Raw genomic sequence first — 72,089 nt, 5'->3', positions numbered from 1 at the left:
AGTATGTTCATATATATTAACATCATTCAATCACAATTCCATCATCATCATATACAAAACATACACGTATTTGCATCAATCATCATACTCAATAAGAATAGCATACATGTATTTTCATCATTCTAAAAACCAATCAATCATCACCATATAGATTATTCTATAAGGTTCGTTTAGCTCGAAATGGCGCATCAAACGGACCAATAGTTAAAAAGTTATGCATCTTTAAACTTTTAAAAATATCTCAAAACACCAACAGCACGCGGCGCCATCATCAGTTCGTGGCGCGAACTGAGCCTTCCAAGAATTCCTTGGCTCTCTGCCAAGTTGTTCGCGGCGCAAACATCTGCACGCGGCGCGAAACGAGAAAAAGTTATGCCTTCGCGGCGCGAACACAGGTATGCGGCGCGACCTGAGCTTATCACAACTTCCTGGCATTCTGCCCACGTGTTCGCGGCGCCAACCCTATGCACGCGGCGCGAACCGGCGATTTCAGGAACCCCAACCTGCAGAAAACAGCATTCCATACATTCCAAACTCATCCAATTCATACCAGTACGAACCTAGGGAAATAGAATGCACAAACAACACGAAAAACACCTCATAATACATCAATTACACATCAATTGAGATCATAACAACATAGATATCATGGATTCGATTATAGGGTCAAACATCACACAATTGGACTCAATCCCTAAACCTATCATATGACTCAATTGACCCGAATTCTACATCTATTCAGTATTATCGGCCCCTAACCCGATAATAGATGATAATTAAACAAGTCCCCCCTTACCTTAGCCAAATCCTTGGATGGGTCTTCTTCCTCTTTGGTCCTCTTTCACGTTCTTCAGCTCCTTTTCTCACAACTTCCTGTTTTTCACGTTCTAACCCTTTCTCCTCTGGTATTTCCTTATTTTATGAAATCATAAAATTAGAAATGGGCTCCCTCACACTTACACCCCCATATTACTTATTCCGCCATAAGGCCCAACAACTTAACATTTTATATTTCTTACCACATAACTCCAATAAAATGCTAATTCAAATTAATTAATTTAGAATTAGATTAAACTAATTAAATTAGAAATTTTGGGATGTTACAACTCTCCCCACTAAACGAGTTTTCGTCCTCGAAAACATACCTCAAGCAAAGAGTTCCAGATATGAGTCTTTCATCTGGCTCTCTAACTCCTAGGTGACGTTTCCACCAGCTGGTCCTCCCCAAGCTACTCTGACTAAAGCTATTTCCTTGCCCCGCAATTGCTTCAGTCTTCTATCTTCAATCTTCCCAGGCAACGTTTCAACCGTTAAGTTGTCTTTAACCTGCACATCATCCAATTGGATCATGTGGGACGGATCTGAAATGTATTTCCTCAGTTGCGACACATGGAATACATCATGCATGTTGGCAAGCATCGGCGATAACGCAATACGATATGCCAGTTCTCCCACTCTTTCTGAAATTTGGAATGGTCCAATAAATCGCGGAGTCAACTTCTTTGACTTCAAAGCTCGACCAATACCCGTCATAGGAGTAACCTTCATAAACACATGATCTCCCTCTTGAAACTCAAGTGTCTTCCTCCTTTTATCATAATAACTCTTTTGACGACTCTGAGAAGCTTTCATCTTCTCTTGAATCATCTTAATCTTTTCCGTAGTCTGTTGTACAATTTCTGGTCCAATTACAGCACTCTCACCAGCTTCGTACCAACACAATGGAGTCCTACATCTCCTACCATACAATGCCTCAAACGGAGCCATACCTATACTCGAATGAAAACTGTTGTTGTAGGTAAATTCAATCAAAGGCAGATAACTATCCCAAGCACCTCCTTTTTCTTGCACACAAGCACGTAACAAATCTTCTAACGACTGAATCGTCCTCTCGGTCTGTCCATCTGTCTGCGGATGATAAGCAGAACTCAATCTCAGCTTAGTACCCAAAGCTTTCTACAAACCTTCCCAGATCTTAGACGTAAATCTCGGATCTCTGTCTGACACGATACTCGAAGGAATACCATGTAGACTAACTATCTTATCAATATATAATTGAGCCAGCTTTTCCATCAGATAATCCATTCTTACCGGTATGAAATGTGCAGACTTCGTCAACCTGTCCACCACAACCCAGATAGCTTCACAATTCTTAACAGTTCTCGGCAAACCCGAAACAAAATCCATCGATATGCTATCCCATTTCCACTCAGGAATAAACATCGGTTGCATAAATCCAGATGGCTTCTGATGTTCAACCTTTGACTTCTGACAAGTCAAACAAGAATACACAAACTCAGCAATTTCTTTCTTCATTCCAGGCCACCAAAATAGCTTTCTCAAATCATGATACATCTTGGTAGCACCAGGATGAATACTTAATCCACTACGGTGTCCTTCTTCTAAAATATTTCTTCGAAGTTCAGCAACATCAGGAACACAAACTCTATCTCCAAACCTCAGTATACCATTCTCGTCAACTCTGAATTCACCACTCTTGCCTTGGTTAATCGAAGTCAACTTGTCGACTAATTCGACATCAGCCTTCTGGCCCTCTCTGATCTCTTCAAGAATACCACTAGTCAGCTTCAGCATTCCCAACTTAACACTAGTAGGAGTACCTTCACATACCAAACTCAAGTCTCTGAATTGTTCAATCAAATCCAATTCCTTCACCATTAGCATAGACATATGCAAAGTCTTCCTACTTAAAGCATCAGCAACTACGTTTGCTCTACCCGGATGGTAATTAAAACCAAAATCGTAATCTTTCAAAAATTCTAACCACCTTCTCTGCCTCATATTCAACTCTTTCTGATCAAAGAGATATTTCAGACTCTTGTGGTCACTGAACACCTCGAACCTCGAACCGTACAAATAATGTCGCCACAATTTCAAAACAAACACTACTGCTGCCAACTCTAAATCGTGAGTCGGATAATTCCTTTCATGCACTTTGAGTTGTCTCGACGCATACGCGACCACTTGTTGATTCTGCATCAGTACGCCACCTAAACCCATCAACGAAGCATCACAATAAATCACAAATGATTCTGTCGGATTCGGCAAAATCAAAATAGGAGCACTAGTCAACCTCTTCTTCAGCTCTTGGAATCCTTCCTCGCATTTTACATCCCAAATAAAAGCCTGACCTTTTCTGGTTAATTTAGTTAACGGCAATGCTAACTTTGAAAATCCTTCAATGAACTTCCTGTAGTAACCTGCCAGACCAAGAAAACTACGAATCTCTGACACTGACTTTGGCGCTTCCCACTGAGATATATCCTCTATCTTAGTAGGATCGATAGCAATACCATTCTTAGAAATTACATGTCCAAGAAAACTGACCTCTTCTAACCAAAATTCACACTTCGACAGTTTGGCAAAAAGTTGCTTCTCTTTTAACAACGCCAACACAATTCTGAGATGTTCCGCATGTTCTTCCTCACTCTTAGAATATATTAGGATATCATCTATAAACACCACTACGAACTTATCGAGATAAGGATGAAATATCCTATTCATGTACTCCATAAATACACCAGGTGCGTTAGTAACTCCAAACGGCATTACCGAATACTCATAATGTCCATACCTTGTTCTGAAAGCGGTCTTCTGAATATCATCGTCTTTCACACGAATCTGGTGATACCCAGACCTCAGATCAATCTTACTAAACACACATGCTCCAACCAGTTGATCCATCAAATCATCAATCCTCGGCAAGGGATACCGATTCTTGATAGTAACCTTGTTCAGTTGTCTGTAATCCACACACAACCTCATTGAACCCTCCTTCTTCTTCACTAGAAACACAGGTGCACCCCACGGAGAAACACTAGGACGAATGAACTTCTTCTCAAGTAATTCTTCCAACTGCTTCTTCAGTTCGGTCAGCTCAGACAGTGACATACGATACGGTGCCATTGACACTAGACTAGTTCCTGGAATCAATTCAATGGAAAACTCTACCTCTCTCTCTGGTGGTAATTCATTCACTTCTTCCGAAAAAACTTCTGGAAACTCACATACCACTGGTAGTTCGCTACTTACTACTCTTTCCTTCGAATTTGTTAATGCAAATAACATAAACACTGTTGCACCATCCTTAATAGCTTCATCCCCTTGTCTAGCCGTCATCTCCAGATCATCAGAATGAACTTCTCCAGGAAATATTACTGTCTTCGAAAAACAGTTGATGTGAACACGGTTAAATTCTAACCAGTTCATCCCCAGGATTACATCGAGTTGTTTCAACGGAAGGCACACTAAGTCCATTCCGAATTCCTTACCAAAAATGTCAACCGGACAATTCAAGCATGCAGACGAAGTAGTTACTAAACCCGACGCCGGAGTATCAATAACAATGCTTCCATTTATTTCAGATATTTCTAAATTCAACCTCTTAGCACAATCCAAAGAAATAAAAGAATGAGTTGCTCCAGTATCAATGATCGCAACTAAAGGTGTGCCATGAATAAATCACGTACCTTTAATTAATCTATCCTCCGGAGTGGTTTCTGATCCAGACAAAGCAAAGACCTTTCCTCCAGCTTGGTTCTTCTTCGGTTTAGGACACTGTGGGCTAATGCGACCCTCTTCACCACAATTGTAACAAGTCACAATCTTCTTCTTACAATCAGCGGCAACATGACCCACTTCTTCACACTTGAAGCACTTCTTCTGATTCAGCTTGCACTCATTCCTACGGTGCCCGACCTCACCACAGTTATAGCACCTGACAAAAGCACTGGAGTCTCCCCCACTAGGCTTCTTCCAACCACCAGTCTTTGGATTACCTCTACCATATGGCTTACCCTTATCCATAGGCTTCTTCCCTTTTCTGTCAACTAACTCGCGAGAGTGAGATGACTTCAGCTTGAGATTATCTTCCTCGAAGATCCTACTACAGTCCACCAAGTCTACAAATCTCCGGATTCTCTGATATCTGATACCCTGCTTAATCTCATCACGGAGACCGTTCTCGAACTTGATGCATTTCGAGAATTCACTAGCTTCATCGTTGTTGTAGTGAACGTAGTACTTTGCCAACTCAACGAACTTCGAAGCATACTCTGGTACTGTCATGCTTCCTTGAACCAGTTCCAGAAATTCAATTTCCTTTCGACCTCTTACGTCTTCAGGAAAGTACCTTCTCAAAAATTCCCTCTTGAACACAGCCCAAGAAATAGCCACACCATCAGCTTCCAATTCAGTCCTGGTAGTCATCCACCAGTCGTTAGCTTCTTCAGACAGCATGTGAGTACCATATCTCACCTTCAGATCCTCAGCACAATCAATGACTCTGAAGATTCTCTCGACTTCCTCAAGCCACTTCTGAGCACCTTCAGGATCATGCGTGCCCTTGAACAATGGAGGATTGTTCCTCTGAAAACTGTTCAACTGCCTGTCAGATCCAATCGCAGCTCCATTGGCATTTCCTCCCAGCACACCAGCAATCATGCCCAGGGCCTCAACGATAGCATCATCGTTTCTTCCTCCTCTTCCAGCCATTGTTCTGCTTAAATCACAACCAATTTAATTAGAACAGAAGTATCGACAGTTAACTCTTACTAGTCGCATACACAGGAAAGCAAAACTGACACTAAGATTCTGGTCATAACGACCGACTATGCTCTGATACCACTATTGTAACACCCCTTACTAACCCCGCGGCAATTTAAAACAATTATTCAGAGTACATGAAATAAGGGTGCCACAATTCATAATAAATAAACATCATTCAGTCAGGTCATGCATTCACTGAGGTAATCATCATAAATTAAAACGTTTCATGTTAACACAGCGGAAATTTATCAAAAACGGACTAAGTTTAACATCTTTAAAACTTATCCTTCAAAACATCAAAACATAACTAGAGTCATAATCATAAACTCTAAACAATCGCGTCCCCAGTGTTACAACTATCAGAGCATGACACCTGACGCTACTAAAACACTGACTCATGAGCTAATCCTCACCGAGTCGAACAGCCGCTATCCTCAATCTGAAAATGACAACATGTAAGGGTGAGTCTCATCATAATTAACAAATGTTATAAGGTTATACAGCAATAACACATCACAGTTGCATCATTCACCCAATTGTTTCATAAACAGACAATCAAACAAGTCAAACAACAATCAACACATCATCAACATTTACAACACTGGAATACATCCAATCATGTTATCGATTATGCATATGTATGAACTGACACTATGCATGTGGTGCCAACATCACCATATGGGAATAACCCATGACCGATCTAACATCATCCAAGATACGGCCCTGCCAGCACAGATTCCACACAATGGGAATCATGCCCTTTACTGATCCAACACACCCTTATGGATACAGTATCATCAATGAACATGAATTAATGCAACATATACAACATACTTATACCATCATCATCATCATCAACATCATCATCATCAACATCATCATCATTATCCGAGTATGTTCATATATATTAACATCATTCAATCACAATTCCATCATCATCATATACAAAACATACACGTAGTTGCATCAATCATCATACTCAATAAGAATAGCATACATGTATTTTCATCATTCTAAAAACCAATCAATCATCACCATATAGATTATTCTATAAGGTTCGTTTAGCTCGAAACGGCGCATCAAACGGACCAACAGTTTAAAAGTTATGCATCTTTGAACTTTTAAAAATATCTCAAAACACCAACAGCACGCGGCGCCATAATCAGTTCGCGGCGCGAACTGAGCGTTCCAAGAATTCCTTGGCTCTCTGCCAAGCTGTTCGCAGCGCAAACATCTGAACGCGGCGCGAAACGAGAAAAAGTTACGCCTTCGTGGCGCGAACACAGGTACGCGGCGCGACTTGAGCGTATCACAACTTCCTGGCATTCTGCCCACCTGTTCACGGCGCCAACCCTATGCACGCGGCGCGAACCGGAGATTTCAGGAACCCCAACCTGCAGAAAACAGCATTCCTTACATTCCAAACTCATCCAATTCATACCAGTACGAACCTAGGGAAATAGAATGCACAAACAACACGAAAAACACCTCATAATACATCAATTACACATCAATTGAGATCATAACAACATAGATATCATGGATTCGATTATAGGGTCAAACATCACACAATTGGACTCAATCCCTAAACCTATCATATGACTCAATCGACCCGAATTCTACATCTATTCAGTATTATCGGCCCCTAACCTGATAATAGATGATAATTAGACAAGTCCCCCCTTACCTTAGCCAAATCCTTGGATGGGTCTTCTTCCTCTTTGGTCCTCTTTCACGTTCTTCAGCTCCTCTTCTCACAACTTCCTGTTTTTCACGTTCTAACCCTTTCTCCTCTGGTTTTCCTTATTTTATGAAATCATAAAATTAGAAATGGGCTCCCTCACACTTACACCCCCATATTACTTATTCCGCCATAAGGCCCAACAACTTAACATTTTATTTTTCTTTCCACATAACTCCAATAAAATGCTAATTCAAATTAATTAATTTAAAATTAGATTAAACTAATTAAATTAGAAATTTTGGGATGTTACAGAGGTCGCCTGCCACCACCTCTCCATTGATTCAGCCGCGAAGGCAGTAGTTCAACGTAGGCGTCGGCAGTCTCCCGAAAAAGCGGAGGCTGTCGAGAAAGCTGTAAAAGACCTCTTAGAGACAAATTTTATTTTCGAGGCCAAGTATTCAACTTGGCTCTCAAACGTTGTACTAGTCAAAAAATCTAATGGAAAATGGAGAATGTGTGTTGATTATACTGATGTTAACCGGGCATGTCCCAAAGATGCTTACCCGTTACCTAACATTGATAGGCTGGTCGACAACTCGGCCGGCTACAAATTATTATCTTTTATGGATGCTTATTCAAGTTACAACCAAATCCCCATGGCGAGGTGCGACAAGCAGTGCACGGCGTTCATGACCGAGTCGGGCAACTATTACTACAACGTAATGCCCTTCGGGCTCAAAAACGTCGGAGCCACGTACCAACGGATGATGAACAAGGTGTTCCGAGGAGAAATCGGCGACACCCTTGAGGTATACATGGACGACATGATCGTCAAGTCTCGAGAAGACTCCGATCACACCACGCATCTCGAGCGGGTATTCGAGCAGGCCAGATCCTGCAAGATGCGCTTCAACCCAGAGAAATGCACCTTCGGAGTCCGGGCAGGCAAATTCCTCGGTTTCTACTTAACCGAACGAGGAATAGAGGCCAACCCGGATAAATGCCGAGCATTCTCGGAACTCCCCACTCCCAACAATAAAAAATCCATCCAAGTCTTAAACGGGATGCTCACGGCATTATCCCGTTTCGTCGCAAAATCCGCCCAGCACACCCTTCCATTCTTTAAGCTACTACGAAATGAAGCGACCATCGAATGGTCCGAGGAATGCGAGCAAGCGCTATCCCACCTTAAGCAAGTGCTCTCAAAACCGCCCGTCCTCTCCCGACCTGGCGACAACGAGATCTTATATCTCTACCTGGCCGTTTCAAACGAGGCGGTCAGCGCAGCCTTGATCCGAGAGACTGAAGACGGGCAGAAGCCCGTATACTTCACTAGCAAGGCCCTACAAGGGCTCGAGGTATGATACCAACAAATCGAAAAAGTCGCGCTGGCCCTAATAACGGCAGCCAGGAGGCTGAGGTACTACTTCCTCGCCCACACCATCATCGTCCGAACAGATCAGCCCATGAAGCAACTTCTCACCCGACCAGACATGGCCGGGAGAATGTTAAAGTGGTCCCTCGAGCTATCCGAATTCGACATACAATACGAAAGCAGGAAGGCGCTGAAAGCTCAGGCACTGGCCGATTTCGTAGCCGAAATGACTTCAATCACTAACTCCCTGGCACCCGCTGAGAATAAGTGGACCATCTACGTAGATGACGCCTCGAGCAGCTCGGGGAGCGGAGCCGGCATTATCCTAGAAAACGATGAAGGGCTTATCATAGAAGTATTCCTGGTTTTGTCTTTCACCACGTCGAACAACCAGGCCGAAGACGAAGCTTTCCTAGCGGGCTTACGACTCGCCGAAGATGTAGGTGCTCGGGAGGTCAAGATCTACACCGACTCCCAACTCGTCGCATCCCAAATCAACGGCGATTACCAAGCGAAAAATGACGTGCTCGTCGAGTACCTCACGCTCGTCAAAGACAAGATGAAAAGATTCGCCAAGGCAGAAGTCGAACATATCCCCCGAGAAAACAACTCACGGGCCGACGTCTTGTCCAAACTCGCGAGCACGAGAAAGAAAGGCGGAAACAACTCGGTGATCCAGGAAATCCTATCCAAACCGAGCATAGACAAAAGCGCACAACCCCTACCAGTTCTCGCCATAGGCGACGACCACTGCTGAATGACCCCGGTATACAATTTCCTCACGAAGCACGAACTTCCGATTGACCCAAAGGAAGTTTCCGCGATCAAAAGACGAGCCTGCTCGTACACTATCATCGAAAACAAACTATACCGACGAGGTTTCTCCATTCCTCTCCTCAAATGCGTCGACGCCTCGCAAGCGCTCGAAATACTTCAAGAGCTCCACGAGGGGATCAGCGGCCAATACCTCGGCGGCCGATCACAGGCGCGAAAGGCCCTCAGGGCCGGGTACTATTGGCCAACCATGCAGCAAGACGCCAAGGAGCACGTCAAGAAATGCGATAAGTGTCAGCGTCATGCCGACATGCACTTAGCTCCCCCAAACGAACTTAAGTCTCTGTCATCACCCTGGCCCTTCTCGACCTGGGGAATGGACCTCCTCGGACCATTCTCAGACGGGTCATACCAAAACAAGTATCTGGTGGTCGCCGTAGACTACTTCACTAAATGGATAGAAGTCGAAGCGCTCGCAAATATCACCTCCCAAAACATGCTCCATTTTTACAAACGAAACATACTCGCTCGGTTCGGGGTACCACAAGCGATTATAACCGACAATGGCACCCAATTCACTGATAGGAAATTCCAAGATTTCGTGGCCAAGCTCGGCACGAAACAGCATTTCACTTCGGTCGAGCACCCCCGGACAAACGGGGAAGCCGAAGCAGCCAACCGAGTCATCCTCCGAGGATTGAAAAGGAGACTCGGCGAAGCTAAGAAAGCTTGGGTCGAAGAACTACACGGTGTGCTTTGGGCATATAGGACGACGCCCCATTCAAGCACGGGTGAAACCCCATTTAGGCTAACCTACGGCACCGAAGCCGTGATCCCGTGGAAATCCGAGAACCTTCTCGGCGAACCGAATCACCTCTCGAGGAAGAACTCAACGACGAGGCTATGAGGGAAGAGCTTGATATGGTTGAGGAGATCCGAGCAGGGTCTTCCCTCCGAGAAGCTTAATTGAAACAACAGATAGCTCTACGCCATTACGCCAAAGTTATCAAACGGGAATTCGAAGTCAGCGCCCTAGTGCTCCGCAGAAACATGAAAGACTCGCGCGAGGGCAAACTAGCCCCGAACTGGGAAGGCCCATACCGAGTTTACGATAAAACCGAGAGTGGCGCCTATTACCTCGAGAACCTTCTCGGTGAAAAACTTGCTCGACCTTGGAACGCTGAAAAACTCAGATGCTATTACAGTTAGACACAACCTAACACTCCCCGGCTACTCATACCGAACACAAACGGAAGCCGGGCATGGACCCGCGTCATGGTACGAACACAAACGGAAGCCGGGCATGGACCCGCGTCATGGTACGAACACAAACGGAAGCCGGGCATGGACCCGCGTCATTGTACGAACACAAACGGAAGCCGGGCATGGACCCGCTTCATGGTACGAACGCGAGTGCTCCACGACAGCAACGGTCGGAATTCCCTATCAAAGGGCAAGACCGACTACATGGCGGATTCTACACCTAGACCCTCCGTGGCAGTACCCGCACGGCAGAACCCCAGCTCGCGATGAGACCGTTCACGCTGCGAGCACTTGGCCCCAGCCGCGGTCTCGTGCCCGCTAATTGCGCACATCTGCTCTGCGCATCCGGATCGTACACCACACGCCCGGACAATCAACCTCGGCCGAGCACAATCCAAAAGCAAAATATTCCTAAGTATTGGAATACCTCACCAGAACAAATATAATCCAGGCCCAAAACATGCAACAATAAAAATTCTAAAACAGATTATGGGATAATCAAAGCATAAACGCGAAATAGTAAAGCATTAACTGCCGACCATACTGGCCGGCGATATCCAAATATTACAACAAAATGACGGGCACGCAGAACCCAAATATCCCGGGCAAAAGCCCCAAAAATCCAAAAATTAAAACAACGGCACGCAGGCCAAGGAAACATAGGCACGCAGGCCCAAAATAAAATCACTCGTCATCGGGCGTACCGGGCACCAGCTGGCCATCCACAATCCTAGACGAAACCCCGATATCATCTGTCTTCAGGCACGGGTTCAGAAACGTCAATTGCTGGACAGCACACTTGAAACCCTCCTCGGCCATGTCTGCGAGCTCGAGCTTCAAGTCGTCGATCTTCTCGACAAGCTCAGCTTTCGACTTCAGCACCGCCACATCCGAAGACTCTTCCGCCGTCGGTTCCCAAGCCTGCTCAAGTTCGGCGACCTTTTTCTTCTCTGCCTCCACTTCCTCATCCTTCTGCTTCAGAATTTCCTCCATCCTTTTCTTCGCCTTCTCTCGGAGAGTTTTTTGCCTTGCGGCCTCGTCCTCGGCGGTCTTCTAGTCATCCTCCGCCTTTTTCAGAGCTTCGGCAGACAAGGTGCCCCCTTGCGCGAGCACCTGGGCCATCCCAACGACCCTCATTACGGCAGCACTGTCACTAGACAGCTGCTTTAATCGGGCAAAAGAGGACATCTCCTCAACTCGACGAGTTTCATCCAGGGAGACAGATAGAGGATACTTCTCGAAAAACTGATCTTCTTTGAAGCAAGGAGGGAGTAAGAATCCACGCTCGGATCCCACGACCGGCGGATCCTCTCGAAGTGCTTCTTCCCGGTGCGCCTTCTTCGGCGTCCTTACCTCCGGGATCACCAAAGGAGATCCAGCAGACCCAAAGTTTTCACCCGAGGCCGCCACCCGATGCTTGTTCTTCAGCGCCCGGAGCCTCTTCGCATCTTGGGTCACCTTTAGGACCTTCTCGTCCTTCAGCGACATAGCATCTGAAAATCATAACAAATAGTTAGGAATGAACATTAGCTGAAAAATCAAGATAAACAACGAAAAATTCCACCTAGCAACGCCTTGGTTTCCGCGGGCATCCTACACATCAGAAGAGCCTTGGTGTTTATGGCCCGAGTTTCGACCTTCGGCACTCCCTCCTCATCATAGACGGGCTCTCCAGTCCTCGTCACCCACGGGCTGAGAGAGAAGCTGTCCACATACTGACAGAGCCGAGCATACGACGCCGAATCCTGCTCGTCCAAATTCCCATCTTCACGAGCATAGTACTTAGGAGGGAAGTTGAAATGACTTTTCCACCAGACGAAGGGGAACATGCTACAGAGCTTGGTCCTAACTTTTCCTTCCTCGTCCTGTTCCGGGATGCCATCCGCACCACACACCGTCACCATCTTCGACAACAAAGTATAAGTTGCGCGACTATGCATACGAACAATATAATAACGTTCCTTAAAATCTTGGCCGAGTCCACATACATCTTGAAAAGTTTCCGATCAGCATTCTTGAAGGAAACCCAGCTGAACCGCCCGTCGGCCGTCTTCTGTTGGACTCTGAAACAACGGCCGAACAAGTCAGTAGTAGCGTCAATGCCCAGGTAGTCGCAGACAATCTCGAAAGCCCGCATAAAGGCAAAGGCATTCGGGTGCAATTGAGACGGAGCCAACGCAAGTCCAGCCAACAGGGAGACTTGGAAGCTGGAGAAAGGCAGGCGAAACCCGAGCTCCCTGAGAACATACTCATACATGGCGAAACTGTCCCCATGGAAGTGAGAACAGATCCGCTCCTCGGCCCTTGGGCAAACCACCTGGAAATTTAGCTCATCGCTCGGCCCTCGATCCTCAACGTCCCGGAAAGCCCCGACCAATGATTCGGTATATCGGGACACCTCGAGTTTGGGCTCCTCGGCCACCCAATCAAGATCGACCTCAAGGTCATACTCGAAAAGTGGGGTCAAGGGGGCCTCCTCATCAATCTCCGAGGGACCTCCCTCTTCATCACCATCCTCTATCGTGGTGAGGCGCGAGCTCTCGACCTCCACCTCCTCGACTTCAGAGCTGCTCGCGCTCGTATCCTGCAAAGTGTCCCACGAGCTAGAATTGGAGCTCGACCCCGAGCTAGACCCTGAGCTAGACCCCGAGCCGGATTCACCTGCATGCAGAAGGAAAAACTGAATTCGATCGATCATCAAATCCACCCTTCCACTGCAGTACAAGTGAAAGGGTGGAACGGCGAGCAGCGGAGCCACCGACCAAACCCCTTCGAGGATTTGATTGATCTCTGGCCGAGGCCTCCCCCAAACAACTTAACATAAAACATAAACACCCGGGTCCAGCCCAACAGGGTCGGCAGAAACTTTGAATCCGCCGAGCCCAACCATAAGTAACCCTACGGAGAACATGGTGACGCCGACCATTCCACGAATTTGACGAGCTAAATCGTGAGGGAGCCGGGCTGTGACGGGAAAAATAAACTCCTATACTAACCTCCCCCGGGCATCGCTTGAATAACCCGGGCAGATGGCACGGCGTTCGAATCTGCCTGCCGATTTAGACGGCGAAAACAGCATAAACACGCCTCAAAACCCCCAATGAAACAAAATAAAGGCATCTGGAATCAAAAGAAACCTCAAACGCACCTGAACCTGCCATAACTTTGATGAATTTGATTGCTGTTCTTAAGGAAAAACGTTGGCGAGTAGCGAGATCTGGAAATTTGACCTAAACGCCGAGCACACGAATGGCGAGCGAAAAATTCCCAAATGAAGAGCTTTGACCCTTTTTATAAGGAATTTGCCCAGAATGCGAAACGTCGCGTCGGCTGACACTGATTCCCTAGGCGCCGCCATCTACCCCTAGGCAATCATTACCCCATGCCACGTCAGCGAGTGTTGTTCACGCGCGGTCTCTCACATTCCTATGCGAGCGACACTGCTCGTGCACCAGCAGCAGACGGGGATCACCATCACACCGGCCGGGCAATAGCAAAACTCGAAGCTCCTTCCTCGGAACTCTGACTTGGGGGGCTCCTGTTCTGGACTGGGCCAAGACTAGGCCCAATCTAGTTTCGGCCCACTAACCTTAGAGGCCCAAATCCCTCTGTGCCCCATAATTGGGCCTGGAATGCTCGTCTCCACTATGCTCGACATAATGCTCCTCGTGAGCTGTCCGACGCCCAGCAAGGATGCTCCCCGCGAGCATCCTCTCTGCCGAGGACCCCGCTCTCCGCGAGCATTCTCTCCGCCGAGGACCATGCTCCTCGTAGGGCTCTTTCACATCCAACCCTCCGAATAATGCAGAGTCCACGTAGTCCCTAAAAGACCGCGTCTCCCTTAAACTTCGGAGTGGTTAACCAGGACAGAGGGCACTCACGCACCTCCGATATTTCCGTCCAAGAAACCTGGAAGTCTCCTAGTTAGGCCTGGGCATCCAACCCAAATAGCGAGATCATGGCCCAGCGCTGGGGGCTATAAATACCCTCTTTCACTAGAGGGTCAGGTATTCATTTCTTACTCACTTTAGCTTGTACTTGCGCTCCTTTGCTCCTCTTCTTACTTTGGCATCGGAGTACCTTGCAAGTACACCCCCCTCCTCATTTCTCGAAGATCCAATTCCGAGCAGCCAGCGACGATTCTCCTGATCAGGTACGATCACATGTAGTTAACAAATAATTAATTAAAATAAACAGATAATAAAATATTTTCATCAAATATTAAACTTATAATCATGGCAAACATTAAATGAGTCTGACAATTAAGGGAGAGAACGTGATTTTGAAGTGATTGAAATAGTTACCTAGGGATTTCGTCACCATACCTCGCATGCATGACCTTTCATATATTGAACACGCGTTCGAATCCTATGGTAGTTGTGATACAACCTTTTTATGTTGTGAACTTCTGAACTGCGGCGGAATGAACTTCTGAAGCATATCAATCAGAAGTTTCTGACTAACTTTTCTTCTAATGATGTTGGATTCGTCAGGTCTTTGAAACATTACTTCTTTGCAAATTGATTTGATTCTTTTTACATAGCAATAACTCAATCAGAAGTTGGTTCTACCAGAGACTGATCCGACTAGTGATTCTTCGTTGTTTTATTATTCATAGATGTCAGAGTTTGATGATTATATTTTGCTTCTGAACATTTAATGTTTACATCTTTTGATCCTTCAGAGTGTCCAAGCAGAAGATACTTTTGAGCTTTAGAATCAAACTTGTTCCAGCAATAATGTTATCGTTTAATTGACTCGTAGACACCAAGTTTTGTGCTAAAACTTCTAAGACATTTGTTATGGAGGAGAAGTTACCATTACCAATGATTACCTCCTAATTTAACATCTTTTCAGATTCTGATTTGGTGTCAGAGTAATCTGTGGTGATAGACATGAAGACTACATTTGTGTATTCATCTTTTCAGCTTGATTCATCCTCAGAGGATCTTTTCCTTATCTTTTGATGTTTCTTTTCTGTCTAGTTTGATCTCATGACTTTTTAATACACTTATGAGTTCTTCTAAGGATATACTGTTTAAATCCTTTGTAACTTTGAATGCAGGGACCATTTGTGCCTATCTTCTGAGTAGACTTCAGATGATTTCTGAAATCTGCCTTCTGGACATGATCTTTTTTCCAATCTTACTTTCTTCTTTATCTCCTTGATGTGTGTAGCCATTTGAGACCACATCTCATGGGTCATCATCTTGACTAAGAGGAACACTTTCTAGCTTATCTTTTTAGTATTAGAAAAATCTTCTTCATTGGAGACCGGAGGTTTTGTATAGTTGTTGTTGCTATACTGTTTTCCTTCTGGATCTTTTTCTGACACGGTTAAGTGTTTGACTACGGAAATCAATAACAGAGCCATGCTCTGATACCAATTGAAGGTTATGAAAACACTTAGAAAAATGGAGGGGGGGGGGTTTGAATAAGTGGTTTCTTTTTCTGTTCAATAATATAAGAGTTGACACAGTATTTTTATCCTGGTTCGTTATAACTCAACTACTCTAGTCCACCCTCCTTAGGTGATTTTGCCTCTCATCATTGAGGATTTAATCCACTATAACCAAACTTGATTACAAATGCACGAGCCAACTGCTGGTGACTAACGATCTTGCACAAACCAACTGCTTATGACTAACATCCTTGCACAAACCAACTTCTTGTGACTAACAACCTTGCCCAAACCAACTGCTTGGGACTAACAACCTTGCACAAACCAACTTCTTGTGACTAACAACATTGCACAAACCAACTGCTTGTGACTAACAACCTTGCACAAACCAACTGCTTGTGACTAACACTAGATAATAAACCGTTCAGGGATCTCCACGATGTCGCACGCTCACGAAAAATTACCAGAGTCGCCACTAATATATTTATCCTATAAGGGAAAGGAATATCAGGAAACCTAACAAAGAATAAGACCATGGTCTTTCAACTAGAGAATCTGGATACGGGATTCGGTTACGCAAGGGGAAGATATTAGCACCCCTCGCGCCCATCGTACTTAATGGTATCCACCTATGTTTATTTCTATCTAAAGGGTGTAATCTATGTCTAAGGCCTATATGCGAATGAATACAAAAGAAACACGGGGAGAAGAAGGATTATTTACAATTGTGCTCGCTTAGGCCCCGTGACCCAATGCCTACGTATCCTTTTCAAGAATCAGAGCGCCAAAGTTCGGCTCAAATGTTTTTGTTTGTTTTTGTGTTTTTTAGTTGAACAGAGGTTAAGGTCACAATCCACGATGCTCGACCTTGGGAGACTTACACGCCTAAGTATGGAATGGACTTAACTTGTTCTTAGAAGAAAAGAAACCTTGGTTTGTGTTTTTTAATTGTAGAGGGATGATGAACAATTCCCACTACGGGGTCACTCATCATCTTTCTACTTTGTTTTAATTTTGAACATTTATTTGGTATTTTGAGTGTTTTTGATTAGGTATTTTTTAAAGGAAATTTATTTGCGAGTTAAATCACATAAAAGTGTATAAGCGGCATCGAAGTAGATTAGGGAATATATCACACTCACTTCTATTCCACTTAAGTAAATATAATGTGATTCATCTCTTTATTGATTAAGTGTTTTAAAGTTGAAAAAGAAAAAGAAAAAGAATTCTAACCTAATGATTGTTGTTTTATGTACAAAGGGAAATCTAAGTCCTAATTGAAAGATCTAATATCCAATGGCTATGTTTGGAAGTTTGGAGGGGAAGGGAGGGGAGGGATTTGGAAAATAGAAGGAATTGGGTGAAAAGGATAAAAAGATTTTGGGTAGGAGGGTTTTGGAGGGTTTGAGTTTATTCATAACACCAAAAACCCCATAAAATGGGGGAACTCAAAAATTGCATTGAAGGAGGGTTTTGAAGGGCTTACATAAATTTTCCAAATATCGTTTAGGTTGTTATACTATTTTGAAAATTAAAAATTTAGTAATGATAATAACTCTTTTATCATTCTAAACAAATTCATTTTTTCAAAAAATGTCAAATATTTGCCTATATTTTTTTAAAATTTTGTTTTTTAAAGCCTTCCCCTCCCCTCCCCTCCAAACTCCCAAACATAGCCTAAGGGAAATGACTAAGCAAAAGAGATGAGAAAAAGTCATTTAAGTTGACCTAAATCAACTTTAACGACTAGGGGTTTTTTAGGCATTTCATAAAATATGAAAATATTCACAAAAATAAGAGAAATAAAAAATTCTGAACTTAAGGAAAAAGTTTTTAAACAATCTAAAGATGTTGAATCATCTTCAAGTTCAGAAAAGTCTATTCCAAGCGTGAACAATATTCTGAAGGAATATGACTTGAGTTTCATAAAGTTTCTATCTAGAGGTATACGCAGAAGTCAGCTAGCCTCTATGATATATGGTGTAAAGTGGAAACAAGAGAGTTGACATAGGCTATGAATGTGAAACCTATATAAACTTGAACCTATTGATGAGATGAAAATCACATACAAACCTCTGTATGATCAGTTCAAGTATGGCCATTCTCATGATATCAGGCACACATCACATGCTAAGAGATTTTACATAACACACACCAAGAAATATGTTGCTACACAATCTAGAAAATCTTATGTTAAACCTTATGCTAAATCTCAGTTCAACCAGAACTTGAGAAGGACTAACCCAAAAGGACCCAAAAGAATGTGGGTACCTAAGGAAAAGATAATTTCTATTGCAGATCTCCTTCAAGGCTCAAAAGACAAAGGAAAACATGTCATGGTACCTGGACTCTGGGTGCTCACGACACATGACGGGAAGAAGGTCTATGTTCCAAGACCTGGAACTTAAATCTGCTGGAGAAGTAAAGTTTGGAGGGAACCAGAAGGGCAAAATCATTGGTTCTGGAACCATATACATTGGTAAATATCCCTCTATAACTAATGTTCTTTTAGTAGATGGATTAGCTCATAACTTATTGTCCATAAGTCAATTAAGTGACAATGGTTATGACATAATCTTTAATCAAAAGTCTTGTAAAGCTATTAGTCAGAAGGATGGCTCAATCCTATTTACAGGCAAGAGAAAGAACAACATTTATAAGATTGATCTTTCAGATCTTAAGAATCAAAAGGTTACTTGCCTTATGTCTGTTAGTGAAGAGCAGTGGGTCTGGCACAGAAGATTGGGTCATGCTAGTTTGAGAAAGATTTCTCATATTAACAAACTTAATCTGGTCAGAGGACTCCCTAATCTAAAATATAAATCAAATGCTCTTTGTGAAGCATGTCAGAAGGGGAGGTTTTCAAAACCTGCATTCAAGTCTAAAAATGTTGTCTCTTCCTCTAGGCCGCTAGAACTTCTGCACATTGATCTTTTTGGCCCAGTCAAAACAACATTGAAAATTCTAGTAACACACGCTCGATGTCAAACCAGATGTTATGACATCCATAACTACGCAACACAGACAGTAATAATTAGACAGCATAAAAACACTAAAGAACATGCAGAATTGTTTACCCAGTTCGGTTCAAACAACCTACTCTGGGGGCTACCAAGCCAGGGGTGAAGTCCACTATCAGTAGTATCAATTCAAAGATAAACTCCCCCGTTTACAACTTCTCACTTAATCACTACCCAATGACCCTTCTACCTAGGTTCTACCTAGATATGGAATATCTCCATTCCACTCCCCCTCAATCATAGCAGTGATTACATATAAACACATAAACAATTACAGATAGAAGACATTCTTCAAAAACACACCTTGATCTGCTTAAAAGCTTCAATCAAGAGACACACACTCGTGCTTAAAAGCTTAGAGTGACATTACATAAACACAAACTAATTCCAACGCTATCATCAAAGAAAAAAGCGTGGATCACACGAGACAGTTACAGAATAATAGTTCTTCACAAAATACAATCTTCTGTCTGCGTTCCAAACTAGGATTGCAGTCCTTTTTATATGCAGTCTTGGGCCTTGGGCTTTTTAAGAAACACATTAGGGTTAACAAAGTTAACATAATTCACACGCCAACTGTCTGTTACAAAATGTGCTGTCAGCAGGATCTTCTGGACGAAATATGCAGCACTCAATAAAATGTTTCCTAAACTGATAATTAGGATAAATCTGGAAACACATTTAATAAACAATAACAGCTCCTGCTGTCACACACGGATGTCATGACATTTATCATGACATTCACTACAAAAACTGTATTAGCTTCACACATATGCAACCTGCATAATACAATATCAACCAGGTATGTTTTACCAATAATGCAACCAACATGAAAACACCTTCAATCTCCCCCTTTGGCAAATTTTTGGCTAAAACAACCTATCACACCATACCAGAGAAAAACTTGCAGCTGACACAAGATAACCAAAACATAATAAAACAAGCTAATGCAAAACATACAGCATACATCACCAGTATGCACACAGTGCTTAGACAGACAAACAGACGGCCATAAGAGTAGCACAAGCACAAACAGATCAACACAAAAATAAGTAAATTAGAATTGTTGATCACACACAACCACCATTCTTGTTGTTCTGGGGTGACATGTAATACTTCACACACAACAACCATTCTTGTTGTTCTGGGGTGACATATAATACATCTCCCCCTGTTTGGCCACAAATGTTGCCAAAGCCAAAAAAAAAAAACGTCTCCTCCTCCAAGATTAAGAAGGTCCAACCAAAAGATTTAAACTGACTGAAATCAACTAAAACAGACGGAACTAAATGAAAAGGAACAAATCAAACAAAAACAAGAAAAACAAAAAAATCAAACAGGACTCCAGCTGCAGTTACTGCTCAGATTCAGACCCACTTGAGGTGTCTGAAGAACTTTCTTTCTCAGAGTCATCAGCCGGACTAGCACTTTCTTTCTCAGTATCTACAAATTCCTTATTCTCATCCATTTCCAGAGTACGTATCATTTTTTCAAGAGATATTTTTCTTGATTCCAGTTCTTTGCAAGTCTCTTTTAGCATTGCTATGACTTCTGCTTTGCTGGCTAATGCTCCAGCTTTGGACGTTTCAGCTGATGTCATGACAATGTCTGGAACATGTTTTCCCTGAAACAGTTTGTGATGGAAGGACAAGGGACTATCTCTTTTTCACACTACATCATGTTCATTGAGAATGTTTGAGTACTGATCTAGAATTATACCACACAAGAGGGATGGAAAGGCAATTGGACCCTTAATACTGAAGCTTCCAGCATGCTTCATGGTTTGGTCAAAAATATATGCTCCATAATCAAACTTTGCCTTTGTTCCTACAACATACAAAAATCTACCAAGCACAGTTGAGATAGTGGACTTGTGGTTTATTGGAACCCAATTAACTGCTCCTTTCTTGTGAAGCATTGCATACTTGATGCTCAGCTTACTTGCAGTTAGCTTTTCTTTCATGGGCCAGCTTTTTACCTGTTTGGCTGTGATCACTTGACAAACTTGGTTGTCTGTTACTTCCAGCTCGGCTTGAGCTTCACCTGTTCTTCCCAATAATTTATTAATCACAGAAGGAGAGAGCGATACACACTTACCTCTTACAAACACTTTTTTGTAGTATACACTCCTGCTGTTGCCACAATCTTCAGATAGGTTCACCACAAATTATTTGACCAGCTTCTCATAACATTTGGGAAGATTGCACACAGTTTTTAGCAGTCCAGCTTCTTGAATCAAGACCTCCTTGTTTTCAAGAGCATTTGGAGCCAATTCCCTTTCAACAGCCAATCTCTTTTGGAGAACATACTTCCATCTGCTGGCACCAGAGGCATAGGGGAAGGACACATTATTAATGGGAACTTCAGGAATACTAGCAGTAAGCTTGTTGGTTGTAAGCTTCTTCCTCGATGGAATGTCAGGGACATTCAGTTCAACATCAGATTCAGGTTCAACAGTTTCTCGCTCCTTTCTTTTCTTTGGAATGACACTGCTCCAAGATTTTGATGGGCCAACCCCTTTACTTTTGGTTACAGCTTTACTCTTAACAGGACCTGCAGAAGTAATCTTCTTCCTGACAATGTCTTTGGTAGGTGTAATACGGTGAACTAACTTTATTTGAAATGTACGGTAAGCAAGAGTCGCCACCGACTTTTATTTTATCCAAATTAACAGAAAGGCTAAAAGAACAGGAAAAACCTTTTTAAAAGAAAACTGAGTACGGGGGGTAATTTATACAAAGGGAAGGTGCAAGGCACCCTTTGCATCCATGGTTTTCCATGGACTCTTAATTGCTTTGCTCTTTCAACCAAAAGTTTAGAAATGTAGAAGAAGAAGAAATAACGACTTTAGCTCGTAAATGAGCGTAGCCTTATGAGTTTTTAGAAAAAGGGTAGAAAAAGTATTTTAAACCAGAGCAAAGCAATTAAGGGCAAATTACCTGGTTAGATGAGAAATGTTCTTTTAGCCTTTCACGGCTATCCATACCATAGGAGGGTAAGGAAATCATTTTATTTAGAGGTTAAAGGGTCATCGAATCATCGTTCTCCACAAGACTGTCTCTACCATAGAGGGGCAGGTAGTCTAAGGGAAGGATCAGAATAGCCATTAGTTAGGCAACCAGAGGATACCTCAGCACTTCGTTGGCAACTTCGATGGACGTGATCATATTAACGAATCGAAGGAAGCATCATTGGGACTTATGATCTTAAGAATGAACCGAGGGCAGCATTGCTGAGGTATCCTCGTATTCGAGGGACTTGGCTATTCTGCATTGAAAAAAAACACAAGGCAACAGGCAACAAGCAACAGGCAACAGGCAACAAGAGAGGTTACCATAAAAGGTGTGTGGGTGCAACAATCACGTGACCAGATTCAGTTATATTATCTTGTAACTAGGTGATTCTAGATTCTGTTCGAGGTTATCACTCCCTAGGATTACTAACCACGCAGTAATATAATGCATACAGTTTTAAGTGCCTTCAAGGCCACACAATACAACCAGAAGCAGTTACATAATAAACCATGGGAAAGGGGGAGAAAAAGCAATAAAGATAAAACCCCAACAAGGAAAATGGTTTGACATAAGTAATAATAAAATAAATTAAAAAATAAAATGAATTTTAGGGTTACCGAACATTCGAGCTCTGACCGGTTGATTAACCTTGAAAATTGGCAAAGGAAGAACAAACGACAAAGGGTGAGTGTAGGAAGAGTTCATTGACATTTGAAAGTAAACCCTAATTTATTTTATAAGGCAAATTAAGTAAATGAATAAATAAATAATAATAAAATCAGGGACTTAGCTTTTGATCTGATATGACGCGTAGTCGGACGAACCCTGATGGAAACCCTGAAACATTGTACAAAGAACAAGGGAAAATTTCAGTGTAGGCATGATCTTCGTAAACCCTGATTAGGGCACAAATTAACTATGGTTAATAGAATAAATAAAATCAGATTAATTAATTATTGGTTTTCAACCTAATTAATTAAATCGGCAAAAATAAAATTTCGATTCAATTTTCTAATCCTGATAAGTATTTTTAAACAATTAATAAACTGTTAATCTAATTAAACAACTAAATTAATCTAATTTAAGTTAATTATTAAATATATAAATAATAAAACTTGATTTTGATTAAATAAAGAAAATTGTTATTATTATTATGTAAAAGAATTTAAAAAGAAAAAAAAGAAAAGAATTTGGGAAGAAAAAATAAATAAACTAAATTGAATAAATAAAAAGATAAAGAAACTCAGCTGGATCCTGTGTGTATGTGCGTGAGGGTGCATCATATTTCTCTTAGGCTATCTGTACAGGATCAATAGTCATGTTATTTCGTAAAAAGATGGTAGGAGCCAGGACTCGAACCCGCGCCCCTATGTATCAACCTTAAGATTCCCCCACTTGCCACTGAACCATTGTTTCTACGCTGTAAACTAAACACACAGAAAACTAAATATATAAAAAAACTCCTCAAATTTTAAAACAAACAAAACCGCGCCTAGGAGTCGTCCCCTTCCTTCTTGTTCTGCAAAAAGGTATGGACTTTTACCGACAGTTTTCCGCTGTGGCCATAAACCTTCAACCTTAAAACCTGCAAATAATCGTCAATAAATCCTAAACAACAACCCAGATCGACCATAAATCACATCCTGAATCCAATTGGATGGTTAATTTGTTTTGAAATCGGATATAATTCAGTTGCCCCAAAATCTCATGCATAAACCCTAACCATGGTGTTTAGCAATTCTCGACCCAAACCTTGCAATTAATGATTAAAACACAAACCAAACAATCATAGGAACATGTACGCATGCTTAAATACCATTGACATGGCGTAAATCAGCGTATTGAATTAAAGACAAAAACGAGTAAACTGTGAGCCTCTGCGAGATGAGTCTGCGTGCGTGAGATCTTTGGAGATAATGCAGGTAGCTTCGGAGTGCCTCCACAAATTGAATAGGATGCTTAGAATGGCCAGGATCAAGCAAAAGGACCTCGACTGCAAGTTTTCTTTTCTCTCCGTTTTTTTTAGTTACTGTTTAGGTTTTTTAGGCCGAATCTCTCTCCCTCTGCAATAGGATAGGTTCAGACACTTATAGAGATGAGATTAGGTTACTATAATTGAATCAAATCTATTTGAATCAAGAGATTGATTCTAAATAGAAAATTTGATTCAAATTATCTTGAAAGCTTATATTTTCACACCAAATCTTTCCTATCCAATTTCACCGAATTCAATCTGATTTGATCTGATCACATTGCTGGAAATACGGACTTAATTAAATCTTTGACTATTTCCAATATTTATTTAGTTTAAATTGAATTTTTAAATGAATTAAAAATCAAAATAAATTAACAAAAAAAGGGAATGAGCTTGGGCTTTAGAGACTCTTGCATACTTGGGAAATAAGCTTGGGCCATAAAAGGTTGGGCCCATTTGCAAGAAAGTCCAATTTGAACCTCATTTGCATCACATTTTTTCCAAAAAAATCGACTAACTTTGACAAGGCATATCTCTCTCAATTTTTAATATATCGAAGAGTTCTAGAACCTTTTGGAAACCTCAAGATGTCTTCTACAAGCCACTTTGGAAGCTTTTTTCCATTTGAGGATTTTATCTTGATGATATTGGCTTTGACAAAAAACTGCTTTTGGTTGACTTTCAAAAAGGACCTATAATCTTTTGATCCATATCTCTCAAATGAATCATTTTTGGACTTGGCTTGTGAGAGACAAAATTGTAGAGAATTCAATTTCCTTCAAATTGAGCTTCGAATGAAAAATTTATGATGTTCCATGTAAGAGTTATGGCTGGTCAAAGTTCAGTTGACTTTCTCCTTTGAAAACCCTATTTTAGGAACTTTTGAATTTGTTGATTTCTGATCTTTTCTTGATGAACAATGATCAATCCTTACTCAAATGGTGAATGATAATTCAAAATAAGGATGTTGACAAAAAATCAGGAGTTTTGACTGTATTTTGACCATAGTTGACTTTTAGGTCAAACTACTCGACTATTGACTTTCTGAGCAATTGAGTGGTCAATCCTTTGAGTCAGAGCCTGAATTTTGTCATAGAGGTAGTTTGAAACATCATAAGCCATATGAGATGCCTTGGAGCCTTTGGTTCATTGATTTTCTTCAGGAAGCCACAAACCCTAGTTTCTTGAGCCTTTGTTTAGGAGGGATGTCTTTGAGTCTTGAACTTTGATAGGAGTTTGATTTAAGAGAAATAAGATGGGAAAATTTTGGGGTATGACAGCTGCCCCTGTTCAATTTTCTTAAACCTGTAGAAGTAGAGTGGTTTGTGTGCCTGTCGGAATATGAAGGTAGAAGAGGATTGAACACTAGAATACCAAGAAATCTGCCCTTGCCGAGATAGGGACTTTTTGTAGGAGATGGGCTCAGAGATGCCATCTAGGCAGAGTATTTAAAGATGCCATCCAAATGTTGAGAGACTTGATTGAGATGGGCTTAAATATGCCATCCAGTTTGATATACTTGAGAGTCAGACTACGTCGTGCGTTAGATCGTATCTGAAGGATATACTTAGGATGAGTCGTACGTTAGACTGAAGGATGGGTCGTGCGTTAGATCAGATCCACTGTGTTGATAGTTGTTAGAATACACCGTACGTCAGGTTGCGTCGTAGGATGAGTCGTACATTAGACTGCATCCTTTGTATTGAGAAGTGTTTGTTGGAGATTGGTCGTGTCAGCACCGTTTGTAGTAACTGAATTAGATCTTGGAAAGATGATCGTGTCTACACCGTTCGTGACGTCAGAAAGAATCATACGTTAGACCATATATATTGAAGGATGTCAGAACGTGTCATTCATTTGACTATATCTGTTGAAAGATGTCAGAACGAGTTATTCATTAAACCATATCTGAAGAGGAATATCAGAACGAGCCATACATTAGACCATATCTGTTGAAGGATGTCAGAACGAGTTATTCATTAAACCATATCTGAAGGATAATGCCAAAACAAGACATACATTAGACCATATCTGACTGAGAATACCGGAACGGATCATACATTAGACTATATCTGATTGAGAATACCGGAACGGGTCATACATTAGACCATATCTGATTGAGGATGCTTGCTCGCTAGAGTTGATAAGTTATTTGATGAAGTTTTGGTATGTAAAATGACTTGTCAGAATGAATCTTCAGCTTGATTATATCTGAGAGGAATGCTTGTCGAGGCGGAACCTGAAAACAAAGTTAGAAATATGCAATGTCATGATGCATGTATTATATGACGAGTCTTTCCAAAATTTCATGTTTATCATGACGTAATGTATGCGATGTAAGAATATGTATGTGATGTATGTGATGTATGACTAATGTTGTTCTGAGAAAATAAATCTCTGTATCATTGTGACTTGGATATTTGATCTTGTTTTGAAGATGTGTAGCTGGGGATTTATGATTTCTACTTGAGGATGAAAGCGATTTGAACGCTTGATCTTTGATGCACCCTGACTGGGGATAAAAGAGATGAATAAACCCGTTTGGAGAAGAGAAAAGTGTCGGGGAACCAGCAGTGTCGAAGATGTAAACTCTGTTGAGGAACTGAGTCTTTGTTGGGACGAGAACATTTAAAGGTATCTTCTTAATGATTACTCTGTGGGGATATGATCTTGTGAAACCGGATTTGTGGGAAGACATGGATGTCTCGAACATTGCCCCAAGTATTATAGTAACTGCCATTCCTGGACTCGCATTGATTGGAAAACACCAGTGAGTATTGATCGAGGTGTTGAACATGCCTTACATAACTTTGCCCCATCTATTAGGGAGTTTGAAGAGATTCACCTCGTGAGGACCTTTGGACATATATTATGGGTGATGCCCCTAATACTCATAAACTCAGGGTGATGCCCCTGACTGATCGGGAAATAGCTTCGGACCAACATGGGGCATGCCCCTGATTGTTTGGTGCTCCTGAGAGATTCTTTGAATCTTGACTTGATTGCCCTAGATTGATTTGGATAAAGCATGTCATGCCCCTTGTATTCATTGACTTCTAGTCAACTGAGTCTTATGAGTATTAGGGGCATCACCCATAATATATGTCCAAAGGTCCTCACGAGGTGAATCTCTTCAAACTCCCTAATAGATGGGGCAAAGTTATGTAAACTCAGGGTGATGCCCCTGACTGATCGGGAAATAGCTTCGGACCCACTTGGGGCATGCCCCTGATTGTTTGGTGCTCCTGAGAGATTCTTTGAATCTTGACTTGATTGCCCTAGATTGATTTGGATAAAGCATGTCATGCCCCTTGTATTCATTGACTTCTAGTCAACTGAGTCAGTTATAAGAGATGCTGCTGCTGGAATAGTTTCATCTGTTGGGATGACTTTTGATCATTAGTCGTACCCTGTGTGGATTCTTTCTGATGCTAATATTTGAAATTATGTAGTAGAATATGTTTAATAATGAATTCATGAGATGCAATGCATATGTCTGTCTTGAGTTTTTGAAAAACATTAAAACATGAGATGTAAAAGCGTGATGTTTATAAAAACAGGATATCAACTCAGCATTTATGGCAAATCTTAAAGTGTCAGGATACCTTTTTGGTGACAGTATGCTTTCGAACTAACCACGCTTCAGTTAGGACTTTCAAGGGTTGTAACGTGGCTTGGTTCACGGTTTAAGAAACAAAGGATAATGGCTCAAAAATTTATTTATTCCCATCCCCATCTTCGTGATGTTCTTCGATCCTATGCTCAGTTAACTCTGCGTTTAGCCTTTAGCAAAGCTTGAAGTTGTAACATTGATGTTTGTTGATGGTTGAAGCCCCAGAAGTTGATTCGGACAGTCAGTCATCCTTCTTTGTAATTCTTTTTGCTTTGGTCGAGGATTTGTAGTGACCTCTTTTTTTCTTTGATTTTTGTTATCCCTAACTTTTGCCTGAACTGTTTATTTTGAGGCTACAGTCAGCAGGATGTTTCGATTTTTGATAGGTCTCCTTCATAGGTTTTGACTTAACAGCTTTTTCTTTTTGGTGGATATTGACTGCTTGACTTAGTGGTTGCGGGAACCCATCATTATTCGTGTAGACAACAACTAAGATAATTGAGTTAACTGGGTATCTACCCTGCCCCAGGTTATGATTAAGGGTTTTAAATTGTGCAAGAAAGAAAACTTCTACTCCTTAGGCTCAAAGGGGTTGACGAGGGATTAACATCCTTATATCTCCACTGTTTAGGAATTGTAACAATGCCTGTACATCGTCAGCATAGTCTGTTCAAATAGCATACTGTATGAGATTGCGGTATTTTTTTCGTCATCCTCCCTTAAAAGGTTCACGGCTTTTAGCGAAAGTTAAATATCACAAAATATATGCAAAGTAAAGTCATACTTTAAAATGAGTGATAGCGAAATAATTTATTCAAGACAAACATATGCAGTGCACTAATGATGATTATTAAAACAGATAATGTCTATCATAAGTCGAATGTTTAAAAAAACAGAATAGCAATTGCGCATGAAAATAAGTCTAATAATTAAAAATTCATCCTTCTGGACATTAATCAGTCTTGTCGTGACTTGGTCTGGGAGTAGTGATCACTACAGGAATCTTTGGATGGTTGAATTCAATTTCACCAGCATCGATCATGTCTTGGATCTTGTTCCTCGGCGTCCAGCAACTGTTCGTATTGTGACCAGGGCTACCGGAGTGGTATGCATATCTCGCCTTGGGATTATAGCCGCGAGCGGAAGTACTAGGATTCTTGGGGGGATCCTTTAAAGTAATCAACTCTAACTTCAGCAAGTATTGTAATGCCTGAACTGGTGACATATTGATATTTGTGAATTGGTGCTTAGGTGCGTCTGGCTTGTGTCGTTATTGTGGAACTGGTGTAGAGATCAAGATTGTTCCTACAGATAGGTTGCGTTCATTACGACCTTTCCGATTGTACACAGCATTAGCCATGCAAGGCTTCTCAAGTGAGTTGAAGTCATTGATCTTGTCATCAATGAGGTCTTGAATCTTGTGCTTCAATTGCCAACAATCTTCTGTATCATGACCAGGACTATTCGAATGATAAGCACATCTCGCATGGTACTTACACCCAGGAGTGGGATCGGTAGGAAATGAATATGGAGGTAATAGAGTTATCAAGTTCTGATTGAGCAGTTGTTGGAGAACTTGAGATAGCGGTATATGTAATGGGGTAAATGACCGCTTAGGCTTTGGATCTCTGATTATCTTGACCACCTTGATGCTTATGTTGATTCTTCTCTTTCTCGATCAGAAGTGCCTTCAATTCTTCTTGCCCCTTGGCCAAGTTATGGATCAAAGCTTGGAATTCAACATTCTGAGCTTGGAGATTCTTGACAGATTGTTCGAGATCCATTTTCTCGCTGAAATAAACAGCGGAAAGATGAGACATTTGTTTTATGAAGACCTGTGATGCAATGTTTATGAGTGATATGTTTATGCATATGCAATGTTTTCAAGGAGTTAAAGGCTTTTTAGCACATTTAAAGAAAAAATAGAAGCAAAAATAAATTAATAATTCAACTGGAAACCAATATATTATAAGTTTATAGTTACATCAAAAGGGTACTGAGAACAATAAATAAAATAAAATAGAAAAGAAATCAATCTTCAAGTCGGCGCTTCCTCTTCAACCCCCTGATCTCTTCTTTATGAGCTTTGATCATTTCATTCTTTTCTTGAACAAGTCTATCAATCTCTCGTTCCCATAATTGTATTTGATCCGGCGAAATAAAATCTTCAATCTTCCACTTGCGGGAAAAATAGTCAAGCATACTATCTCGTTCTTTAGCATTAGCCACTAGCACTACTTTTTCAGCCTCAACCTCTTGTAAACGCTTTTCAAGATCAACTTTTTCTTGTCTTAAATGAGCAACTGTGGCAGCAATATCTTCGTCCGGAGTGGGTACATAAGGTTCCACTTCTACGTGAACATCTGGAGGAGTGATCCTTGGAACTACAGGTGTGTCAGATGGATATGGTATTCCAAACTCAACGACTCGGTCGTAAATTCATCTAAAATAAAGGTCTGAAGGAGTGTAGTTTCTTAATCCCAAATCTCTTATACCCACCTTTTTTACCTCGTACCAAGCTTTAATGAAACGACCCTTTTTTCCGGTTGTATCGGAATCGTAGTCAAAGTTTTCCGCACTAAGATATATGGAACGTGGCCTATCTTTCAAAGCAAAACCAAACTGATGTCGAGCAAGGATAGGATTGTAAGTGATTCCCCCTCGGGTACCAAGAAGAGGCACATTAGGGAATTCTTCGCAACAATCAAATAACTGGATACCCTCGAACTCTTTTTGATGCCAGATGATGTCATCATAAGAAAGCTTCATAATTCTCTGAATCCAAGTCAAACCTTCTTCATTTCTTATTACCGATCGAGGTAGGTGAAAAGTAAACCACTTATGCGGGAGGGGAATGTATCCTAAGACACAACCTTGTCTCTTTGTTACTCAGGCATTGATGGAATGCAATAAATCACCAAGTAGAGTAGGAATAGGATTCTTGCTAAGGAAGATCTTAATAGCAGCCCTATCAACAACTTTGTCGCAATGATGAAATAAAACTTGTCCATATATCAACAAAGTTAGAACACTTTCCAAGGCATCCATGCTTAGAGCTTTAGCAAAGATCTTGGCCTTCTCGTATAAGAAATCCATAGGTATTCCAGAATAGTCTCTTCTATTGATCCAAACCTTGTTGATTTCTGCCTTTGGTAAGTGAAAAGCAGCAGCAATGTCTTCCAACTTAGGACCTCCTTCCTCACCAGTGTAAGGAATTTGATCATGTATAGGGATGTCCATTATATGAGAAAATTCTTCCAATGTAGGTACCAGTTGAAAATCTCTATTAGTAAATCAATGAAGAAGAGGATCATAAAACTACATCATGGAATTGAGGAGAGCTTCATCCACTTTGATTCGCACTAAATTTATCAGTTTGTTGAGAGGCTCTGTGAGGACGAGAGAACCAGTAATATCATTACATAAGAGCTTTAATGTAGTAGGTACTTTCTTGAAGTTGAGAAAGAAAGGCTTACGGACTAGGATTCCCATATTCAAATTACCTACAAAATAAGTTATGGTTAAAAAACCTTTTTCTCCTTGAAATGGGTTAGCCATGTCATGAATGCATGTATGCATGGTGCATCACAGAAAAACAAATCCATACAAATCACACAATTTTTGGCTTAAGGCTTGCGTGGAGTATGATCAGGTGTCCTTCCCAAAGGTACTTCTATGGATAAGATGAAATCAGCAACGGGTTCTACCAGTTATTCAGAATTGCCAGCCCTTCTAAAGCACCCTCGGACATGATGCATTTGTACCATGCAATGATACTCTGAGAGAGAACCTATCTGAATTGTAGCATCGGGTAGTGAGTAGTTCTCAACATTTGTCAAGATTAGTCCCCCCACTACGTTCCTAAAGGCCAAGATGGGTTAAAGGTAACTAAAGGTCCTTGAGCTCCGGCGCACCCACAGACACATACATAGACCTCCCTCATTTAAGAAAGGTGTGCATATAGCTATGGAGTCCTAACTCAAGCGTGAACTTCATATTGACTTATCTCCCACATATGTGAAAGAGGTCGCCATGACTATGCCACTCCTATCTTAAGTGTACTTGAATCCGGGTATAGGATTCGTCCTTCATTTATTCCCAAAACAGCCCTGGAAAATAAGCAAGCAAAGCAGACAATAGAAAACAATTAAGTGAATCCTAAGCTTTTAAGGTAACCCCTCTTTTATATGAAAGCGTCCCCAGCAGAGTCGTCAGTTATGTAATACGGTGAACTGACTTTATTTGAAATGTACGGTAAGTAAGAGTCGCCACCGACTTTTATTTTATCCAAATTAACAGAAAGGCTAAAAGAACAGGAAAAACCTTTTTAAAAGAAAACTGAGTACGGGGGGTAATTTATACAAAGGGAAGGTGCAAGGCACCCTTTGCATCCATGGTTTTCCATGGGCTCTTAATTGCTTTGCTCTTTGAAACCAAAAGTTTAGAAATGTAGAAGAAGAAGAAATAAGGACTTTAGCTCATAAATGAGCGTAGCCTTATGAGTTTTTAGAAAAAGGGTAGAAAAAGAATTTTAAACAAGAGCAAAGCAATTAGGGGCAAATTACCTGGTTAGATGAAAAATGTTCTTTTAGTCTTTCAGGGATATCCATACCATAGGAGGGTAAGAAAGTCCTTTTATTTAGAGGTTAAAGGGTCGTCGAATCATCGTTCGCCACAAGACTGTCCCTGCCATAGAGGGGCAGGTAGTCTAAGGGAAGGATCAGAATCGCCATTTGTTAGGCAACAAGAGGATACCTCAGCACTTCGTAGGCAACTTCGAGGGACGTGATCTTATTAGCGAATCGAAGACAACATCATTGGGACTTATGATCTTAAGAATGAACCGAGGGCAACATTACTGAGGTATCCTCGTATTCGAGGAACTTGGCTATTCTGCATTGAAAAACACACAAGGCAACAAGCAACAGGAAACAAGCAACAAGAGAGGTTACCATAAAAGGTGTATGGGTGCAACAATCACGTGACCAGATTCAGTTATATTATCTTGTAATTAGGTAATTCTAGATTCAGTTCGAGGTTATCACTCCCTAGGATTACTAACCACGCAGTAATATAATGCATACAGTTTTAAGTGCCTTCAAGGCCACACAATACAACCAGAAGCAGTTACATAATAAACCATGGGAAAGGGGGAGAAAAAGCAATAAAGATAAAACCCCAACAAGGCAAATGGTTTGACATAAGTAATAATAAAAGAAATTTAAAAATAAAATGAATTTTAGGGTTAACGAACATTCAAGCTCTGACCGGTTGATTAACCCTGAAAATTGGCAAAGGAAGAACAAACGACAAAGGGTGAGTGTAGGAAGAGTTCATTGACATTTGAAAGTAAACCCTAATTTATTTTATAAGGCAAAAAAAATAAATGAATAAATAAATAATAATAAAATCAGGGACTTAGCTTTTGATCTGATATGGCGCGTAGTCGGACGAACCCTGATGGTAACCCTGAAACATTGCACAAAGAACAAGGGAAAATTTCAGTGTAGGCATGATCTTCGTAAACCCTGATTAGGGCACAAATTAACTATGGTTAATCGAATAAATAAAATCAGATTAATTAATTATTGGTTTTCAACCTAATTAATTAAATCGGCAAAAATAAAGTTTCTATTAAATTTTCTAATCCTGATAGGTATTTTTAAACAATTAATAAACTATTAACCTAATTAAACAACTAAATTAATCTAATTTAAGTTAATTATTAAATATATAAATAATAAAACTTGATTTTGATTAAATAAAGAAAATTGTTATTATTAGTATGTAAAAGAATTTAAAAAGAAAAAAAAAGAAAAGAATAAGGGAAGAAAAAATAAATAAACTAAAGTGAACAAATAAAAAGATAAAGAAACTCAGTTGGATCCTGTGTGTATGTAGCTTGGAGGAGCATGGTGGAGCTGCATATTATGGAGCGTTGGATCAGCTTAGGAGACGATCTGAAGGTAGATGCGTGAGGGTGCATCAAATTTCTCTTAGGCTATCCGTACAGGATCAATAGTCATGTTATTTTGTAAAAAGATGGTAGGAGCCAGGACTCGAACCCGCGCCCCTATGTATCAAGACCTTAAGATTCCCCCACTTGCCACTGAACCATTGTTTCTACGCTGTAAGCTAAACACACAGAAAACTAAATATATAAAAAAACTGCTCAAATTTTAAAACAAACAAAACCGCGCCTAGGAGTCATCCCCTTCCTTCTTGTTTTGCAAAAAGGTATGGACTTTTACCAACGGTTTTCCGCTTTGGCCATAAACCTTCAACCTTAAAACCTGCAAATAATCGTCAATAAATCCTAAACAACAACCCAGATCGACCATAAATCACATCCCGAATCCAATTGGATGGTTAACTTGTTCTGAAATCGGATATAATTCAGTTTCCCCAAAATCTCATGCATAAACCCTAACCATGGTGTTTAGCAATTCTCGACCCAAACCTTGCAATTAATGATTAAAATACAAACCAAACAATCATAGGAACATGTACGCATGCTTAAATACCATTGACATGGCGTAAATCAGCGTTTTGAATTAAAGACAAAAACGAGTAAACTGTGAGCCTCTGCGAGATGAGTCTGCGTGCGTGAGATTTTTGGAGATAATGCAGGTAGCTTCGGAGTGCCTCCACGAATTGAATAGGATGCTCGGAATGGCCAGGATCAAGCAAAAGGACCTCGACTGCAAGTTTTCTTTTCTCTCCTTTTTTTTTTGAGTTACGGTTAAGGTTTTTTAGGCCGAATCTCTCTCCCTCTGCATTAGGATAGGTTCAGACACTTATAGAGATGAGATTAGGTTACTATAATTGAATCAAATCTCTTTTAGTCAAGAGATTGATTCTTGATAGAAAATTTGATTCAAATTATCTTGAAAGCTTATATTTTCACACCAAATCTTTCCTAATCCAATTTCACCGAATTCCATCATGATTTTATCTGAACACATTGATGGAAATATGGACTTAATCAAATCTTTGACTATTTCCAATATTTATTTAGTTTAAATTGAATTAAAATAAATTAACAAAAAAAAAAGAATGAGCTTGGGCTTTAGAGACTCTTGGATACTTGGGAAATAAGCTTGGGCCATAAAAGGTTGGGCCCATTTGTAAGAAAGTCCAATTTGAACCTCATTTGCTTCATATTTTTTCCAAAAAAATCGACCAACTTTGACAAGGCATATCTCTCTCAATTTTTAAGATATGGAAGATGTCTAGGACCTTTTGGAAACCTCAAGATGTCTTCTACAAGCCACTTTGGAAGCTTTTTTCCATTTGAGGATTTTATCTTGATGATATTGGCTTTGACAAAAAACTGCTTTTGGTTGACTTTCAAAAAGGACCTATAATCTTTTGATCCATATCTCTCAAATGAATCATTTTTGGACTTGGCTTGTGAGAGACAAAATTGTAGAGAATTCAATTTCTCTCAAATTGAGCTTTGGATGAAAAAATTTTGATGTTCCATGTAAGAGTTATGGCTGGTCAAAGTTCAGTTGACTTTCTCCTATGAAAACCCTAATTTAGGAACTTTTGAATTTGTTTGATTTCTGATCTTTTCTTGATGAACCATGATCAATCCTTGATCAAATGGTGAATGATACTTCAAAATAAGGATGTTGACAAAAAATCAGGAGTTTTGACTGTATTTTGACCATAGTTGACTTTTAGGTCCAACTAGTCGACAGTTGACTTTCCGAGCAATTGAGTGATCAATCCTTTGAATCAGAGCCTGAATTTTGTCATAGAGGTAGTTTGAAACATCATAAGCCATATGAGATGCCTTGGAGCCTTTGGTTCATTGATTTTCTTCAGGAAGCCACAAACCCTAGTTTCTTGAGCCTTTGTTTAGGAGGGAAGTCTTTGAGTCTTGAACTTTGATAGGAGTTTGATTTAAGAGAAATAAGATAGGCAAATTTTGGGGTATGACAGCAGGGTTGTTCACTTGAGTGCTCCTTTTAGGTGAACCTTGGACAACAGCTTTGCCTTTTCTTCTAGTCATTAGCTTGTTGGCTACACTAGGATTCAAGGAGGTAAGTAATTCGTCGTCAGAGTACTCATCTAAGTCTACCACATTAGTATCAGTTTCAGTATTGGCCTTAGGGTGCTCATTATTTCCGATGTCATTGACATCCTCGGCAACATTGGTATTCTTAGCAAACCCTTGTTCATCCTTGTTGATTTCTGGGTCACTATCAACGGTGTGAACAGCCTCAGCTTTTACTGGTGTTATTGAGGGGATCAGCCATTATAGTTTGAAGAGGAATAGATATTCCAGGCACTTGATGATTCTCCTTCAGAATACGAGTAATAATCCTGGTAATTGCACTGTCGACATATTTGGATCCTTCTTTAGTAAGTTCCTCCATGGTAGCAGATGCAGAGGATTTGGTACCCTTGTTGTGATTACCCTCCTTGGGCCGTTTTGCATGAGTCGTTTTAGGCTTTGTGGCCTTTACATCGTCACTGCTAATCGTCCTTAAAGGGACAACCTTATGAATCCTATTAGGGTTAGGGGACTCTTCCGGTGTTGCCGAGTCCGAATAGGGAGATTCATCATTCGATTGCTGGGACATTCTGAAACTTAGAGAACCAGAACTTGTTTCACGCCTGTGAGAACAATTGAAGTAGTTCAATCCTAGACAGTAGCTAGGAGAACTTCTAGGAAAGTTTGCCATTTTTAGTATACTAGGGGATTGAGGGAGCTTTATATACACACTGAGTGAGGGAAATTTCAAATAATGGATTTTTACAAAGCCCAAATGGTATTCCCTCACGTGGATTAATTGCTATAATATGTTTTGGTAGCAGATACCCAACATACACTTTTTTGTCACAATGTCTTTAGATGTTTTTGCAACATTCTCGGTGACATTGCTTTCAGATAGTCTTTTAGGATCATTGCTCACATTTGACTCTTCAAATTTTCTTTCCCGATCTGTAATGTCCATCACAAGGCTTACTCTTTCTTCTAACAGAAATCTATTGATACTTCTGTACTCCCTTACTTTTGCACACAATTTCTCATTCATTACACAGGTCTCAGAAAAATTAGTAGAAAGTTCACTTATGGTGAGATCCCCAACATAGGATTCTTCATCAGATTCATCAGACTCATCAGATTCATCAGATTCATGATGGTAAACTTTTAATTCTTCTTTTATCATGGAGTAATCAGAGGGGTGGACAGGAGTGTCAGGCTTCCATAGATAGCAATTATCCTTAGATCTAAATCCCTTCATGACTTCCTCATTTGCTTCATTAGTGATGATGCACTCTTCTTTGGTAAAACTGACATTAAATCCTTCATCACACAACTGACTGATGCTTATAAGGTTTGCAGCCAGTCCTTGTACAAGTAGAACATTGTTTAGATTGGGGATACCCACCCCTTCTGTCTTTCCAAAACCTTTGACTTCTCTTATTTCTCCATCACCCGGGGTTACATAGTTGTTTTCTTCTAGTTTGAGATCTACTAGAGAGCTCTTCCTCCCGGTCATATGATTTGAACAACCACTATCAAGGTACCAATCTTCTTTTGCTGGCCTCCTTAATGAAGTATGTGCTACCAGAGCAACATTCTTATCTGCCCATCATTGTTTTCTGTTGTAGGTGTTAAACTCAGGTTTGGCTCGATGAGTGTGGTCTGGATATCCAACTATTCTGAAGCAGAACGGTTTTATGTGACCAAATCTTCCACAGTGATGACACCTCCATTTCTAGAACCTTTTCTTTGAGTGCCTCCTTCTTATGTTTCCTTGATGTTGTGACAATTGGATTGACATCTGGTTAGTCACACAAAACTTGGATTCTGTCCTCATGAGTCCAGAGATCAATTCCTCTTTAGCCACAAATCCCACTCCAGACATGTCTTCTGTTCTTTGTCCAGATTCCAGAATTTCTTCTAGAGTATCAGATCCATTGTTCAGCATTTTGAATGACTTGGTCATTTGATCAAGTTTGTGGTTCAACATGCTTACTTCACTACTGAGGGAGTCTATGGCTGCAAGATATTTGTTCTTCTTAGTTTCTAGCTCTCTTATGATTATATGTTGCTTCTCCACTTGTTTGCAGACTTCAGCATTCTCCCTACACAACTTCTTGTATGAGGCAGCAAGTTCATCAAAGGTTAGCTCATCATCACTGGAATCATCATCAGATTCATAGATTCTTGTTGAAACTGTGACATGTTTTGTAGTTTCTTTTTCTGGATCTGAGTCTTCGTTAGACCAAGTAACAGTCAGTCCTTTCTTTTGCTCCTTTTGGTAGGTAGGACATTCAACTTTAATGTGTCTGAATCCTTCACATCCATGACACTGGACCCCTTTCCCTAGATAGGGCTTCTCCTCATCTTTGAACCTTTTGCTTGAGTCATATGTCTGATTGATGTCATAGGAAGTGTTCTTGACATTCGATCTGGACTTCTGATTAACTCTTTTAATAAGTCTGTTGAATTGTTTTCCAAGCATGGCTATGGCGTCCAATAAATTCTCATCACTTCCACCATTGCTTTCTTTTGAATTATCACCTGTGTTGGTGACAAACGCGATGCTTTTGTTCTTCTTTTCAACAGGCTCACAAATGCTTGACTCAAAGGTTTGGAGAGAACCAATAAGTTTGTCCAGCTTCATGATGCTGATGTCTTGAGCTTCTTCTATGCAGTTACCTTCATATCAAATCGCTTAGGCAGTGATTTGAGGACTTCCTTACCAGTTTTTCTTTAGTCATTTTTTCTCTTAAGGCTGCTGAGTTGTTTTAAATCTCACAGACATTCATGTAAAACTCATAAATGGTTTCATCCTCTTTCATCTTGAGATTTTCAAACATGGTGGTAAGTCTCGACATCTTTACCTTGGACGTGCCTTCGTGTTCTATTTTGAGAATATCCCAAGCTTCTTTAGCCAGCTCACAGTGTTGTACAAGTCTGAAAATGTTCTTGTCAATACCATTGAATAGTGCACTTAGGGCCTTGGAATTTCCCATAGCTAACTCTTCTTCAGATCTTCTCCATTGAGTTTCAGGAATTAGAACAGTGGTTCCATCTTCCAGAATTTTCTCAGGATGTTTCCATTCACTTTCAACAGCTCTCCAGGCCTTGCTATCCATTGACTTAATGAATGCTACCATACGAGGTTTCCAGTAGTCATAATTAGAGCCATCCAGGATACGTGGTCTATTTCCAAACACTAACAGTTCCTTCTCCATAGTACAAGAATTTTGTTATCCCTAGATCTCACCCAGATGTAAACAGGCAGGGTGCCTGCTCTGATGCCAATTGAAAATTCTAGTAACACACGCTCGATGTCAAATCGAATGTTATGACATCTACAACTACGCAGTACAGACAGTAATAATTAAACAACATAAAAACAGTAAAGAACACATAAAATTGTTTACCCAGTTTGGTTCAAACAACCTACTCTAGGGGCTACCAAGCCAGGGATGAAATCCACTATCAGTAGTATCAATTCAAAGATAAACTCCCCCGTTTATAACTTCTCACTTAATCACTACCCAATGACCCTTCTACCTAGGTTCTACCTAGATATGGAATATCTCAATTCCACTCCCCCTCAATCACAGCAGTGATTACACATAAACACATAAACAATTACAGATAGAAGACACTCTTCAAAAACACACCTTGATCTGCTTAAAAGCTTCAATCAAGAGACACACACTCGTGCTAAAAAGCTTAGAGTGACATTGCACAAACACAAACTAATTCCAACGCTATCATCAAAGACAAAAGCGTGGATCACACGAGACAGTTACAGAACAATAGTTCTTCACAAAATACAATCTTCTGTCTGCATTCCAAACTAGGATTGCAGTCCTTTTATATGCAGTCTTGGGCCTTGGGCTTTTTAAGAAACACATTAAGGTTAACAAAGTTAACCTAATTCACACGCCAACTGTCTGTTACAAAATGTGCTGTCAGCAGGATCTTCTGGACGACATATGCAGCACTCAATAAAATGTTTCCTAAACTGATAATTAGGAAAAATCTGGAAACACATTTAATAAACAATAACAGCTCCTGCTGTCACACACGGATGTCATGACATCAATCATGACATTCACTACAAATACTGTATTAGCTTCACACATATGCAACCTGCATAAAACAATATCAACCAGGTATGTTTTACCAATAATGCAGCCAACATGAAAACACCTTCAAGCATCAATCAAAGGGAAGAAATATGGATTAGTCATCATAGACGACTATAGCAGATAGACATGGGTAAAGTTCTTGAAACACAAGGATGAGTCACATATTGTGTTCTTTGACTTCTGCACTCAGATTCATTCTGAGAAGGAATGCAAAATCATAAAGATTAGAAGTGATCATGGTGGTGAATTTGAGAACAGATTTTTTGAAATTTATTTCAAATAAAATGGTATTGCGCATGATATCTCTTGTCCTAGAACTCCACAGTAAAATGGAGTTGTAGAGCGAAAGAATAGGACTCTACAAGAAATGGCCAGAACCATGATCAATGAAACCAATATGGCTAAGCATTTATGGGCATAAGCAATTAACACTGCATGTTATATTCAGAATAGAATCTCCGTAAGACCTATTCTAAATAAGACTCCTTATAAATTGTGGAAGAACAGAAAGCCCAACATTTCTTATTTCCATCCATTTGGATGTGTATGCTTTATTCTGAATACTAAAGATCATCTGCATAAGTTTGATTCTAAAGCTCAGAAGTGCTTTCTACTTGGATATTTTGAATGCTCAAAAGGCTACAGAGTATACAATACTGAAACTCTTGTAGTTGAAGAATCAATCAATATTAGATTTGATGATAAGCTTGGTCTTGAAAAGCCAAAGCAGTTTGAGAATTTTCCAGATATAGAAATCTCTAACTCAGATTAAGAAGAACCCAAAAGCAAAGTATCAGAAGATCAAGTTGCAGCTTCTTTAGAGAATCTTAGAATATCTGAAGAGCCAACACTCAGAAGATCTTCTAGACTCAACTCTTTTCATCCAGAAGATGTTATCATTGGAAAGAAAGATGATCCTATCATAAAAAGAGCATTCCTTAAGAACAATGCAGAATGTCAATTTAGTCTAGTATCTCTGATCGAGCCAACTTCTGTTGATCAAGCTCTGGAAGATGCTGACTGGATAATTGCCATGCAAGAAGAACTAAATCAGTTTACAAGGAATGATGTTTGGGATCTGGTTCCAAAACCGAAATGATTTAACATCATTGGAACAAAGTGGGTCTTCAGAAACAAGCTGAGTGAGAAAGGAGAAGTTGTAAGAAACAAAGCCAGACTGGTTGCTCAGGGCTATAGTCAGCAAGAAGGCATTGACTATACAGAAACCTTTGCACCAGTGGCCAGGTTAGAATCTATTCGCTTATTAATTTCTTTTGCTACTCAGAATAATATCACTCTGTATCAGATTGATGTTAAGAGTGCCTTTTTAAATGGTTATATAGATGAAGAAGTATATGTCCACCAATCTCTTGGTTTTGAAGACTCTAAGTCTCTAGAACATGTTTTTAAGTTAAAGAAATCATTATATGGCCTGAAGCAAGCTCCTAGAGCTTGGTATGAAAGATTAAGTTCTTTCCTTCTGGATAATGGTTTCACTAGAGGAAAAGTGGATACAACTCTCTTCTGTAAAACCTTTAAAAAGGATATTTTAATTTGTCAAATATATGTTGATGATATTATATTTGGAACATCTAATGCTACACTTAGAATGGCGTTTGCTAAGTCTATGCAGGCAGAGTTTGAAATGAGCATGATGGGAGAACTCAAGTATTTCCATGGGATCCAGATTAATCAAACTTCTGAAGGAACTTATGTTCATCAGACCAAGTATGTGAAAGAACTTCTGAAGAAGTTTAATCTTTCAGAAAGCAAAGAAGCAAAGACTCCTATGCATCCAACGTGTGTATTAGGTAAGGATGAGGTAAGTAAGAAGGTAGATCAGAAGCTCTACAGAGGTATGATTGGATCTCTTCTATATCTTACTGCATCTAGACTTGATATTTTATTCAGTGTATGCCTGTGTGCTAGATTCCAATCAGATCCTAGAGAATCTCACTTAACTGTTGTTAAGAGAATTCTGAGGTATTTGAAAGGTACTACTAATGTTGGTTTAGTCTACAGAAGATCTGAAGAATACAACTTAGTAGGATATTGTGATGCTGATTACGCTGGAGATAGAGTTGAAAGGAAAAGTACTTCTGGAAGTTGTCAGTTTCTGGGAAGTCATCAGATCTCTTGGTACAGCAAGAAACAAGCCATAATTGCCCTCTCTACAACAAAAGCAGAATATGTTGCTGCTGCTGGATGTAGTACACAGATGCTGTGGATGAAGAGTCAACTAGAAGATTATCAGATATATGAGAGTAACATTCCTATATTCTTTGATAATACTTCTGCTATTTGTTTATCTAAGAATCCTATCTTACATTCCAAAGCTAAACATATTGAGATTAAACATCACTTTATTAGGGACTATGTTCAGAAGGGTGTTCTTTCTTTAAACTTTGTGGATACAGAACATCAGTGGGCTGATATCTTCACAAAACCCCTTGCTGAAGATAGGTTCAAGTTCATTCTGAAGATTATCAGTATGGATTTATGCCCAGAATGAAAGGATGAGAAGATATGATATATGGATTGGATTTGAAATGTGTATTTATTTTCTTATCAGATATTCTGGATTTGTTGATCATTTAGATATTCTGATTCTGTTATTGCTAACATTTTATATGTCTAAGTTGATTCAGAATTTCTGTTAAAGTAAAACAGCTGTCACCAGCTACTCCAGATGATGAACACGTGTTCATTCTGAAGGGATAAGCATGCGTGCAGTTGATGAGACGCCACCCTAGGTAACTGTGCAAATCATTTCAAATTTCACGTTATCTCTCTTAACGTCATTCAACATTCATTGTGATTGATTCAAATTCTGTAATCTCTCTCATTCAGAATTTCATTGCATATTATTTCAAATTCGTGCCTATATAAACGCATCTCTCTATCATTTCATCTATTTTCATTCATCGTCACTGTTCATTATGTATGCATTTCTGCCTCTTTTTCTCTCTTTTCAAAAACCCTAAAAAGAAATCAAGAAATCTCAGTAGTGCTTCAATGGCTTCTCCATCTAAGATTCAAGTTGGTTCATCTTCACAACAACATAATCAAGATCAACAACAACAACAACTTATTGCCCAGAAAACATGTTCTATTCCCTTGAATGAATTAGAGGTTATCTGCGAAATGATGGTTGATTTTGATAACCTGGAAGCACATGATATTCATCTAAAGGATGCTATGACCTTTCAAGGATGGCAAGCGTTCTTCTATGGTTTGTGTGGACCAGTCTATCTAGATATGGTGAAAGAATTCTGGGTTCATGCAACAGTCATGCCAAAGGCCATTCTCTCCATCGTTCATGGTGAACGTATCTCTATTACAAGAAACCTTCTAAGGAAGTTATTTGGGTTAGAAACAGTTGAAGGTGTTTCTGAAGCTGTTCCAGGAAGAACAGATTGGGAGGCTGTCTATGGAGAAATCTACCAGGACGGAAAAGAATCTACAGAAATCAAGACAATGAAGCCTTCATACAGAATCTTGTCTAAGATTCTTCTGGGTTGCATCTACCACAGAAAGGCAACAGCTTCTTCAAACTATGTTAGCAAGAACCAACAATACATTCTGTATTGTATTGATAATCAGGAAAAGGTGGATCTTCCATTTATCATCTTCAACCACATGTGGCATCATGTGAAGGAATCTAGTGATGAAGCCAGAAAGAAGAATCCCAAGTACAAGAGAAACATTATTCCTTTTGGAAAAATTATCTCAGATCTTCTGGTTCAAACAAAGATTGTTGAGGATCTGGAGAAAGCTGGCATTGTCAAGGATCCTTATACAGTAATTGGAAGCAGCATGAATGCTCGTACTTTGAAGAAGATGGGCTTAATTCAATCTATTGGAACTTCTCCCCAAGTGAACACTGAAGTTCGGTCAAGAAGAGGTCCTGCTCTGGCTGACTTTGAATTATTCTCCAGAAATGAACTTCCAGAAGTTATTGTTAAATACATTGCAATGCACAAGGAAGTATGTTCTGATTGCGATCCTATTTGGATAAGTAAGCAAAAACTTGCCACTACTGCTAATCAAGGTCCAGAAGTAGTGCAAGAAAAAGAAAGAAGAACGAAAAGAAAGCCAGATCTTCCAGCAATAAGTGAAGAAAAGAGTAATGAGAAGAAAGAAGAAAAGAAGGAAGAACAGAAGAAAGAACGGAAGGAAGAGAAAAGAAGGAAGAGAAGAAAGATAAGAAAAAGGAAGAGGATAAAGGAAAGAAGAAAGTTGAACATAAGGAGAAGCAGAAGGAGAAGAAAAGAAAGACTGTTGGAGAAGGTCCTGCTAGGCCTTAGAAGAAGAAAATGAAGGATAGAAAAACACTTAGAAGGGGGGGGGGTTGAATAAGTGTAGCTTTAAAACTCTTAAGATAAAAACAGTTTGCACAATGATTTTTATCCTGGTTCTTTGTTAACGAAACTACTCCAGTCCACCCCCTTAGAGTGATTTACCTCACCTGAGGATTTAATCCACTAATCAACCTTGATTACAATGGTTTTCCACTTAGATACCCTCTAAGTCTTCTAGAGTATTCTGATCACACCTTCATCACTCTAGGAACCTTTTACAAATGAATGTAAAACAAATTCTTACAAGAGTATTACAATGCTTCTTAATAAGCTATAATCACAACTGTGATATTTCTCTTAAGTTCTAAGCTTAAATCTCACTAATATATTACAATGAAGTGAGTTTGAAGATGAAGTTTGATAGCTTTTGATTCCAGCAGAGTTTCAGCAAGATTGAAAAGTTGTTCGTGGTTTCGTAACCTTGCTTCTGATCAGAACTTCACTATTTATAGGCGTTTTGAGAAGATGACCGTTGGGAGCATTTAATGCGTTGCGTGATCCGTACAGCATTGCATTTAATGTTTCACTCTTTTGTCAACTACCTCGAGCCTTACTTTTCCTGCTTTTACTGACTTTGCCTTTAATAGCTTCTAACGTTCCTTTTGTCAGTCAGCGTAGACTGCCATCTTGTACTTGCTTCTGATATGATGTTTGTAGATACAACGTTTGAATTAATCAGAGTCAAATAGCTTGGTGCAGAGCATCTTCTTGTCTTCTAACCTTGAAGTGCCTCTAGCATGATACCATGAGAACTTCAGTGCTTCTGCTTCTGATCTCAAGTTCTTCTAATACTTCAATAGACCATGTTCTGATTCTGCTTGACCATCTTCTGATGTCTTGCCAGAGCATGTTCTGATGTTGCATACTTGAACCTTCTGAGTCAGTGCTTCTTGTGCTGATTTTGTGCATACTCTTTATATATTTCCTAAAATGGAAATTGCATAGGATTAGAGTACCACATTGTCTTAAGCAAAATTCATATACATTGTTATCATCAAAACTAGTAATATTGATCAGAACAATTCTTGTTCTAACAATGTCCCCCTTTTTGATGATGACAAAAACATATATAATTGATATGAATTTGCACTCAGAATATCATACGGCTAAAGACAATTACACAGTTATAGCATAAGCATATAAACATAGTGTGTGAATATGTCTCCCCCTGAGATTAACAATCTCCACTTGAGATGAATAATCTCCCCCTGAAATAAATACTGGAAGAAATTTACAAATAAAAGACTTCCCTGAGTATTTTCTATTTCAGTTGAGACATTCACAAATACCTAGAACTTCAGAACATTCAGAGCTTCTGCTTCTTGCTTCCATAGGACAGCTTCAGAGCTTTGAATTTCTTCTTGAATCATTATGCTTGATTGTATCAGAACATTGTTGAATGTACCAGAGCATCATCAGAGCATCTTTACATCCTGAAATGTTTCAGAACAAACTAGACAACAAAAGTCAGAGCATGAATGAATCAGAATATTCTTTTAAGAAAGAACCTGTATTAGAGCAAACAGTTCTTAAAAGAAATATGTATCAGAACATAAAATATGTATCAGAGCACATAAAATGCATCAGGACATATAAGGGATAAGAATGTGTTAGAGCATATTCTGCCACGAGAATATCAGAACATTCTTCCTTCTTGCTTCTGATCTTGAAGCTTCACAGCACTGAGCTTGCTTCAAATTTCCACGAGCATGTTTCTATACAAAAATGCTTTTCCCCATGTCTTTGCTTCTCATGTTGAGCTTTTTCAGAATGTCTTCAATCCTGCAAAAATCTCAAAGACATAGAACTTGCAAATAATGTTAGAAATGTTGAGACTTACTCCCAGCAATTGATATAATAAATCAAATCAATTATCACATTTTCCCCCTTTTTGTCATTACATCAAAAAGCATAAAAGATTCAGATGAAAAACAGACAATATGAGAGAAGAGAAGATTTCATTGATTCATCAAAAGATATCAGAAGATACAAAACAAATGCAAGAAACAGATGCAAGAAAACAAGAGACAACTAAGACACAAATGACTACGACTAGCCTAGCCTAGAGACTATCTTGGCTAGAAGGTATTGAATCTCAGAAGTGCTTTCTGATTGCTTCTTCATGAAAGAGTGAAACTCAGTGTGAGCATCTTCATGCTTATCTAGGCGAGAAGCTAGATCAGCTTGATTCTTTTGAAGAGCCTCCATAGTCTTCACCAGAAGAGAGGGTTCACCAGAAGAAGCTTCACTACCAGCATTCAGTGGAATAGCATGCCCAACAGAAGCATCTAACGTGATAACATCATCTTGATTTTCCTCAGCAGGAAGTTTCTCAGTAGGATGATTCTCATCAGCTTGTTTCTCAACATCAGCTTCTACCATAGAAGCATCTTCAGAATAATCTGGGATAGGAAGATCAGAATCTCCATTCTCTAGAGCCTGAAGAATCTCAGCCAGATTCTTTGGAGGTGCAGGAGCAACAACTTCTGAAGGGTAGACAACTTCAGGAATGACCATGTTAGGTGCCTTCTCAGAAGGATTCTCCCTTAGCCAATTGAATACCACTGGAAATCTCCAGTCAGAACAGGAAATTGAGGCTTCCACACAACCATGGTAAGACAAGGCTCTTGGTCAGATACATCTTCTGCAAGCACATCAATAAATTCCTTTTCTTCAAGGCAATATCTGCACTTGAGATGACTGACCCATAATTCTTCATAAGATCTTAGAAATCCAAGATGACCAGGAGCTTCCGCTTCACATGCCTTATGAAGCTTCCAGAACACATAGTTCATCTTTTTTCTGAACATCCTACATAGATTTCTCAGTTCAACATCATCCATCCGGGCATGATGTGCTGCCTTCAAAGTCTCTAAATCTGTCTGCAATCTCAGTTTTAATATTTCAAAACGTATACCAATAGAAAATTCCCGGCGGGATTTGAGTCTGGTGATAGCAGAATCTAGGTTCAGAAAGAAGTAGGGTTGAGGTTCTCTATCAAGAGAGATATGAGATTCTACTTCTTCTGACTCAGCTTCTAACACCACAAGCTCAGGTTTAGGATGGGGCTTAGGTGTGTAGTTGCAGTCATGGAATAGTTGTTCTAAAGAACCAGAACTCTTAGATTCTGATTCAGGTGAATTGTTTGAGACAAGGTTATCAATGGGATTATTTTGAGAGGGGGTCATAATGGGTTCATAGTTAGCATGAGGAGGAGGTTGAGAAGAGGAGATATTTGAGTGAGGAGGAAAAAGAGTTTGAAGGGGTTGGATATCAAGAACGAAAGTTTCAAGGGGATGGTCAGAAGCAGTGTTGGTTATGGGTGAGGAAGGAGGGGTAAGAACATTGGTAATGGGAGAAGAAGGAGGGGTGAGAACATTGGTGTGTTGGGGTGATTCTGCTGGGGCTGTTTCTGGTTGATTTTCTGGTTGAGGGGTAACCAGTACTTCTGTTGGTACAGGTTCTGAATTTAATCAGAGACAGAGATAGGTTCAGAGATATGTATACCTTTGGATATCTTCTAGGACCCTTCATAATCATCTTCAAGCCTTTTTATTTTCTTCTTCTCATAGACAGACTTTACCTTGCCCAAAGCAATTTCTCTCTTTCTGGCAGTTTCCTTCAGTTGCTCTTCCTTATTCAGTTCTTCTTGAAACACTTCTTCTACTTGCTGATTCACAGCTTCTAGAAACTCTTCTTCTTCAATAACAACTTCCTTTTTCTTTTTATTTTTCTTCCTCTTCTTCTTTTCAACTTCCTTCTCATCCTCTGTTTCCTTTTCTTTCTTCGACTTTCTCTTCTTCTTCTTTTTCTCAGCAGCTTCTTGTTCTATATTCTCATCTTCAACTAAAACTTCTTGATTTTCTTTAGCAACAACTTCTTGATTTCCTTCAACTACAGCTTCTTCCACAACAACATTCCCATCACCTTCTGCAGCAGCTTCTTCTTGAATTTCCTTCTCCTTGTTAACAGAAAGACGATCAAACTTACGCTTTGTTCTTCTTTCTTTGTTGATAACAAATTTTGGAGCAGCTTCTGAAACAACTTCTGAAACTGTAGGCTTGGAAGTGGAGGCTTTCTTACGACTTACTCCAGCAGGAGCATCTTGGGCACCACCTTCCTTGAGAGTGTTAAGATATTGAACCTTAACTTCTGGCAGCTCACTTCTGAAAAACATTTCAAACTCAGCAAGAACAGGACTTCTTCTGCTTCTTGCTCCAGGGAAAGGTTGGGGAACATTTCTAACAGCTTGAATAAGATTCATCTTTCTCAAGGTGTTGGCATTCAAGAAGCTTCCTGTAGGAGTGAGGGGATCCTTGACAATTCCTTGAGCTTCCAAGTCTTCAATAGTCTTGGTATGAACCAGAAGATTGCTAATGATTCTTCCAAAAGGAATAATATTTCTTTTCTTCGTTCTGAACGCATTTCTGGAGTCCTTTACAACATGCCACATATGATTAAAAATGATGTAAATGATATCAACTTTCTTCTGAGTACCAATGCAGTACAAGATGTATTGTTGCTCTTTGTTGACAAAGTTTGGAGAATGGGTTGCTTTTCTGTGATAGAAACACCCTAGAGGAATCTTGGTCCAGACTTTGTAAATGTCCTTCATGTCTTTGACATCTTTTGTTTTCTTCACATCTGTGTATAGTTCTGTTAGAACAGCTTCCCAATCCGTTCTTTGATCAGATTCAAAGACACCTTCAGGGTTTCTCAAATCGAACATCATTCTCAGAATGCTTTCAGTGATGACGACGAGTCTTCCATGATCAAAAGATATAATTGCTTTAGGAGATACGACAGCATGAACCCAAAATTCTTTTACCAGTTATGGATAAACTGGTCCACAGAACTCAGAAAACAATGAAGTCCATCCTTGAAAGAGCATGTCATCCTTGAGATGAAACTCATATTCTTCCAGACTGTCGAAATCAACAATTAACTCACAAATCACTTCTAACTCATTCCTCGAAATCGAGCAAGTGATTACCGGAACAATCTGTTGTTCTTCTTCTTGTTGACGTTGCTGAGACGAGGAACCAACGAGTTGTGAAGAAGAAGCAACCATTTGAGCACAACTGAGATTACTGATTTTCTTCTTGGGTTTGTGTTTAGGGTTAGAGAAAATGGAGAACAAATTGCAGAAATGCATGCAAGAAGAGAGAGAATGAGAGCGAAAAAGAATAAACGTTATGATGTGAGATGAATATATAGAGGCGGATTTGAAAAAGAATGCAATGAAATTATGAGAATGAACAGTTACAGAATCAATTGAAATCAAACGCATTAAATGATGAATGACGTTAGGTGAGAGAACGTAATATTTGCAATAATTCACACAGTTACCTAGGGCGGCACCCCATCAGTTGCACACACGCTTTTACCTATAGAGTGAACACGTGTTCACCATCAGAAGGCGCTTGGTGACAGCTGTTTTACATTGATTTTGCTTCTGATGAAAGGTAGAACTTCTCATCTTCTGATTCTGATCATTGATTATGACTTCCATTCTTTAGAAAAGATCTTGTTCTGATTGGATCATCTTTCTTTCCAAGAATGACATCTTCTGAGTGAGTAGAGGTGTGTCTAGAAGATCTTCTGACTGTTGGCTCTTCAAAAATTCTAAGATTCTCTAAAGATGCAGCAACTTGATCTTCTGATCCTTTGCTTCTGAGATCTTCAGCTTCTGATACTTTGCTTCTTGGTTCTTCAGCTTCTGATATATCAATATCTAAATCTGCAAAATTCTCAAACTGCTTTGGCTTTTCAAGACCAAGATTACCATCAAATCTGATATTGATTGATTTTTCAACAACCAATGTTTCAGTATTGTATACTCTATAGCCTTTAGAGCGTTCAGAATATCCAAGAAGGAAACACTTCTGTGCCTTAGAATCAAACTTACCAAGATGATCTTTAGTATTCAGAATAAAACAAACACATCCAAAGGATGAAAATATGAAATGTTGGGCTTTCTGTTCTTCCACAATTCATAAGGAGTCTTATTAAGAATAGGTCTTTTAGAGATTCTATTCTGAATATAGCATGCAGTGTTTATTGCTTCTGCCAATAATTTCTTAGCCATATTGGTTTCATTGATCATGGTTCTGGCCATTTCTTATAGAGTCCTATTCTTTCGCTCTACAACTCCATTTTGCTGTGGAGTTCTAGGGCAAGAGAAATCATGGGCAATACCATTTTCTTTGAAGAAATCCTCAAAGAATCTGATCTCAAATTCACCACCATGATCACTTCTGACCTTTATGATTTTGCACTCCTTCTCAAATTAAATCTGAGTGCAGAATTCAAAGAACACTGAATGAGACTCATCCTTGTGTTTTAAGAACTTTACCCATGTCCAACGACTATAATCATCTACGATGACTAATCCATATTTCTTCCCTCTGACAGATGCTGTTTTGACTAGGCCAAACAGATCAATGTGCAGAAGTTCTAGCGGCCTAGAGGAAGAAACAACATTCTTAGACTTGAATACAGGTTTGGAAAGCTTTCCCTTCTGACATGCTTCGCAAAGAGCATCTGACTTATATTTCAGATTTGGGAGTCCTCTGACCAGATTTAGTTTGTTAATCTGAGAAATTTTTCTCAAACTAGCATGGCCTAATCTTTTGTGCCAGACCCATTGCTCTTCGCTAACAGACATAAGACAAGTAGCCTTCTGATTCTTAAGATCTTGAAGATCAATCTTGTAAATGTTGTTCTTTCTCTTGCCTGTAAATAGGATTGAGCCATCCTTCTGACTTACAGCCTTGCAAAACTTTTGATTGAAGATTATGTCATAACCATTGTCACTTAATTGACTTATGGACAACAAGTTATGAGCTAATCCATCTACCAGAAGAACATTAGTTATAGAAGGAGAGTTACCAGCACTTATGGTTCTTGAGCCAATTATCTTGCCCTTCTGATCTCCTCCAAACTTAACTTCTCCAGCAGATTTAAGCACTAGGTCTTGGAACATAGACCTTCTTCCGGTCATGTGTCGAGAGCACCCAGAGTCCAGGTACCATGACATGCTTTCCTTTGTCTTCTTTGCAGCCAAGGATATCTGCAACGGGAATAATCTTTTCCTTAGGTACCCACATTTTCTTGGGTCCTTTCTTGTTAGTTCTCCTCAAGTTCTGATTGAACTTGGGTTTAGCATTATAAACAATAGGAGGTACATCATGATAATCCTTATTCTGAGTTACATGATATTTTCTAGGTTGTGTCACATGCTTCTTAGTGTGTGTTATGTGAAAGCTTTTGGCATGTGATGTGAGCCTAATATCATGGGAGTGACCATACTTGAACTGATCATACAATGGCTTGTATGTGATTTTCATATCATCTACAGGTTCAAGTTTGTATGGGGTATCATCCTCATAACCAATGCCAACTCTCTTGTTTCCAGAAACAGCATATATCATAGAAGCAAGATGACTTCTGCCAATACTTCTAGATAAGAACTTTCTAAAGCTCAAGTCATATTCTTTCAGAATATGGTTCAGGCTAGGAATGGACTTTTCTGAGTCAGAAGGAGATCCAATATATTTGGATAATTTTAAAACTTTTTCCTTCAGTTCAGAATTTTCCACTTCCAGCTTCTTAGTTTCAGATTCAAATAGCTTTTTCAGCCTTTTGTATTTGATACTAAGATGAGCCTTGAGTTCCAGAAGTTCTGTTAGACTGGAAACTATCTCTTCTCTAGATAGTTCAGAAAATACCTCTTCAGAATCTGATTCTGATGTAGATTCTGATCCATCATCAACTGTGGCCATCAGTGCAATGTTTGCCTCCTCGCCTTCAGAGTCTGATTCTGATTCTGATGAATCAGAATCATCCCAAGTTGCCATAAGAACTTTCTTCTTATGAAACTTATTCTTGGGCTTCTCCTTCTGAAGCTTTGGACACCCACTCTTGTAGTGACCTGGCTCATTGCACTCAAAACAAGTGACCTTCTTCTTGTCATATCTTCTGCTTCCAGAAGATTCTCCTTTTTCAAGGTTCTTAGAACTTTTGAAGTTCTTGAACTTCCTATGCTTGCTCTTCTAGAGTTGGTTTACCCTTCTGGAGATCATGGACAGTTCATCTTCTTCTTCTGATTGTGATTCTTCAGAATCTTCTTCTTCAGCCTGAAAAGCGTTAGTGCATTTTTTATAATTAGATTTTAATGCAATAGACTTACCTTTCTTTTGAGGTTCATTAGCATCCAGCTCTATTTCATGACTCCTTAGGGCGCTGATCAGCTCTTCCAAAGAGACTTCATTCAGATCCTTTGCTATCTTGAATGAAGTCACCATTGGGCCCCATCTTTTGGGTAAGCTTCTGATGATCCTCTTGACATGATCATCTTTAGTGTATCCCTTGTCAAGAACCCTTAATTCAGCAGTTAGCGTTTGAAATCTTGAGAACATTTTCTCAATGTTTTCATCATCCTCCATCTTGAAGGCTTCATATTTCTAAATCAAGGCAAGAGATTTAGTCTCCTTGACTTGGGCATTTCCCTCATGAGTCATTTTCAATGATTCATATATATCATGGGCAGTTTCCCTGTTAGATATCTTCTCATATTCAGCATGAGAGATAACATTCAGCAAAACTTTCCTTGACTTGTGATGATTTTTGAATTGCTTCTTTTGATCATCACTCATTTCTTGTCTTGTCAGCTTTACACCACTAGCTTTCACTGGATGTTTGTAACCATCCACCAGAAGATCCCATAAGTCACCATCTAAACCAAGAAAGTAACTTTCAAGTTTATCTTTCCAATATTCAAAGTTCTCAACATCGAATACTGGTGGTCTAGTGTAACCATTGTTACCATTTCCATTGTATTGCTCAGTGGAGCCGGATGTAGATGTAGTTGTTGGAATTTCACCAGCCATCTAAACTTTGTGTTTTTCTCTTCCTGAATCTTTTCTAACACGGTTAAGTGCTTGCACCTTAGAACCGGCGCTCTGATGCCAATTGAAGGATAGAAAAACACTTAGAAAGTTTTGCACAATGATTTTTATCCTGGTTCGTTGTTAACGAAACTACTCCAGTCCACCCCCTTAGAGTGATTTACCTCATCTGAGGATTTAATCCACTAATCAACCTTGATTACAATGGTTTTCCACTTAGATACCCTCTTAGTCTTTTAGAGTATTCTGATCACACCTTGATCACTCTAGGAACCTTTTACAAATGAATGTAAAACAAATTCTTACAAGAGTATTACAATGCTTCTTAATAAGCTATAATCACAACTGTGATATTTCTCTTAAGTTCTAAGCTTAAATCTCACTAAGAAATTACAATGAAGTGAGTTTGAAGATGAAGTTTGATAGCTTTTGATTCCAGCAGAGTTTCAGCAAGATTGAAAAGTTGTTCTTGGTTTCGTAACCTTGCTTCTGATCAGAACTTCACTATTTATAGGCGTTTTGAGAAGATGACCGTTGGGAGCATTTAATGCGTTGCGTGATCCGTACAGCATTGCATTTAATGTTTCACTATTTTGTCAACTACCTCGAGCCTTGCTTTTCAGGCTTTTACTGACTTTGGCTTTAATAGCTTCTAACTTTCCTTTTCTTAGTCAGCGTAGCCTGCCATCTTGTACTTGCTTCTGATCTGATGTTTGTAGATACAACGTTTGAATAAATCAGAGTCAAATAGCTTGGTGCAGAGCATCTTCTTTTCTTTTGACCTTGAAGTGCTACTAGCGTGATACCATGAGAACTTCAGTGCTTCTGCTTCTGATCTCAAGTTCTTCTGATGCTTCAATAGACCATGTTCTGATTCTGCTTGACCATCTTCTGATGTCTTGCCAGAGCGTGTTCTGATATTGCATACTTGAACCTTCTGATTCAGTGCTTCTTGCGCTGATTTTGTGCATACTCTTTATATATTTCCTAAAATGGAAATTGCATAGGATTAGAGTACCACATTGTTTTAAGCAAAATTCATATACATTGTTATCATCAAAACTAAGAATAATGATCAGAACAATTCGTGTTCTAACAGAAAAGACCTATAGGTATTGTAATTTCTGAACCTGGTTCTGCTCCTGTTTTAAATTCAAATGTTGTATCAACAGAAGCTCCACCAAAAATATCACCAGAAAAAGCCCCTACTAAACCACCTCCAACCACCAAAGTTCCTACCCCTCCTCCTTCACCCAAGTCTAAAGGCAAATCACCTATTCTTGATTCTGAACCCCGTGTTTCTGAACCTATTTTTGAAGCGACACCTCTAAACACCATCATTCCTCCTCACGTCACTATATCCACTTCTCAACCTCCTCCACATTCCAACTATGATCGTGTAGACACTGTTGTGTTCTGCCAATTCACTTCATCAGAATCCTCTCCTTCTGATTCATTCACCAAGCTCATGCAAACTTATAACCGTAAAACCAAACCATCTTCTAACCCTGTTGTCTTAGTCTTGGAATCTGACAATGAAGCTGAATCCTCTCGTCAACCACCCTCTTCAGAAACATTATTTGTTCTTGATAGAGTCTCTCAACCATATGCCTTCTCTCACCTAGAAAAACCAATATCTTCTCTCCAACCACAAACTCCCATCTCACCTCCCAGAACAAAACCTCCTAAACCTTCTGTTGATGCACGTTTTGAGTTTTTAAATAACAAGGTCAGGACAGGTTTAGAAGTTCTGAAGGTTGCTCATTGTCATACCCTAATTTTGACCCCCCCCCCTGAGATGTCATACCTCCAAACATCTCATCAAACTCAAGATAGGTACTCAGAGCAGTCACCTATCCATCTGATACTTAATCGAGGATTTTCAAAGACAAAAGAGCTCAGGCAAAGGATCAATCAACAAGAGAATAACCTCTAATACAATCAAATGACTCAAGTGATTCATTCATTTACCTATGATTGATTAGACACCAGTCATCAAGACTCAGGTTTGCTCAGATCACCAGACTAGTGTTTTTAGCCCATCAAGGAATGAAATCAGGGACCACATTTGGGAAACCCTAAAAAGCTCCAGGACATCACTCAAAGGATTCAATCATCTTCAAATGATCCACATAACAACATCCATTTAGCATTGTACCTCAATTCAAGATCTACAGTCATCAATTTCATCTGGTCGACAATTAGGGTTTTTGACCTAATTTACCTGCACAATTGACTTTTAATCAGGACATGGATCCACAATTTAAAACATGGCTCACGAACTTCTATTACCTCAATATAATCCATTCATATCATCCGTTTGAGGCGGAGAGCTTGATTCAACATAAAAGTCCAAAATTTCACTTCATCTGGAAAAAGTCAACTGTACAAGATCACCTTTGACTTTTAGGGTTTTTGGCTAAACCATGAATTTTAAGGACCAATATCATCTATATATGATTATTGAAGTCATTTGGCCAAAGAAAATCAAGAAAATTCATCAAGGATCAAAAAGTCAACAAAAAGTCAAACTAGTGCATTTTGACCTAGTTCATGGATCTCAAAATTTCACCTACACAACTCAAAAAACTTCCAACATGAAAGTTGTAGATCTCATGAAATAAAACAACTTCTTACATTGCAACTTTTTTTCAAGAGATCAATCATGTGAGAGATTTAGGCTTTGGAAGTTATAGGTCATAAAAACTTAGAAAAATTCTAAGTGTTTTTGACCTTGTTTTCTTCAAACTTTAAGCCCTTTTTTCATAAATTTCCCAAATGATTTTGAAGAAAGTCCAAACTAATGAATTGAAGTACATGTCAAAGGCTTTCCAAATTGTGTTCAACCTTCTCCAAATTCATTTTGAGCTAAGAGATATGCTTGTTCAAAGTAAGGCTCATGACGTAAAATTATAGGTCATGTACCATTTTGAAACTTTGCAAACTTGTGCAAATAACTTCACTAATGGATGTTACACAACCCATAACACATAATAAAAGATGTCATGCATTCATTTTCACCATGGCATGAGGATTGGAGAATATTCCCAAAAGAAGAACATGTGATTATGTAATGATTACATTTGGGAATTTATGGCAAATGGATGAATCACCAAAGGAATCTTCTCACCAACCAATTGGATCACACTCAGCATCAGAAATGTTCCCTAAGATCACAAGAGATCAAGGGATAGGGAACTAGCTCGAAAATGCAATGATCACTTCTTGATATTCTTTGAAATTTCTTCATGATTAAGAAACCAAACTTACTTCACTAAGCAAGCTCACTCTCTCAAACTAATCTGAGCTCTTTGCCTATAAATATAAGTGCTATCCTCCATATAATTCACACCAAAGCAAATCTATTCCTTGCTTTCTCTTTCTCTCCCTCATGCTTATGGTTTTCAAAATTTATTTGGCAAGTGTAGCGGTAAAAATGTGACTCGACGCATTTTCACGCATTCGAAGTACAACAGAGTCGCCACTGAACTTAATTTATTCCAAAAGGAAAGGGAAAATATCGATAAAACCCACGAATAAAAAAGAAATGGATGAGATGGTCATCGCAACCAAATTAGGGTTCGGGAGTCGGTTAAGCAAGGGGAAGGTATTAGCACCCCTCACCTCCATCGTACTCGATGGGACCCATTTAGTTAGTCTTGTGATTGATTGTTAGCTTATTATCTACTTGCATTATTTATTAGGTTGGAAAAAAGAAAGGAACAAAAAAAAAGTTTTTTTTTATTATTGTGCTCGCCAAGACATTTGTATCTTGTGCCTATGTATTCCCTAGTGCAATGGGAAAGTCAGAGCAATCGTAGTTCGGAATAAGGAACCACGAGTTTGTTGGTTAATTTTAGCGAGAGGTACTCGATCACATTCAAACAATACTATGCGCACATGGATAAGATTTTGTTTGCATTACTACAAGAATGGATAACTAAATCGAGATTGAAACAAGATTTTGGCCATCATCGCATTCGAGTGGAGAAAAATCGATCCTCACATGTGGGAGTATAATTGCATTTGAATTTGACTAAGTGTCTCGTGTTATAAAAAGGTTTTAAAATTAAAAGGTGTGAATAGATTGAAGTTGTTTGTTAAGAGAAATCAAACATTTAAACAAAGGCTTAACGGCCATCGCCTAAATGCTTGAAAGAGAAAATTGCACAAGTACGTACAACCCCCTCTTAGGTGATGAAAAAAGGATGATTTGATGAGTTGAAAGATATTTAATTGGGTCCAAGTATTTAAACAAAAGCTTAACGGCCATCGCTTAAAATAATTGAAAGAGAACTCGTTAAATCAAGTTTTATGAAGTCTTTTAATGGAGTCTATGCGCTAAAAAAATGGCTTAACGGCCATCGCCTAAACGGTTGAAGAACAACTTGTACAAGTACGTACAAACCCTTCTTCATTATCCATTATAGACTTAAAATGATTAGATTGTTTAAAAGAATGCATTTTGTAAAAATGGTGAATTAAATCGAGTTTTATGGAGCCTTTAATGGAATCCAAGTATTCGAATAAAAGCTTAACGACCATAACCCAAATACTTTTAGGACTACTCGTACAAGTACGTACGAACCCTCCTTGATTCATCCTTTAAATCTCAAAAACTCGATTCGATTAAAAAGGTATTTTTTTGATCATTTTGAAATATATTGAATAAAATTCTAAACTTACATCTAAAGGAAACTATTTTTTATCATTTTAGTTTTTTTTTTAAAAGAAAAGGATTAAAACACTAACAATTTTTAAAGTTTTATTTGCAATAATTTATACAAATGTAAAAAAAAAACAAACAGCATTGGGCCAAGCAGAAGATTACAACCAAAGGCCCACTAGCATTCAACAAAAAAAAACAATTGACATGCAAAGTAAACTCTTGGATTGGAACTGGGCCGAACTGGGTCCTAGGCCCGTGTAAACCCTAAAACAAACAATCAAACAAAGGACCACACCTCTAACAACGCTCTGACTCTCACGAAAAGAACAACCTCTATGTTCTTCATTCAATCGCTTTCTCTTATCTCTCATGAATGGAAAAAAACTCTTCCTCTCTCGATCTCTATTTTCTCTCTCGGTTTCAAGCTTCTCTCGAGCTCACTTGCGGCTAGCAACCCCAACAACAAGTAATAATCAAATCAAAGCATTTATCGAAGAGGAACAGAGTTTACAGATACATGGTGAATAAGCATAAATCGAAGAAGAATAGAAATAGAATATAAACCCAGGTAAGCTTTTTACTCTCTCGCTTTTGATTGCTTCTGAAATTTATTCTCGTCCGTGAATCAATGCGTGTATGTTCCGTGTGAGCTGTTGCTGTTATTGCTATGAGGTTTGAGTGTTGTGAGTATTGTTATGATGGATTTGCAGGTTGCAGGGCGTGAGTATTTGGAGAGTGAGGTTGTTGCTTGATGTGTGAGTGTTTGGTTGTCGCGAGAGTGAGGTTAGGGATTGTGTTGTTGGGAGTTTGCAGTGAGTGAAGTTTATGGTGTATAAATGGTTGGATGTTAAAGATTGAGATATGGAGCTGAAAGTTTGTGAGTGTATTTGAGGTTTCAGTGAAGATGGTGAGGATGGGTTTCGAGTCTTTGAGACTTTTGAGTGAAGATTTGTTGTGGATTTTCGTGGCCGCCTCCAGGTTTTTTTCGTTGCGTTTTTTTCTCCTCTTCTTGTGCTATCAATCTTTGTTTATATAAGTTGAAATTAGGGTTTTCAATCAGAATTGGGGGGAAAATTTTTGAGAGTTTTGAACTTTTATGGTAAGCTGAATCGTTTGCTTTTTTTTTTATGCAGGATTGTTGGTCCTTTTTTATGAAATATTTGGACAGATTGGAGCAGCAGTGCAGGCTGGGTTTTGTTTTGTATTGCAGAGTGGTGAAGAAAAGAAAGCGTGGAAGAGAGTTGAAAAGAAGACAAAATGCTGCAGAATTTTGTTGCTTTTTTTGTTTGACTTTTGTGTAAAAATGGGCTTTGAAAAAAACAAATTGGGCCTAGTTTGAAAAGAAATAAAAAAGCTTCCCCTTTTTTGTTTATTTATTTTGTGTAAATAATAATAATAATAATAATAATAATAATAATATTAATAATAATAATAATAACAATAATAATGATACTAATAACAATCATGAAAACTATACTAAATAATAATAATAAAGATAAATGAAAGAGATTAGAATAAAAGAATAAAAAGATCAAGAAATATAAAAATGGACTTAAAGACAAAAATAAGAAAAAATAATCAAATTACTAAAACAAATCTAAGTTAGAAATAAAATATCATAATTTTTTTTATATTTGAAATGATAATGAATAAAAACTATTAACTATATAAAAAAAATCGGATAAATGGTACTCCGAATAAACTATGCATAATATATGAAAATGCGAGCTATTTTTCTCGACCTTAATAATTCTATTTTTTTTAGAATAAGCAGTGATGTAATGATCGAACAACGGACGCATGCAAAATAAAATATGTGATACGTCCGTATGAATGAAATGTATAGGGCAAAAATTGGGGTGCTACAGCAAGAAGAATCGAATTCTTCAAACCAGAGCTTCTCTTTTGAAATTAAGCACTCTAACATCTCAAGGAGGTTCATTAGAAGTGATCCAAGCACCTGGATCACTTCTGTAAGTGCAAGAACACCATCTTTACTTTCACTTTGGAGCAGAGTCAGTTGGAGGTCTGTAGATCAATTCGGGAGGTCTCAACCATGTCTAAGCATTCAGACACATTCCATAGGGTGTAGTGAAGCTATCCAGATGGTCGCAGCTCATCTGTAAGTGCAGAATCACCACCTTCCATTTCTACTTGAAGCTCAAGCAAGAGGGGTCGGGTAGATCATTTCAGAGGTTTTCAAAGTAATCCAAGTGCCCAGATAGCATCAACAAGGTCCCAGGAAGCTTTTGCAATCATTCACTCAAGGCCAGAAGCTCTCCATCATTTACACGACCTTCAGTTTCAGAGGTAAGTTTTTGAGCTCCACCTCTTTAATTTAGGCACTCTTTGTGATAAAGCTCGATACCATTTCATTCAACATCATTAGAGGATTAAAAACCCTCTATCATCATCTATTTATCTTTCAGTATAGTCATTTAATTTGATTTTTAAAGTTTTAGGGTTGTTCACGTTTTTCAGTCAATCCGTTAGATGTAGTTAATATAAATCTGTGTTAGCTATATATTTAGAATCGTGAGTGAATTTAGAACAAGTTTCATGTTTACACCTTGGCCATTGGTTGAGAATTGAGAGATCTGGAAATTCAAAAATCCAAGAGCTAGAGGTTGAAGACGAAGATGGCAGTTGGCGCGCCATTTTCAAACATTCCTTGTCAAGTTTAAAATATATTTATTGCAAGGTATTCATATAATGAATACATCGTTATAGCCCAGTGGTAAAGAGAGTTTTTGTGTTGCGCGTGCCCAAGGTCTGGGGTTCGAATCCCCCTCGCCCCAGACCTTTTGATTTTATTTTCTTTTATTGCTTTATGCACTTAAGCAACATATGTATTGCATTGGAGTCACCACTATGACACCAAGCGCGCGTTGGCTGGTTGGTGTGTGTTTTGAGTACTGGCTTCAAGGGCGTGGGCTCAAACCATGGTGAGGCCAAAACCATTTTTTTTACTACTCTTATTCTTCATTTTCTTTACAACTTCACACAACAAATTAACCAATCAAATTAAATCATTTCTTTCTGATTTTTCATACATTTATCATTTAACACATATATTTTATGAATAATAAAAAAAATCACTAAAAATATTATTTATTTGATATATTTTTATTAGGTTTAAAATACATATTTTTAAGTATTTTAAAATACTTTAAATATAGTTTTCTCCTAAATTTCAAAACCTAACCTCTTGTAAATATTTTTGTGATAAAACCCTAATCATGTAGGTCTTAATTAGGTATAGACTTTGTCTTTACCCTAATTAAGTTGACTTTTGTCAATTTTCAAAATTGTTTTCAAACTTTAATTAAACAGACGACCAAGGTTTTCAGACAACAAAACCTTGTATCATTTCAAATCTCTTCAACTGTTTTCATAAACAGTAAATCATTTCTACTGGGCCTCTAATAGAGTGTAAGTCCCAACACCTTTTTCTTTTCTTAGTTTGTTTTCAAAAAAAACTGTATTTACAAAATCTTCTTTCTGTTTTCAAAACATTCTTCTGGTATTTGAAGGGCATTATTCCCGGTGAAACTCTTCAGATACCTATGTGACCTATGTCCATCCTCACTTCTTCTGTTTTCAAAAACCTTTAACTGTTTATCATAAATATTCAACTGTTATCAATAAACAATCAACTGCTGGTAAGGCTTTGTACATACATCTTCAAAGGCCTCCACTCCATCCAGGTTAGGCTTTACAAGCTTTCAATTTACAGTCTTCATTTAAATTACTGTCAAATATAAATTGTATATATATTGTTTAGAACTACGTCTGAGCGTAAACCTTAGGACAGTTAAACTATATATATATATATATATATATATATTATAGGACTATGGCCTAGTATTGAGAATGTCTTCCCGGTGAAGGCTCTTTCCTAATTAGAGATCTTTAGTTCAAACTCAAGATGAATTATTCCCGGTGAAACATCTTGAAAAAACCTTAGAACCCAAACTAGGACACATCCACCCAAGAGGAATTATTCCCGGTGAAACCTCTTATCCTTTTGCTTAGAGCCAAAATAAGTTCAAAAACCACATAGCTTTCTCTTGTGCTATATAAAGGACCCTCGATGACCCTCGACTAGCCTCCTCTTGGGCTTTGTACAAGGACCCACAGGATTCTTAAAAGCATTCCCAGCTTCCTCTTGAGCTTGTACGCAAGGACCCATCAGGTTTCTTATAAACATAGGAACATGTCTTTAGTCACCTTTTAGCCTACCCTGGTGAGTTTCTTCCATTCTTCAAACCAGACTTTACACAAGCTAAGTTTGTCTCAATCTCAGTATTGAGCACACCTTTTGGAATGAGAGACATGGACAGTCTCTGACACCTTTATCTTCAACATGATTTTCCTTAGCAGAGTCTTGGTTCCATATCTGTCTATCCTTAGTCAGTGTCAGCCTTAATCTTGGGCTTTAAACAAGAAGTCTCAACTAGATAATCATTCTGCCATCATTCAAAGTCCTCTGGAAAGGGTTAGCCTCCACTCATTCCTTCATTTTAACAAAATCCCCTGGAAAGGGTTAGCCTCCAAAATCACTCCTTTAAATCCAAATTCCCTGGAAAGGGTTAGCTTCCAAAAATTAAACTTTCAAAAGATAATCTCACCAACTGAGTCAAAATCCCTGGAAAGGGTTAGCCTCCAAAATCAGTCCTCTAGAGTCATAATTCCCTGGAAAGGGTTAGCTTCCAAAATTCAACTTTTAAAAGATAAATCTCACTTAAGGTTAGTCTCAGTCAATAAAAACCAATTCCCCGATAGAGTCTACTTTAGTTCAACCACTCAAATAAATCACCAGTAGAGTCAATCTTCAAGCCTGGGTCTTTCTTTCATCAATTCCTGTTTAACAAAAGCACAATCCTCAGTAGGGTCAATCAATAGGATAATCCTCAAAAGAGTCAAAATCCCCTGTGAGTCAAAGATCCCATACTTGTAGATCTTTCTTTAAAAGTCAACCTCAACCTTGGGCTTTGTACAAGGCACATACTCCCCTTAGAGTCAAAATCCTTATAGGTATTCCCCTAGAGAGTCAGCCAAAACCTTAGGCTTTGTACAAGGCAGATATAGAGTCTCCCTAGTAAGTCCTTCACCTTCAAGTAGCTATAACCTTGGGCTTTGTATATAAACCACAGTTCCTATGTCAAAAGATTTGTAACCTTTAGGATCTTTTCCCTATAGAGTCATCCATATTCAATTTCTTTAAGAGTCCGCCACAACCTTGGGCTTCGTACAAGGCAGAAAATAGTGTCTTCCCTAGTAAGAGTCAGCCATAACCTTGGGCTTCATACAAGGCAAAAAATAATATATTCCCCAATTAAGAGTCAGCCACAATTCTAGGCTTTGTATAGAACACCAAATAAAATCCATCAAAATAAACACTCTGCAACTATAGTCAGCCTCAATTCTGGGCTTTGTACAGAACACAAAATTTCTTAGTTTAAGCTAATCCCTAGTGGAGTCATCTCCCAGAGTCAATAAAATAATTAAACAATTAAAAAGCCTCAAGCTTGGGCCTCATACAAGCCAACTAAAAATCAAATCATTCAAACAGTAGATAGACATAGCTCATCTTCATAGGTAGGTATTTCTCCTATCTCACCACAAAGAAACAATCATCACAAACAAACAATCATTTCAAACAAACAATCATTTCAAACATTCTCCCATTTAGGACCCGTGAAAGGCATGCTCTGAGGAAAACACACCCAGACTTGTACAACGTTCCCTAATTTAGTCGAGAATCTTTCATTCAAGAGGCATGTGGCTGTCATACTTGATCAACAAAGTAGGCTCCCTCTCTTAATGAAACAAATTTCAGCTTTTCTGTCACTTTAAAGATGTTTGTGGTGGAATAGTAAAAATACCTCTCTGTAAAGATGATTTCATGTCTCTTTATTGTAAACTGAGATTTAATTCAAGCTTCAACCTTGAGCTTTAAGCAAGGCACAAAAAATCATTAATTTCCCTAATTAGTTCTCCGAACTACAAAATGCTCTGACTTCCATTAGGGATATGTAGGCATGAGGTTCACAAGGAATCTCAGCGAGCTAATAAAAAACCAAAAATAGTCTGTCTGTCTGTCTGTCTTTTTCAAATCAATTCAATTCCTTCTCCTAACACAAAGGAGAAACTTTCCCAATCATTCAGCAACAAACACAAACACAAAGACATAGAGAAGGTTCCCGTAGAGTACTACGGATATGTAGGGTGCTTAAACTCTTAGGCTAGGTGAATCCCCATACTTAGCAAACTCCTAGGGTTTATTTGAGATCTTTTCCCCCTTTCCTACTCATAGGATAATTAAAAAGTTCGTGTGATATCGTAGGAAGAACTGAAACAAAATTCATCCCGCCACGGGCGCATTTTCCTTCCAAATTCCGCGTGAAGGGTCTAGCGTGCCGTCCTCCCAAGTGAAACGGGGAGGTAAAAAAAAGATACGACACCCATGACTCCAAGATGGATCATGTAGTTGCTGGGAAGCTCTGGAGAGCTTTTGGTAGGGAAATTCAGGAAGACTTTCTGGATCTTCAGAAAGACTGTTTGGCTGCTGCTCCTAGTCCTTTTGGATTATTTCTGCAGTATGATGATGGCAAGTACTATCACCCCATCACCAACTAGAAGCCTCTGGAAGAGAAGCAGTTTGTTGATGAACTGGAAGAAGAAAATCCTCTTGCAATCGTTGTGTGGAAGCCACATCCATACAAGGTTCTGACTGGAGATTTTTAGATGCTGTTCAACTAGTTCAGGGAGAACCCTCTGGAAAAGGCTCCTATATTAGTTTATCCAGAAGTTGAGTACCCTCCAAAACCTGAGACTCCTACTGCTCCAAAGAATCTGGCTGAAATTCTTCAAGGCACAAAGCATCCTGCTGAAGATATTCCTGTTGAGGAAAATCATGAAGATGTTCAAATGGTTGAAGCTGATGCTAATCATCCTGTCCTGGAAAACAGCTTTGATGCCGCTTCTGTTGGTTCCTTTGTTTTTATTCTGATGAACACTATGAAGGAGCTCCAACAGAATCAAGCTACCTTGGCTAGTCGTCTGGGCAATCACGATGAAACCCATGCTGAGTTCAAAACCTGGATGAAGACTCAAGAAGAAGCTACTAAGAAGCAAGTTGAAGACACTTCTGAGATTAAGAACCTTTTGGCCGTCTTAGCTTCTAAGTTTAGCCAGTCGTAGTCTGTCTTGTGTCTTAGTTGTTTTCTTTGTTTCTGCTTCTGTTTGCTTGCATCTGCTTCTGTATTGTTTTCTTCTGATTAATCAATGAAATATCTTTTTATTTCTTCACTCTGTGTGTCTTTCATCTGAATCTTTTATGCTTTTTGGTTTTATGACAAAAAGGGAGAGAAATGTGATAATTGAATTGATTTATAATATCAGTTGCTGGGCTTAAGTCTCAACATTCCTAACAAATATATTGCAAGTTTTCTGTCTTTGATAGTTTTTGCAGGAATGTGATATTATGGACAAAGGTCAATATGAGAAGCAAATACATGGGGAAAAGCAATTCTAAAGCTGTTAAAGATTTGAAGCAAGCTTAGTGCTCTGAAGCTCCAAGTCCAGAAGCAAGAAATGTTTTAATCAAACCCAGAAGCTCTAATACATGAAGTCTCAAAGTTCTGATGGATCAGATACATAGAAAACTGAAGACATAAGAGCTCTGATACAAGTGATCACAAAGAGAAATTCAAAGCTCTGAAGCTGTCCAATGGAAGCTCTGAAGAGAAGCTCTGAATGTTCTGAAGTTCTAATTTAACGTGAAAGTCTCAACTGAAATGGAAAAATACTCAGGGAAGTCCTTTATTTATAAATTCTTCTAGTATTAATTTCAGGGGGAGGTTGTTAATCTCAGGGGAGACATATTCACACACTCTGATTATATGCTTATGCTATATCTGTGTAATTGTCTTTGTTCATCTAATATTCTGGATATAAATTCATATAAATTATATATGTTTTTGTCATCATCAAAAAGGGGGAGATTGTTAGAACAAGAAATGTTCTGATCAATATTCTTAGTTTTGATGATAACATTAAGTATGAATTTTGTATAAGACAATGTGGTACTCTAATCCTTTAAGTTTTCCATTTCAGGATATATATAAAGAGTATGCACAAATCAGCGTTCAGAAGCAACTGACTCAGAAAGTTCTGGATGGCTTCATCATAACATGCTCTGGCAAGACATCAGAAGATGGTCATGCAAAATCAGAACATGAACTAGAAAGCATCAGAAGAATGGAAGTCAAACGAACAAGCTCTGAAGTTCTGATGGTATCACACTCAAAGCTCTTCAAAGTCAGAAGACAGAAGATGCTCTGCACCAAAGCTGATGGCTCTGATATTCAAACGTTGTTATCTACAAATCCGAGTCTAGAAGAAAGTACAAGATGAAAGGCTGTAACGTCAAATCTTTGACTGACAAAAGGAACGTTAGAAGCTACAAAAGGCAAAGTCAGTAAAAGCAGCAAAAGCAAGGCTCGAGGTAGTTGACAAAACTGTGAAACATTAAATGCAGCATTGTACTATTCACCCAAATAGAAGTTCTGTCTAGAAGCTGAATACAACACTTGCGCAAAATATACAGAAACACTGTCAAACTCAAAAGCTAAAGAACTTCATCTTCAACCTTACACATTTTGTAATATCTTAGTGAGTGTTAAGAATAGAACTTAAGAGAAATATCACAGTTGTGATTACAGCTTTATTAGAAGCAATTCAAACTCTTGTAAACTTTATTTTACATTGATTGTAAAAGGATTCCTAGAGTGATCAAGTTGTGATCTGTAGACTCTAGAAGACTCAGAGGTTATCTAAGTGGAAAACCATTGTAATCAGTTGGATTTGTGGATTAAATCCTCAATTGAGGTAAATCACCTTGTCAGGGGTGGACTGGAGTAGTTTAGTTAACAACAAACCAGGATAAAAATAATTGTGTTCATTGTTTTTATCTTCCAAGTTTTTGAAGTCACACTTATTCAATCCCCCCTTTCTAAGTGTTTTTCACTCCTTCATTTTCCACATGCTACAAACTCGTACTCATAAGCTTATTCTAACTTAAAGGTAATCAATTTCAAATGCAGCGAACACAAAGCTTTATCTTTATTCTTCTTCATGATCTTTCTTCCATTTTTCTCAATACAAAATCCTAACACCTCTCTCTTCCACGCAACGAACTTTCTTATAAGCTTCTTCAAACTTAAAGATAATTAAATTCTCCCATTTTTCATAGTTCTTGTTAAAAAGGGTTTTTTCATTTGACATGATATTCTCTTTTTTTTCTTCATTTTTTACTTGTACGCAATGTGAATGAAGAAAACCACCTTAAGAAAGTGCATACTTTGGCTATGGTTTACATATGGTTTGTGTTTCTAGGGAGAAACAATATAAGAAGTACGAAGCAAAACAAAGAGTATACTTTGGCTATTGTGGAAGCTTCTTTGGCCTTGTATTTTTTCTTTATAGTAACACAAAGTAGATCAACTTCCGTTCATTCCACGAATCTTTTCACTAAAAGGTACGTTCGTGAAATACTTTACGTAGTATTGTGTTGTTGTATGTTGTTGTTATGTTGTTGATAAATGTTATTATACGTTGTCATTGTTGATTAATGTTCTCATAACAAGAACATAATATTGCTAAGTCACAATAAAAAAGATTCTTGTGACTTAGAATGTTTTGTTCTTTAACTTCTTATGTAGATTGACAGAAGTCAGGTTGAGTTTATTATATCGTATGTAGATTGTTTATTTCACTAACCCTTCAATGAAAATGCATTGACTTGAATTGATTTAGAAAATTAATCTGAAATTAAGCTATATTTGAAAACCAATTTAGATCAATCAATGTTTTTCGAATTGCATTTGTCTCATAATTCATATCTTGCTCTTTAGCATATAGAATATGGTTCAATGACCTAAGTCCTTCGTAGCATAGATTCTTTCTATTATAGTTTATTTATAATATTATCAATTTATTGGCTAAGTCTGCCTCACACCGTCACTATCATCATGATTGTTATAATGATATTCATCGTAACAATCATGATGATAGTGACGATGATGAGGAAGACTTAGACAATAAATTGATACGATTGAAATTAAAATAGAAGAGAAGGAATCAAAGCTAAGAAGGACTTAGGCCATTGAAACATATTCTATATGTTAAAGAGCAAGATATCAGTTATGACATGCATGCAGTTCGAAAAATCAATGGTTTGTTTAAGTTGTTTTTCAAGAATAGTTTAATTTTCAAATTATTTTCTTCTTCATCAATTTGAATGGTTGTATTTGTTTAGTGAGGTGTATGGAAAAACAAGCAATCTATATATTTTATAAAAAAATTAGGATACTTTCCACAACGGTTATCTATTTTAATTGTAGTGAAATATTAATTATATTCCAAATAAATCGATCTTGTTGGGTTTTGAACCAATTACATAAATATATACCACAATGGTTTTTTAGTGTAACTGTTCTGATAGGTAGCGCGTGTCATGCCTTATTAGAAGATGGTTGTTGTCTTGTTTATTAAAATACATTAGATTTTGGATCAACAACACTATCTTTCTTGGTATTTTACCTCCATAGGGTTTTAGAAAAATAATTAAGTTTAGGAGACTGAAGCGATTAGTCCTCTCTCCACAAATGGTATATTGAAACGATTAGTCTTCTCTCCATAAAATTTGCAAGCTTTTACAAGCGTTGAGCTCACGAATCTTTTAACCTTGGTTTAATAGCGGACTAACCATTAACATGTGAGATTTCTATATTGGGTTAATCTTGAACCTTATCTAAACTTTTAATACGCAGCTGAGATTTAATCTGATTTGGTTTTATACCGGGATGACCAAGATTCTATGAGATTTTAACATCGACCTGATCTCGAACCTATAGCGAGAGTGAATCACACAATCCCCTAAACCAAAGCTTTTAAGGTTTTAGCTTCTAACCCAAACAAAAATCAATAAATGGATATTATGTTCAAACAAGATATAAACAAAGGTCCCTTGGTGAACTTACAATTTAACGCTTCCACAATTACACATTAATTCTCACTCACAAAAGTTCTTTTCTCACAAGGTACTAAGGCTAAAATATTAGTGAGAAAAAGTAAATAAGAAGTTTAGAGACAGAGGGAGCGAGTGAGTTGTGTCAAAACAAGATTCTAGATGTTTTAATATGAGGGAAGGGACCTCTATTTATGAGGAAAGACAACTTTCATCATGTCACCAACATTTTTCTTAAATAACTCTTCCTCCTGTTCTCCCTTCTCCACATCCATTTTAAGTTCCACAAAATTAGCGTAGCCAACTTGTAGAGGATAAGCATAAACTTGCATCTAGTTTTTTAGCATTTCGCCAAATTGAAGCCTTCCTTCTTTCAATGCTTTCTGCACCAGATCCCTGAAAAGAACATATTAATGAAGGATAGAAAAACACTTAGAAATAGGGGGTTTGAATAAGTGTAGCTTTAAAACTTGTAAGATAAAAATAATTTGCACAATGATTTTTATCCTGGTTCGTTGTTAACTAAACTACTCCAGTCCACCCCCTTGGAGTGATTTACCTCACCTGAGGATTTAATCCACTAATCACACAAGATTACAATGGTTTTCCACTTAGATAACCTCTAAGTCTTCTAGAGTATTCTGATCACAACCTGATCACTCTAGGAACACACTGCTTAGATACCCTCTAAGAATTTCTAGAGAATCCGATCACAACTTGATCTTCCCTAGTTCTTACAAATTAATGTAAACAAATTCTTATAAGAGTTACAATGCTTCTTAATAAGCTATTATCACAACTGTGATTTTTCTCTTAAGTTTAAGTTTAATCTCACTAAGATATTACAACAACAATGTAGTGAGGTTGAAGATGAAGTTTCAGAGCTTTTTGAATTTGACAGCGTTTCTGTATGTTTGCGCAAAGTGTTGTTTTCAGCTTCTCATCAGAACTTCTATTTATAGGCGTTTGAGAAGATGACCGTTGGGAGCATTTAATGCTTTGCGTGATCCGTACAACATTGCATTTAATGTTTCACTCTTTTGTCAACTACCTCGAGCCTTGCTTTCGCTGTGTCTACTGACGTTGCCTTTAATAGCTTCTAACATTCCTTTTGTCAGTCAGCGTAGCCTGCCATCTTGTACTTGCTTCTGATCTGATGTTTGTGTAAACAACGTTTGAATATCATCAGAGTCAAACAGCTTGGTGCAGAGCATCTTCTTGTCTTCTGACCTTGAAGTGCTTCTTAGCATGATACCATGAGAATTTCAGTGATTCTGCTTCTGATCTCAAGTTCTTCTGATGCTTCATAGACCATGTTCTTTTTCTGCTTGACCATCTTCTGATGTCTTGCCAGAGCATGTTCTGATGTTGCATGCTGAACCTTCTGGGTCAGTGCTTCTTGCGCTGAATTTGTGCATACTCTTTATGTGATTCCTGAAATGGAAATTGCGTAGGATTAGAGTACCACATTATCTCATACAAAATTCATATACATTATTATCATCAAAACTAAGAATATTGATCAGAACAAATCTTGTTCTAACAATTAAGACATTTTATAACCCCAAGAAATTATGGTACTTACAAAAACCTCTCTTTTTCTTTTGTTCCAATGGCGGATTTTTTAAGCCAGGAGGCATTATATTCTTCCCATCGTACACCAATACGTTAAATATTTCATAACATTTTGTAATATCAAAAGTATAAGTTTTATCAATGAATTTTTCATTCTTAGGTTCGACAAGGTTTTTCCTGTTTGATAGTTTTAACAGTTTGCATGCATATGGAGGCCCTTGCTTTAGTTTTGCCACATTGATCTCATTCTCCTCGACGTAGCCATCGACCAAGTTTAAATGATATTCCTTTGTATCGACATATGCAATTTTCTCTTTTTTATTGTACTTAGATGCTCCGGCCTTGTCAATTTCAAGCGTTGACTTGACGAACCCTGTCATCCAACTGCGCCATATCCCTAAGGTATTGATTATCTAACTTCTTCCTAATGGAATAATCTAGACATCCAGCGGCTATTTCGCCCAGTTCATGCTCAGGGACTTGTGGAAAGCATCTCACTTTATGAATTCTAAACCTATTGAGGTAGTAATCTATCGACTCAGGCGTTTTTTTCCTAAGTGATGAGTGCTAAATTACTGTGAATTTGAGTGTGAATAATTAGCATTCATCGGCTTAATTCATTTGCTTTTCGTTAATAAACCAGAACTTTAGTGTATATTCTATATAGTTTACATTATAGTGTATATATTATATTATTGTGTAAATATCATTGATTTTAATTGTTTTTATCTCATTTTTTTAGGTATTCAAACATTGATATTTATCCATTGTTAGATAGAGAATTCAATAAAATTTCCAACACTTTGAACAGAGCACAAATCGGAGTTACGGTTCTCAAGTTATGGCTAAAATAAGATTTCAAGTTGCTCTTAAGCGGGCTTAGCGGGTTATGCGCGCTATGCGCGATCTGCGTGTTTTGCAAAGTGTATAAATAGAATTGTAAACAAATTTTTAGGGTTATGCTTTAGAGTATTTGATCCCAAAGTCATCACCTTCATTTTTCTTAGGTTAGAGCTTAGAAAACAACATTTAGAGGTTGTAATCGGGTGATTCGGAGTCGAAGCTTCTTTGCTCGTGATTGACACCGCGACAAATTAGGTTTTCTTCTCCATTATTCTCTTTGCAAGCTTCATTTTTTGGGCTTTTTTTGTAAGTATACCTTGTTTGTATGTATATTTATTGCTCACGGTATTGTATAAAATCTCTTTTACAAATCAATGTTGATGTTTATCCTTGTTTTTGCTTGGTGCTTGGATATGAGTTGCTTTGGAGATAAACTCCTCAAATCTTGTTCTTGGATGAATATTTTCTAGGTTCTAGACTCTAGAGAAATATTTAGGCTTAGTATTCATTCTAGGTATCGATCTTTAATGCCTCTGTGTTGGTTGAGTTGCGCGAGACATCGTTGACGAGAGCAAAATGGTTAATTTCTCACTTTGTGTTAAACATAACCTTTGTGTGAGTTTGATGTGATGATTTTTACAAGTGAATTACGTTTTTTACAATTGAGTGATGAGTTTAAGTATTTAAGGGGTATGTAAAATTCAATCCTGAGAGTTCTCTCATTTCCGAAGAATGAAATTCTTTTTATGTTAATGTTTCATTCCCATATTTACCATTTTAAGCCCATTCAAATCTAAACTTAAGAACGCGAAACTTGTCAAACGGAAATTCCATAATCATTGATCCTTATGGACACGATAAATCCCGGAATACTT

General features: G+C 38.7%; 2 protein-coding genes and 1 long non-coding RNA gene across 3 annotated transcripts; 2 read left to right on the top strand and 1 right to left on the bottom strand.

Annotated features, from left to right (window-relative positions):
- Positions 1 to 20,751: 20,751 nt before the first annotated feature.
- LOC131613628 (uncharacterized) lies at positions 20,752 to 30,927 on the bottom strand. Its single transcript, XM_058885281.1, has 3 exons — positions 30,720 to 30,927; positions 21,276 to 21,668; positions 20,752 to 21,128 (listed from the first exon to the last, which is right to left on the bottom strand). The coding sequence occupies exons 1-3, from the start codon at positions 30,925 to 30,927 to the stop codon at positions 20,752 to 20,754; spliced, it is 978 nt and encodes a 325-aa protein (XP_058741264.1).
- An 11,910-nt stretch (positions 30,928 to 42,837) lies between these two features.
- LOC131613627 (uncharacterized) lies at positions 42,838 to 45,476 on the top strand. The gene is made up of 2 exons (XM_058885280.1): positions 42,838 to 43,948; positions 45,454 to 45,476. The coding sequence occupies exons 1-2, from the start codon at positions 42,838 to 42,840 to the stop codon at positions 45,474 to 45,476; spliced, it is 1,134 nt and encodes a 377-aa protein (XP_058741263.1).
- A 12,537-nt stretch (positions 45,477 to 58,013) lies between these two features.
- Positions 58,014 to 59,133, top strand: LOC131611489 (uncharacterized). The gene is made up of 3 exons (XR_009286937.1): positions 58,014 to 58,329; positions 58,472 to 58,739; positions 58,895 to 59,133. It is a non-coding gene; the product is annotated as an uncharacterized LOC131611489 (long non-coding RNA).
- Positions 59,134 to 72,089: the final 12,956 nt, after the last annotated feature.

This window comes from Vicia villosa, linkage group LG6, assembly GCF_029867415.1.
Source record: "Vicia villosa cultivar HV-30 ecotype Madison, WI linkage group LG6, Vvil1.0, whole genome shotgun sequence".
Classification (NCBI taxonomy): domain Eukaryota; kingdom Viridiplantae; phylum Streptophyta; class Magnoliopsida; order Fabales; family Fabaceae; genus Vicia; species Vicia villosa.
Note: the sequence above shows the minus strand (reverse complement) of the source record. Positions and strands in the feature narration are given on the sequence as shown.

Coding starts and splice junctions, on each gene's coding strand:
- LOC131613628 (XM_058885281.1), bottom strand. CDS start 30,927: ATGGACATCCCTATACATGATCAAATTCCTTACACTGGTGAGGAAGGA. Junction 21,669..30,719: donor AAGCATGGATGCCTTGGAAA/GTGTTCTAACTT, acceptor CACCTACCAAAG/ACATTGTCAGGAAGAAGATT. Junction 21,129..21,275: donor TGTGTGCAATCTTCCCAAAT/GTTATGAGAAGC, acceptor TGGGAAGAACAG/GTGAAGCTCAAGCCGAGCTG.
- LOC131613627 (XM_058885280.1), top strand. CDS start 42,838: ATGGCTTCTCCATCTAAGATTCAAGTTGGTTCATCTTCACAACAACAT. Junction 43,949..45,453: donor AGCAATAAGTGAAGAAAAGA/GTAATGAGAAGA, acceptor TTTCTATTTCAG/TTGAGACATTCACAAATACC.